The following is a 72,089-nucleotide window of genomic DNA, read 5'->3' as shown; positions in this document are numbered from 1 at the left end:
CAAGAAAATCGGATGCTACGGGAGGTCAACATACCAATGGATCGAGCAATACACCGAAGGAAAGGATAATGCGCTGAAAGTTCAAATGAAGTGCTAGATGAACAGATGACATGTCGGACAATGTAAGCTTCGTGATTATAATTGTTAAATCTCGATTAAAATCATTTAGAGTCTAATTGAGTTAGTTTTGCGGCGTTACTATGCCAACTTGATTAGGAGCTCATTGGGCCTGAACTAGTATTGAATTGAGCTTGTTAAAAGGCTAATTTAGTGATCAAGAGTTGGGCCAAGCAATGGTACCGCATAGGTAGCCAGTAGTATCGCTTATGAGCTAAAAAGTACTGATTGTACTTTTTCTAAAATCATGATGATAGTATCACCCAAGCAAGTGGTGGTACTGATAGAGCCTAGGTTCCTAAGCTCTGTCAAGCGATAGTACCACCCGAAGTAGGCGATAGTACTACTAGTACCTCGAAAATCCAAAGATTTAAATTTTTGTCTCTATTTTTTAAAAGCATTTGAGGTATATAAATACCTCACTCATACTTGCTTAATGAAGTAAGAAAAAAGTATGAAAACTTGAAATTTGAAGTGTGTAAACTCTCTTGAAAATTGTTAAATCTCTTCCTCCTTAAGTTTAGAGGTTATTCTAAGAGGTGTAAGATTTTCTTGTAAAAGAAATGTATAAAGATTATCTCTTAAGCTTGAAAAAGAAAAAAAGTTATAACAAGAGTAGTTGATCTTTATCCATTGAAAAGAAGATCAGCAGTGAAAGCCGATGGCCTTGAGGGAAGAGAAATCGGGAGTAGACATAGGTCGGGATGATCGAACTACTATAAATTTGGTTTGTATTTCTCTTTATACTTTTTCTTACTATTACTGACTGATTTAGTTGCTTCCTATATTTACTCACATTCTAAGTTAAACGTATTTTCAATACCTATTTTTCAATCAAAATTTTTTAAATCAAAATTTTATTTTGAAAGTACTAATTCACCCCTCCTCCCTCTTAGTGCCTTTCCAATCCTCCCCCCTCCCTTTTAGTGTTTTTATAATCCTAATTTGATAGTTTTGTTTTATTATTTCATTGTTACTATCTTTCTCTTCTCCTCTTTCTATTCTATTATTATTAAAAAGTAACTTTTAGTTATCATATTTCAGATTTGATATAATAGCTTCTAGTGTATCTAAGATGTTCTACTAGCATAGTTGATTTATATTTCAATCTTACGAACTTGGGATGAGTTGTTATTGTAGCAAAAGCAAATACTATTGTTCTTATTTAAATAAAATTTCTATTATTTTAAGGATTTTTTGGAAATTCCATAAGTCAACAAATATTGTTTCCTAGATTGACTATAAAGAAGAAAAGAAAAGAAATAAAAAAATGGAAAGAATTATCTACCTAAAAAAAACGGAAAACAATCGAGTATCAAGAGATGAAGATCATTTGGTAACTTTTCTTCTCCAAAGAATATAAAACATTATTTATTTAATTAGTCTTCATATGCTTAGATTTTTTTCTTTTTGATTATTTCCTTTTCTTCTTATACATGGGCCTATAAAATGGGATCAAAACATTATAATTCATCATCAAAGAATAAGTTGGTAAATTAATTTTTTTTCATATAATAGTGTGAATGTTGTGAGGCTATATTTGTTTTTTAATTATATAATTCTATGTCCAAAAGTGTGGAGCCTTTATCCTTTAGAGTTCATTTCTTGAATCTATAGCAATTTTAATAGCTATCATGTTCTTTTTCTTATAATCTTCTCATTATGATCTTTCTCTTTCTCACTTATAATTCATCTTTTATAAAAAAAATTATTTCACTAGTATTTATCTATGTCATATCCTATCAACCCTCCATGCTAATGTGCATAGGAAGGGATTTTCTAGTTGTATCTTACTTATAAGAAAGTAAGATTTTGCCCTAAGGGTCCAACATGATTCCATGTTCCACAATTATTTCTTTATCTTAGATTTAAAAATATAATTTTGTTTGATTTCTGAAGTAAATATAGTTTTTTTTAAGTTTATGTTTCAAAAAATATTTTTTTTAATTGAGAGGGAAAATTTAAAATGCTCATTACTCTAGTCATTATTATATTTTTCTTAATGTTTTGACATTCATAAAATTATTCATTGATATATAATCTTTTGGGTTATGATGGACCCAAAAAACTTATTTACGTGGGTCTTTCATATAAATGAATATGATCCCTCTTTTGATTTAGTCACTTAATAATCAAAATTTGCTTCTTGTCTTGCTTTAGGATAGCATCCAATGTGATTCTGTGTTCCATTTCTATTTCTTTCTCTTATATTTGAAAATTAAATTTTCTTAGATTTCTTGATTAAATCCTATCTAATATTAGTTTACGTTATAACAATCTTGGACAAAATATTGTATATAACAAGGAGGCAACCCTCTTTTAAAATTAATCACACCATAATGTTTGATTGATTAATTGATTGATGATGATTATCATTAAATAAAACATAAATAATTGGATTAGCTTATGATGAAATTGTGCATCAATTTATAGATTTTTTATGTTAATTCATGCAGCTTATTATAGTTATTTATTTATTAATATTTTCCTACCAGTTAACCTTTTATAATTTGCTATGATGTTCATGCACCACACTTTAGTAATCTTTTGTGCATTTTGCTAAATAAATTAAAATTTTCATACTAATAAACTAATATTGTTTCCATTGAACTTCTGCTGATAAAAAAAGCCTTAAAATTTTGTTTGTATGTTTTTTGGTAATAATTAAAAATCTTATATTTTTGGTAATTTAGGTTTAGAATTTTTTCTAAAATAAAATATAATATGTGTTTTTTGGCCGAATTTTTCTATGCTAAATTGGTTATTTAATTAATTTTAGATTTTAAATTTCAAATTTTGAAGATTTCTGAATAGCTTGGAAATATTCCATTTTTCGATAACTTTAAATTCCAGAATTGTTAAAAAAAATTCTACAATTTAATTCCTTAAACTATTTGCCATAAAACTACTTCAAAAAAAAAATCAGACTTTTCTATTTTAGGAGCAACCAAATCAAGTGTCTAGAAATACATTTTGAGTTTTCTTTTATGGTATATTAAAACAAATTAATGACTGAATTTTTAAAAAATATATTTTATAAAGGGAAACTTATTCCCAAGCTTTGGTAAATCTTTTCTAGAAAATTGGGTTATTGATATCATTTTGAAAAGGCAAACAACATTAAGAAAATATAAAATGTCTAGTTTTTAAATTCAGAAAGCGTTGATCTTTATCAATATTATAATAATTCTAAGATTATAAATTCTATTAAAACTGGAAAATTTAAATTTAAATTCGAAAATATAATATTTTTATTTATATAACAATTTTTGAAATTATATAATATTTTGATTTCTATTTTTTGAAATTTAAATTCGAAAATATAATATTTTGATTTATTGTGCAAGTTCTATGCTAGAGATATCTTTTATTTAACTTGAAAATTATCTCAGGTTTAAGTTCATATTTTCTGAAATTTAGAGTTGAAAAATTAGTATTCCTTAAAGAACACTATTCCATGTTTTATTTTTTAATATATTTTCTGTTACAAACTTTTTTTTCATAAAATAATGTTATAAGCACTATTATTGTATGTAACTATCACAATTTATATAACATTTTATCAAATCAATTTTTTATTTTTGTTAAACAATATTGCATTTTTTGTTTCCTATTGTAAATCTTACTCTCCAAAGTTAATGTTTTCCCACAAAGAACCTCGGTTTTGTTTATTTCACATCAAGCATCCTTATTTTCTCAATTGAAAAAAATTACCCACAAGCACTTTTTTTTTCCCCTCCCTTTCATATTCAATCCAAATGAACTAATATTCATTTGACTGATTTAACATAAGCATAAGGTTCAAAGTAAATAAAAATATTTAATTAAATAATATTAAGTTATGTGATGAAAATAAAAAATAATTATATCAATTAAATATTAATAATTAAAATATTAGAAATATATTTTGTTTTACTGGAAATTTTTTTTCAGTTTAAGTTCATATTTTCTGAATTCAGAAAGATTTGCAAATTTTCCAAAATTTAGAATTGAAAAATAATTATTATTTAAAAACATTATTCTATGTTTTCTTTTTTAATCTATTTTATGTTGCAGATATATTTCTTAAAACAGTGTTATAAACACTATCATTGTCTATAAACTATTACAAATTTATGTAACAGTTTTTCAAATCAATTGTTGATTTTTGTTAAAAAAATATTGCCTTTGTTATTTCCTATTGTAAATCTTACTATCCAAACTTAATGTTTGTTATACATCTGATTTCATGCCTTGTAAGAAGGAATTTTACAGTTTGATTTAAATTATTTTATGATTTATGGTTTGGTCCAGAAACATACAATAATACTAAGAAAAAGAGTAAACTTATTTGCTTCCTGATTACTGTAACTTCTATTCTGAATCAAGCTATAAATGAAAAAGCTGTTCCCAATGGCAGATTCACCATTAATTTCCTCATATTCGGAATTTGCATCAGGGAAGAAACAGTTTTAGATTCTGACTTCACGGAAGGCCATGCTCAGAAACGCCGCCAACGAAATGAAGCCATACACGCCGTCCAACTTTCGCAGCCACTGCTTATGACCCCAAACACCTCACTCCTATCATGGTTGAGGCTTGAAGACAGAGAAGCACTTGAAAGTTGGGATCCCATAGTAGTGCCATATGTTGCCACCCATGAATCTATTGGTGAAGGTAAAGGTACTTGTTGGAATCATAGCACTTGTCATGGTTGGTGAATGACGGGGAGATGGCTTGTAAAGCCACACTGTAGAGGTCGAGAGGCGTCACACAAGGTTGGCGATGCTCAACTGGTTATTGTCGAGAGATTGATAGTCGGGGCTGGCCTTTTCTAAGCCATGTGTTGAAACCACGGGCCTGGATGATCGGCAATACCTTGTCGAGCTTCACGAACCTCGTGAGACTCCCCTCGCCACCTCAACGATGCTGGCCTTCTAAGCTCTATCCTTGTCATACACCAACCATGACGACTGATTCAGCTCCAAAAATGCCTCGCATCAACCCTTGTCGTCTATATGTTGTAACGGTTATTATTAAATAACTTATTTAATAATAATGTAACCGTTCTTATTAAGATTCATGATTCATTATCATGAATTTCTTCGTTTATTATGGTTTAAATAATTTCAGTTTCTTATTCTTTATGCATGAAACCGTTATTATTAAATTAAATATTTAATATCATTAAGTTCTTCATTATGGTCCAAAAGTTACAAATTTGAATTAATTCTTGAACGTTATGAGTTGGTGATGATAAATGTTCTTGATGGGAGAACATCTATATATACATGAGGATTTTGATCCCTTGGCTCAATCATCTCTTTGAAGCGAAAGGCTTTCCTACACCATCTAAAGTGAGAGTTCTGAGCCGAGAAGAACCAAAGTTCAAGAAGAAACCTCTGCAGAAATTCTTGGCAACAATGGCTGGAGGTACGCTATTTCGTTTCTGCATTAGTTTTATTGTGTTTCTATTACAATGATTTAGAAACACAAGTTGGCTTCATCAAAATTTCTAACATTTGGTATCAGAGCCGAATGACCTCTGCCTTGATATTAAAAAGTTTTCATTTTTATGCCATGAAAATGATTTGATTTTGGTTTCTTCTTGGAAACTTGTTGATATATTTTGTTGAAAATCATGAGGAAATATCATTTTCAACATTTTTAGTCGGTAAAATGCTCATATTATGTATGCATATTTAGTTATATTAAATTATGTTTATGAGCAATTTTTTTTATGTTTAAAATGTCTAGTGATCCATATAATCTTAATTAATTAAGAATTAGCCACAGCATCCTTAATTAATTAAAATTATATATAAAGTTAAAATAAGGATCACATAAGTAATTAGACATCATATTGTGATTGATTATATTTCGTATAATAATTGTTATCCCACAGGATCTTTTATTATATTTAATATAATTAATTAGGATAAAATATCAGATTATTTTCATAATTTACCCACATGGATTATGAATTGGAATATAATTTGATAGTTTTATTATAAAGACCATATGAATATATATGAATTAAGAATTTAGCCCACAGGCAATTTTTATGTCATGAGATTCATATTTTTGGCATGTTTTGTTGGGAAACCATAGGGGGGGGGGGACATCATATGCGCAGCGGAAGAACAAGAAAACAAAAATCCCCGATTCCCAAAAAGATGTTCATCGTCGTGCGAAGATTGGTGCGCAAAATCCGCAAAAAACACAAAACTGCGTATAGAGATTGTGTTACCTAGGGAGATCGTATATCCCTGTTTCCTTGCAGATCCTCAGGAGAGGGTGAAGGAAGTCAAGCGTCCTCCTCTCTAGCGGTGATCCACACAACAGGGTTGCGACGACGCTCCTCAAAACTCCAGGCCTACTCTGAGGTGGAGAGGGAGAGGAGAATAGGAAGGGCAAGCAAAGACTCTAGCCTATGAGGCTGTGAATCCCTCCTATTTATAGAGATCCCGTGTCAAAACCCTAATGGGTCCTTTCCCTAGTGGGTATTGGATCTGCATCCAATAAGACAAGGGCTCCATTGGATATCTCATATCCGAACCTCTACTCATCGCAATGCCTACCATATGTGTGTGACCCTCTAGGCCCAATATCGAGCTGGCTGTGAGTCATACCTGTCAGAACTCCTTCTAACTAAGTGAATTATTATCTCTGTAATAATTCACTCGACTCATCGACTACGGAAGTACTAGGCCACTACGCCGTAGTCCCCAGACGATACAGGGGAATCCAATCCATTGGACCTGTCTGTCCTCAGTTACCATGTACCTATAGTCCCTCATCCATCTAATATCCCAGAGACCGTATATCGAGCATGGTGCTGTCAGACCCATACGGTTTCTACTCGAGTCTCGCTCTAATCGGATTCTCCCGGAGAACTCTTTCTCTCTCAACCCGAATGACCCTGGCCAGGGATTTGTCTGAGCAAGAACACATGGGATATTCCTCTCATGATACCGAGAGTGGATGATCCTCTATCGACACTCAATAGCCCTCGTAAGGTCGACTACCACTCCCAATGACCAGCTGTACTAGATCTGGGAACAGCCAAACCTATAAGTCTGGTATCAAAGAGTGGAGCACTCATACAGGACATCCTTGGTGTCTCAAGTCTAAGAACCAGATACACCACTAGGACTACGGAATCGTTGTCTGACAATAAGGCATCATCAACCATCCAGCATTCCGTAAGCGGATCAATCAGTGAACTCATTCTCCAATGAGCACCTGTACTGTATCCCTAGTGTCCCTACACGAGCAGCTATGAGACCAGCTGCATCCATCATATGGACGGGTATACAGCACACCAGTCTATCCGGTTATCATGATGTCCCTCTCGAGTAACCTATGACCGGGATTATTTAGGATATGTGTTTAAAGGTGAATCGATCTCATTATCGTGATCTCATCACGATCCGATTCCCATTGCACAAATCCAAGGACATCACAATACATATGCATTTATGCAATAGTTATAAAGTGATATGCGCCAAAATATAATAAGCAAAAAGATTCTGTATCAAGTCACACGTGTCATCACTCACGTGATTGGCTTGCTGGGCACTTATGACTAGCAATCTCCCACTTGACCTAAAGCCAATCACCTATGTGTCTGATCCCCATCAGACCCCTGTGACGCTCAAAGACAATATGAGACAATGGCTTTGTTAGTGGATCTGCAATGTTATCTTCGGATGGAACTCTTTCCACTGCTACATCTCCTCGGGTCACGATCTCTCTGATAAGGTGGAACCTCCTCAGAACATGCTTAGATTTCTGATGAGACCTAGGTTCCTTCGCTTGAGCAATTGCCCCGTTGTTGTCGCAATATAGGGAAATCGGCTCCTCACTATCCGGCACGACTCCCAAATCTGTGATGAACTTCTTCAACCAGACTCCCTCCTTTGCTGCATCTGATGCAGCAATGTACTCCGCCTCTGTGGTCGAGTCAGCAGTGGTATCTTGCTTGGAACTCTTCCAGCACACTGCTCCTCCATTCAAGGTGTACACATACCCTGAATTCGACTTGCTATCATCGACATCAGACTGAAAACTTGAGTCAGTGTAGCCTTCAACCTTAAGGCTATTACCTCCATATACTAGTAAAAGATCCTTAGTCCTTCTCAAGTACTTAAGGATACACTTTACTGCTTTCCAGTGCTCCAAGCCTGGATCCGCCTGATACCTGCTCGTGACACTCAGAGCATGCGCTATATCAGGCCTAGTACATAGCATGGCATACATGATAGACCCTATTGCTGAGGCATAAGGTATCATATCCATGTTCGCCCTTTCTTCTGGAGTCTTTGGGGACATACTCGTAGAAAGCGATATCCCATGTCTCATCGGTATGAGACCTCTTTTGGAATTTTCCATGCCAAACCTTTTGACAATAGTTTCTATGTACCTGGACTGGGACAAGCCAAGCATCCTTTTGGATCTATCTCTATAGATTCTAATCCCCAAGATATAAGATGCTTCTCCTAAGTCCTTCATGGAGAAGTGTCTAGATAACCAAGCCTTTATTGTGGATAGCATTCCTATGTCATTCCCAATGATGAGGATGTCATCCACATATAACACCAAAAAGCTAATAGCGCTCCCACTTACCTTTCTGTATACACAAGGCTCATCTTCGTTCTTAACGAAGTCATAAGATCTGATTGCCTCATCAAATCTTATGTTCCAACTTCGGGAAGCTTGCTTTAGTCCATAAATGGATCTAAGCAACCTACACACCTTATCTGGGCAGTTCTTGGACACGAATCCCTCAGGTTGCATCATATACACCTCCTCCTCCAGGTTCCCGTTGAGGAATGCGGTTTTCACATCCATCTGCCAGATCTCATAATCATAGTGTGCTGCAATAGCCAATAGAATTCTGATGGATTTTAGCATTGCTACGGGTGAGAAAGTTTCGTCGTAGTCAACACCTTGCCTTTGACGATACCCCTTAGCCACTAGCCTTGCTTTATAGGTCTCTACCTTTCCATCTACTCCGATCTTTTTCTTAAAGATCCACTTGCAACCGATGGGTACAATACCTTCGGGTGCATCAACTAGGTTCCAAACCTTATTGGAGTACATAGAATCCATCTCAGAATTCATGGCTTCTTTCCACTTCCCGGAGTCTATACTCATAATAGCCTCCTCGTAGGTCTGAGGATCAATATCCTCTACATCCTCTGCTCTAATATGTCCCACATATCTCTCAGGAGGATGGGATACTCTATCAGACCTGCGTAAAGTTGAAACTTGTGTATTAGATACCTGAACAGACTCGGGCTGTAGAGTGGTGCTTGAGCTTGGTTCTCCAACCTCGCTCAATTCTATCATTCTCCCACTGTCTCCGTCAAGAATGTGTTCCTTCTCAAGGAACACTGCTCTCTTAGCTACAAAGACCTTTTGGTCCTCGAGATGATAGAAGTAATACCCACAAGTTTCCTTGGGGTATCCCACAAATTTACATCGCCCTGTCCTTGATTCTAACTTATCGGGGTTGTATCTTTTAACATGGGCATAGCAGCCCCAAATCTTAACTACTTTAAGATCAGGCTTCTTCCCTTTCCATATCTCATATGGTGTAGACACCACCGACTTAGTTGGAACTCTGTTCAGAAGGTAAGCTGCGGTTTCTAGGGCATATCCCCAGAATGAGATGGGTAGGTCAGCGAAACTCATCATGGACCGTACCATATCTAATAATGTACGATTTCTCCTTTCAGAGACACCATTGAGCTGAGGTGTATAAGGAGGTGTCCATTGGGATAATATCCCATGGTCCTTGAGGAAGTGAGTAAACTCTGTACTTAAGTACTCACCTCCTCGATCTGATCGAAGAGTTTTTGATACTCTTTCCAGTCTGGTTCTCCACCTCATTCTTATATTCTCTGAATTTCTCAAAGGCCTCGGACTTGTACTTCATTAAGTACACATATCCATACCTTGAGAAATCATCAGTAAATGTAATGAAGTAGGAGTAACCTCCAATGGCATGAGTTGACATGGGTCCACATACATCACTATGTATGAGTTCCAACAACTCAGTGGCTCTCTCTCCAGTTCCACTAAATGGAGAGTTGGTCAGTTTTCCACGAATGCAAGGCTCACAAGTTGCATATGACACATAGTCGAATGGATCTAGATATCCATCATTTAGCAACTTTTGAATCCTTCTTTCATGGATGTGACCTAGCCTACAATGCCACAGGTATGCACTGTTCAACTCATCTCGTTTCCTTTTGGACATATTTATATTCATGATATGTGGAGTGGTGTCTAACATAAATAAACCATTATGCAATGTTCCTTTCGTGATGATCTTATCATCTAATAATATCGAACAACCATTGTTCTCAAAAACAAATTTATATCCACTAACTGTTAAACATGAAATGGAGATAATGTTTTTGATAATAGAAGGAACAAAATAACATGCATCTAATGCAATAAAAGCTCCACTAGGCAGATGTAGGGCGACCTCGCCAACAGCTAAAACAGTAACTTTTGCTCCATTACCCATCTTGAGGTCCATCTCGCCTCTCTCTAGTCTCCTAGGCCTTGCCAGAACCTGCAACGAATTACATATATGATAAGCACTACCGGTATCTAATACCCATGTGTTATCATAAGAGTCTGACAAATGGAGACTGATCATGAATGTACCTGAAGCTTCATCAAGCTTTTGTTTCGCCCTTTCTGCAAGGTACTCTTTGCAGTTTCTCTTCCAGTGCCCATCTTTACCACAGTGGAAGCACTGGCCTTTGTCCTTTGTTGGGTCTTTCTTAGCAACCTTTGCTTTACCTTGTTTGCCCTTGCCCTTTCCCTTCTTAAGGGACCTTTCTGCTTTCCTTTTCTTTCTGGTCTCACCAGTGTAGAGAACTGGCTTCTCTTTCTTAATAGTACTCTCTGCCTCCCTCAACATATTGAGGAGCTCTGGGAGAGTCACTTCAAGCTTGTTCATATTAAAGTTCATTATGAACTGTGAAAAGGAATCTGGTAGGGACTGAAGCACAATGTCCACACACAAGTTATCCTCTAGGACCATTCCTAGACCTGTGAGTTTCTCTATCCACTCAATCATCTTTAGGACATGGTTCTGAACCGGTGTCCCCTCAGTCATCCTAGCGCGGAAAAGGCTCTTGGATATCTCATATCGTTGAGTCCTTCCCTGTTCCTCAAACAATTTACGGACATGTAGGAGAATGGATCTGGCATCCATCTTTTCATGTTGTCTCTGTAACTCTGGAGTCATAGAGCCCAACATATAGCACTGAGCAAGAGTGGAGTCATCAATGTACTTCACGTAGCGAGCGATCTCATCCTCGCTTGCCCCTTTTTCGGGCGTAGGCATCACTGTATCAAGGACGTACACGATTTTCTCCGCTGTGAGAACAATTCTCAAGTTACGGAGCCAATCCGTATAATTTGGACCAGTGAGGCGGTTGACATCAAGTATGCCACGTAAGGGATTTGAAAGCGACATTTTCTGAAAATAAAGATGTAGTAAAAATGAATAACATGCAGATTTTGCAAGAAATAAACTATCAAGATATGGACTTCTATCTTAATATGCTCCCACTATTTTACTAACGAGTCACGCGACACCCTCAGCACGTGAAACGGAAGTCTCCGGTAGACTTCTAGTGGGGATCAGGATCCAATCAGCGTCTTAGTGTAACCTCGAGGGACTCGACCAATCACACTAAGCCTAAAAGGTAGACAACTCTTGCCGATCACAACTCCTTGTGATTCCCGTCCTGTTCGGCCTCCGAATCACCATGGCCTCGAGGGACTCGACCAACCATGATGCTCGGTTAAGTCAACACCTTCGTTACAAGATGAGTCTGATTTGATGATATACCCTCGAGGGACTCGACCAAGCATATCATGCCCTCAGGTCACCGGTGACATCTCTATGTCGTAAGCAAGATAGCGAATCGCGATATAGGTGAGTCTCGAGGGACTCGACCAACTCAACCTACACCGGGATTCGGTTCCTACTCATAACGATGGAAGGCCACGTGGGTCAATCTAATTGCCTCACGTTTACCGACTTAATATTATCGAGAGATGTTTCTATGATTTGGTCTCCTATTATGACATGTCACACATGTACATATTTAATATATATCTACATCGCATGCAAATATATATACATATCTAGTATGTGTATAAGCAATCATACCAGATGATCATGGACCACAACCTAATATGATTAGGCCCGAGCCAGTAGGCCTAATCACTCACATCAAGATCTATGTGTGCAACGGTGCATCTCCATGCCTTGTGATCGTCCATCTCGTCCTCGTTGGTTCCGTCGACATCTTGATGCATCTTCATGCATCACGATCGTCCGTCTCGTGGGTCCCGCTATGGCTTCCACGCTCCCGCTGCGCCTCCTCATGTGATTACAACTTAATCATAGGCACGCAGGCCCGACAATAAACGAGAAATATAATGGAGGTTCGCAGACCTCAATAATAATAATCACAAGTACACACATCACACGGTCCATGATCATCCGTCCACTCATCATACATCACATGTATAAATAATCGTCATCATGTAGGACTACTAGATAATAATAAAAATAATAATCAACTAAACCTTTTAATTAATTAATATTTTCTGAAATCAGGGATATATAGGGAATTTCTCAATTCCTAAGGGTATTTTCATAATTTGGACAAAAGACAGAAACTGGAATTTCTCAAATTCCGAGGGGCAAAACTATCTTTTGCGCAGAAAACCCTAATACCCTTTCCCCTTTTCGCTGCTGCGCCGCCGCCGCCGCCACCCTGCTGGCGGCGGCCTGTGCGGCGAGGGCGAGGGCACTGCCCTCGCCTGCAGGTGGCACGCCCGCTGGGGTCACTGCCGCTGCAGGTGGGCGCCCCCGCGGGCGCCGCCGCCTTCGCGGGCGGTTCTGCCCGCGAGTCAGCGCCCGCAGGTGGTGCTGTCTCGCTGGCGGCCGCCCCTGCGGGGTTTTTGCCCGTGGGAGCAGCGGCCACAGGCGCCGCTGCCCTGCGGTGCCTCAGCCCGCGCTGCTGCCCCGCGGCGCCTCTGCTCGCGGGCTCAGTGGCCGCAGGCGCTTCTACCGAGCGGGCTCCCAGCCCCGCCGGCCGCAAGCCTGCTGCAAGCAGACCGCCGGCCGGCTGCTGCAGGCACAGCGCTTGCGCATGCGCCGGCGCTGTGCTGCCTGGCTGCGGCTGCGGCTGGCTGCAGGCATGCAGATCGAGGGCAGCAACTGTTGCTGCCCTTCCTTGCTTTTGCGTCAACGATTTTGACGTCAATATTCTTCCTAAACACAACACACGCAGTTCAAAAACCAATCATTCGCACGAACAACCTGGCTCTGATACCACTGTTGGGAAACCATAGGGGGGGGGGACATCATATGCACAGCGGAAGAACAAGAAAACAAAAATCCCCGATTCCCAAAAAGATGTTCATCGTCGTGCGAAGATTGGTGCGCAACTAGGGAGATCGTATATCCCTGTTTCCTTGCAGATCCTCAGGAGAGGGTGAAGGAGGTCAAGCGTCCTCCTCTCTAGCGGTGATCCACACAGCAGGGTTGCGACGACGCTCCTCAAAACTCCAGGCCTACTCTGAGGTGGAGAGGGAGAGGAGAATAGGAAGGGCAAGCAAAGACTCTAGCCTATGAGGCTGTGAATCCCTCCTATTTATAGAGATCCCGTGTCAAAACCCTAATGGGTCCTTTCCCTAGTGGGTATTGGATCTGCATCCAATAAGACAAGGGCTCCGTCGGATATCTCACATCCGAACCTCTACTCATCGCAATGCCTACCATATGTGTGTGACCCTCTAGGCCCAATATCGAGCTGGCCGTGAGTCATACCTGTCAGAACTCCTTCTAACTAAGTGAATTATTATCTCTGTAATAATTCACTCGACTCATCGACTACGGAAGTACTAGGCCACTACGCCGTAGTCCCCAGACGATACAGGGGAATCCAATCCATTGGACCTGTCTGTCCTCAGTTACCATGTACCTATAGTCTCTCATCCATCTAATATCCCAGAGACCGTATATCGAGCATGGTGCTGTCAGACCCATACGGTTTCTACTCGAGTCTCGCTCTAATCGGATTCTCCCGGAGAACTCTTTCTCTCTCAACCCGAATGACCCTGGCCAGGGATTTGTCTGAGCAAGAACACATGGGATATTCCTCTCATGATACCGAGAGTGGATGATCCTCTATCGACACTCAATAGCCCTCGTAAGGTCGACTACCACTCCCAATGACCAGCTGTACTAGATCTGGGAACAGCCAAACCTATAAGTCTGGTATCAAAGAGTGGAGCACTCATACAGGACATCCTTGGTGTCTCAAGTCTAAGAACCAGATACACCACTAGGACTACGGAATCGTTGTCTGACAATAAGGCATCATCAACCATCCAGCATTCCGTAAGCGGATCAATCAGTGAACTCATTCTCCAATGAGCACCTGTACTGTATCCCTAGTGTCCCTACACGAGCAGCTATGAGACCAGCTGCATCCATCATATGGACGGGTATACAGCACACCAGTCTATCCGGTTATCACGATGTCCCTCTCGAGTAACCTATGACCGGGATTATTTAGGATATGTGTTTAAAGGTGAATCGATCTCATTATCGTGATCTCATCACGATCCGATTCCCATTGCACAAATCCAAGGACATCACAATACATATGCATTTATGCAATAGTTATAAAGTGATATACGCCAAAATATAATAAGCAAAAAGATTCTGTATCAAGTCACACGTGCCATCACTCACGTGATTGGCTTGCTGGGCACTTATGACTAGCATGTTTCACATTGGTAAAACATGTAATTTAGTCTATTAAGCTTCAAATTTTGACATAAGCATGTTTGATTTTATGCAGTTTCTCAAACTGTTAATTTCTCTGATATTCGATGTGATATTCCCGAACTTAGTGGTGATAACTATAAGATATGGAAGGAGAGGGTTCTCCTCCATTTAGGGTGGATGGATATTGATTATGCTATTAGAAAAGACGAACCACCTATAGTCACTGATACCAGCACTCCAACTGAGATCACGTTATATGAGCGATGGGAGCGATCCAATCGGCTCAGCGTGATGTTTATCAAAACTAAGATGACTGCTAGCATACGTGGTTCTGTTGACCAGCATGAAAATGTCCGAGACTTGCTAAAGGCTATCGATGAACAATTCATCACTTCGGATAAGGCACTAGCAAGCACCCTTATAATGAAATTTTCATCCCTTAGACTCACCAACATAAAGGGTGTGCGTGAGCACATAATGCAAATGCGAGATATTACGGCTCAACTTAAGAAACTTGAGGTTAATATGTCAGAATCCTTCCTGGTGCACTATATTCTGAACACCCTTCCACCTCAATATAGCCCTTTTAAAATTTCATACAATACACATAAGGACAAATGGTCAATCAATGAATTAATGACCATATGTGTTCAAGAAGAAGAGAGGCTAGTAATGGAATTGGGTGAGAGTGCATTGATGGTAACCACTCGAGGGAAGAACAAAACTGACAAACATCAAGCCAATCAAAAAGCTTATCAACAGGGAAAAGGTAAAATACCACCCCAAGCTGATATCAAGAAAGAAGCAAGGTGTTTCTTTTGTAAAAGAAAGGGACACATGAAGAAGGAATGTACGAAATTCCAACAATGACTTGAAAAGAAAGGTAAACCAACCTCATGTGTATGTTATGAATCTAATATGGTCAATGTTAATATTAACACCTGGTGGATTGACTCTGGATCAACAATCCATATTGCAAACTCTTTGCAGGGTATACAAAACCTAAGGAAGCCAGTGGGAAGTGAGCAAAGCATCTTATCAGGAAATAAGATGGACTCACATGTGGAAGCAATTGGAACATGCATTTTAACTTTAAGTAGTGGTTTTGTTTTAAAATTGGAAAGAACCTTTTATGTACCAAGTTTCTCACGAAACTTAATTTCTGTTTCCAGACTCGTATCATTTGGATATTCCTTTAATTTTAAAGACACATCATTTCGTTTATTATATAAATCTGATTGTGTTGGGAATGGTATTTTGTCTGACGGTCTTTACCATATTTTATTACAAAATGATAATACTCAAGGTTCAATGCATGTTCACGCTGTCATTAAGAGGTGTAATATTAATGAGGACTTCTCTATATTATGGTATCGGAGATTAGGATATATTTTCATAGAGAGAATTAAAAGATTAGTTAAAGATGGGGTACTTAGTACTCTTGATTTTACTAATTTTAAGACTTGTGTTGACTGTATTAAAGGAAAACAGACTAATAAGTCCAAAAGGGGTGCCAATAAGTACCTGGTCCTTTTGCTAAGTTTCTTCAAGAACATGAGATTATTGCCCAATACACTATGCCTAGTTCTCCAGACCAGAATGGTGTTGCAGAAAGAAGAAACCGAATATTATTGGACATGGTGCGAAGTATGCTTAGCAACTCCAATCTTCCTAAGTTCTTGTGGACTGAAGCATTAAAAATGGCTGTGTATATATTAAACCGAGTTCCAACAAAGGCTGTCCAAAAGACACCATTTGAACTATGGAAAGGTTGGAAATCGAGTTTGCGACATTTGCGCGTTTGGGGATGTCTGTCTGAAGTTAGGATATATAATCCACAAGAGAAGAAACTGGACCCGAGGACTGTTAGTGGGTATTTCATTGGATATGCCGAAAAGTCCAAAGGTTACAGGTTCTATTGTCTATCTCACACAACTAGGATTATGGAATCAAGAAACGCTAAATTTCTTGAGGATGATGTGATTAGTGGGAGCGATCATTTCAGGAACATAGTTTCCGCACATGATCATATAGAATCTCAACCTTCCACATCAAATGATAGATTTGTTATAGTTCATAGCACCCCTCAAGTATAAACTAGTGCTGAACAACCAATAATTGAAATTCCACAAGTTGTTGATAGTATTCTAATAGATCAAGCAGTTCAAGAATTACAACAAGCTCCTGAACAACTAGTTGAACCACAAGTTCCTCAAGGAACTATTGGTACAACATTAAGAAGATCTACTAGAAATAAAAGATCAGCAATTCCTAGTGATTATGTTGTATATCTATAAGAATCTAATTATAATATTGGAGCCAAAAATGATCCTGAAACATTTTCACAAGCCATGAGTTGCAAAAAGTCAAATTTGTGGCATGATGCTATGAAAGAAGAGATAAATTCCATGATGAGCAATGGAGTCTGGGATCTTGTAGAGTTGCCTAATGAAGCAGAGGCCATTGGTTGCAAATGGGTCTTTAAAACTAAGAAAGATTCGTTAGGCAATATTGAGAGATACAAGACAAGACTTGTTGCAAAGGGATTTACTCAAAAAGAGGGAATCGATTATACGGAGACATTTTCTCCTGTTTCTAAGAAAGATTCTCTGCATATTATTTTAGCATTAGTTACTCATTTTGACCTTGAGTTACAACAAATGGATGTGAAAGCAACATTTCTTAATGGAGATCTAGAGGAAGAGGTTTATATGAAACAACCTGAAGGTTTCTCCTCTAGTGTTGGTGAGCACTTGGTTTGCAAGCTTAGGAAGTCTATATACGGCTTAAAACAAGCCTCCCGCCAATGGTATTTTAAATTTCATGAAGTGATTTCTTCATTCGGATTTGTTGAAAATCTCATGGATCAATGCATATACCAGAAGGTTAGTGGGAGTAAAATATGTTTTCTTGTTTTATACGTAGATGATATTTTGCTTGCAACCAATGATAAGGATTTGCTGCATGAGGTGAAACAATTTCTTTCTAAAAATTTTGACATGAAGGATATGGGTGAAGCATCTTATGTCATTGGCATTAAGATCTATAGAGATAGACCTCGAGGCATTTTCGGTCTATCACAAGAAACCTATATTGATAAACTTTTAGAAAGATTTCGGATGAAGGATTGTTTACCAAGTGTTGCTCCCATTGTGAAAGGTGATAGGTTCAATTTGAACCAATGCCCAAAGAACAATTTTGAAAGGGAATCAATGAAAAACATCCCATATGCTTCTGTCGTTGGAAGCCTTATGTATGCTCAGGTCTGTACTAGACCTGATATTGCATTTATTGTGGGGATGCTAGGTCGATATCAGAGTAATCCAGGTATGGACCACTGGAGAGCTGCAAAGAAAGTGATGAGGTATCTACAAGGAACCAAAGATTACATGCTTATGTATAGACATACAAACAATCTGGATGTGATTGGTTACTTAGATTCAGACTTCGTCGGTTGTGTTGATTCTCGTAAATCAACATCAGGATATATTTTTATGATGGCCGGTGGAGCTATTTCTTGGAGAAGCGCTAAGCAGACCTTGACTGCTACTTCTACCATGGAAGCTGAGTTTGTTTCCTGCTTTGAGGCTACTTCACATGGTGTATGGCTTAAGAGTTTCATTTCTAGGCTTAGAATCATGGATTCTATTTCTAGGCCATTAAGAATTTTCTGTGACAATTCAGATGCTGTCTTTATGGCTAAAAACAATAAAAGTCGAAGTCGAAGTAAACACATCGACATTAAGTATTTAGCCATCAGAGAACGTATAAAAGAAAAAAAAAGTGGTCATTGAGCACATTAGCACTGAATTGATGATTGCCGATCCTTTGACTAAAGGCATGCCACCTCTAAAATTCAAGGATCATGTAAAGAAAATGGGACTTAGTTCCATTTTGTAATGATATTGAAACTCTTATATATTGTGAAATTTTCTCATTTATGTGCACATTATTTTGAGAAAATATATTGTTGTTGGACCAAGAATAAACATAAAGTTTATTCATAAAGTAATATTACCACATTAAGATTAAGAAACTAAATACATCGTGATATATGGATGATAATACTCGCTCTTAGAGGACTTATCGCTATGATTCATGTATTTATTTCTTAAGAAAGTTGTTTGAGAAAAGATTAATTCAAATTATTAAGATAAACGTATGGACCAAGTGGGAGAATGTAACGGTTATTATTAAATAACTTATTTAATAATAATGTAACCATTCTTATTAAAATTCATAATTCATTATCATGAATTTCTTCATTTATTATAGTTTAAATGATTTCAGTTTCTTATTCTTTATGCATGAAACCATTATTATTAATTAAATATTTAATATCATTAAGTTCTTCATTATGGTCCAAACGTTACAAATTTGAATTAATTCTTGAACGTTATGAGTTGGTGATGATAAATATTCTTGATGGGAGAACATCTATATATACATGAGGATTTTGGTCTCTTGGCTCAATCATCTCTTTGAAGCGAAAGGCTTTCCTACACCATCTAAAGTGAGAGTTCTGAGCCGAGAAGAACCAAAGTTCAAGAAGAAACTTCTATAGAAATTCTTGGCGATAATGGCTGGAGGTACGCTATTTCGTTTCCGCATTAGTTTTATTGTGTTTCTATTACAATGATTTAGAAACACAAGTTGGCTTCATCAAAATTTCTAACATATGTTCCATCACCTGCATCGTCTTCTCCCTTACCAATAGACTCGTTGGTGGTAACGGTAGGCTCTGCTATGGGATCCTACATTCAAGGGCACGTCTTCAGGAACATGAGCAGGTACCGGTGGCGGAGGATGTGCATGCCTTCATTTCATTGGAGGCTTTCTCAAGCATAGTCCTGCTTCTTCCCCGACGAGGATACTAATCCGAGGAAACTACAGGCGAATCTATTCATAGGCACAACCTCTCACAAAGAGATGATGATATAAATCTGTTCATTTTGGCCGTAGGCTGCTGTATATAATCTTTGGTATTGTTGATTACTCCTCAGATGGTATGATATTGACAAGCTGTTGTTTGTGATGTTATGGTTGATGTTGTCGTACGATGAGTTTTCCTTCTGAAAACTTCCTCGTCTAGAACTCCTATTTGTCTCTTTCCATCCACTATGTATAATCTCATGGCGCAATACTTGGGAGACATGGCAAGTAATCTTACGGTGTGTATGCGGTGTGAGTTGCAAGCATACATGCTGCACCTGTATCTACCAGTGGGCAATCAAATACCAGCAATTGTTTTTAAGGTGTGATATACTTTTGGGAGGCTCATAATTTTCTGAGCGTAAACATTTTTCTGAGGTGATTCAATAGTAATAACAATTCATATAACTTAATTTTCAAAGTAATAGGATTTATTCATAGTGAATATTTTAAAAAAAATTCGTACGGAGTCATGAAGAGGGAAGAATTTTGTACACACAATTCTTGTTGATTTATAGACAAACTGATCTACCGAAGAAAAAGGAGATCTACAAATGCTTGAACCTTCACCACGACATAAGAGGATAAATCTAACAAAAGTACACATCTATCGTCGACAAATTCCGACCTCTTCTTACCGTCTCGGACATCGAACAAATTGTTCAGTTAAACCCGATGAAATTGATGAAACAGATGGAGATAAAAACACAACCTGGAAGACAAAACTTGGATAAAAATGGCAGAAACAATTAAAGTTGGGAGAGGATCAGATTTAGTGTTTCTTATGATATGTCATAAAATCAGATTGCTAAAGATGAGGCCGAGCAATTTTCTAAATTCCAAAAGGAGAGGCTGTTTAGAGTGAAGCAAAAGAAGAGGATTAGTCTCTGATAAGGCATATTTTGGGCCCCAATCATGTCACAACCAATGCCGCATCATGTCCCTGCCAAGTCAGCACGAGGAGTATTTTTATGCGTTAAGATACGATCCGTACTAAGGTACCTCTCGGTACATCCCGTCCCCGAAAGCTCGGGACGGCGCTGCATGGTGCCGTTCTGTGCATTCCAGGATGGTGGCCACACAAAGGTATCACCTCCCTACTCGGGGAACGACCGCTGCGCCAAACCCGCGTATAGTTGATCCTCGCATAGTAGTATAAAAGCCCCTGATTGGCATCTGACCAGGGGAGGCAAAAAAGGGGAAACCAATCACTAAATCGTCGAGGGGCCAAAGTCGGGAACTCCCAACGAGGGTCTTCTGTGCAGGAGTGCGGCCACCCCCGAAAGTGCGACTGTCTCAACCGAGAGATGCCCTCCTCGAGGACGACACCAGTGTCCCGACAGAGAGGCACTTTCCCTTAGACAGCATTGGCATCCCGACTCGCAAGCGTGATCAACCTCGACACCTACCCCAACCGATCGTGAACTCCCGACATCGACCAGTGGACCAAGCTATGCTGACGCATCGACCACGGTACACTCGTTCATCAATATTTTGGTGTTAGAAGGAGGGTCGATGTCACAGAAGCACCCCGCAGGAGTTCCCCCCCACGGGAGAGCTACTAGTTGACCGCCCCCCATTTCGGACTTGGTGATCAGCCCCTCCCTATCCTTAGGGACAGAGGGATTCTGGCTCCGACGTCGGATCGCTACTGGCATCTGTTCGAACATCCAAGGCTTTCTCCCCTCGAATATGCTACAGGACCCTCGGTCATTTCGCCCGAGGAGTTCCTCAGCCTGGCCAAGTAGGTACAAACCTTGGCGGGAATGATGCAAACAATTGTGCCGCTCATCCTGCAGACCATGTAGCTAGCAGCTCCCCCGATCGACCCAACACAACAGAGGCCGAATAGGGAACAAGTCGGGATAGGAGAAGCCAGAGAGCAGATAGTTAACCCAAGAAGTCTCCCCGAGCAAAGCATGCCCGCACCTTTCCAAGTCGTTCCACCCCTCCTCGAGCTCGATACCTTATCATCGGACTTAGTGGATGACTCATTTAGGGTCCAGCTATCCATGGTCAACCGACGCCTAGACGAGTTCAAGCGCGAATTCCAGAAGTCACGTGGCAAGTCGGGCGAAGGCAGCTCCGGTGGATCCCCATTTGCTCAAGAAATCCAAGACAAGCTTGTGCGGCTCAACTTTAGGCTCCCGGCATTGGAAACATACGATGGCAACTCCGACCCCACGGAACATGTTGTCGTGTTCTGGGCTCAAATGGCCCTTTACGGCACCTCCGATGCCTTAATGTGTCGGGTGTTCCCGACTACCTTCAAAGGACCGGCACGGGCATGGTTCAACCGATTACGCCTGTCCTCGGTCTCTTCCTTTGACTAGCTCGTGAGAGAGTTTGAGCAAAACTTCCTGGCTAACGTGCGACCCAGGCCTTCCATGGCCACCTTGCTCACGTTATCCCAACGCGAAGACGAGCTACTCTCTAGTGCTTTCATTGAGATGTTTTGCTCGAGACAATACATCCCTAAAGGGGTGTACACATTGCGGTCGAGACAATACAACACAAAATTTGCCCCGACCAGGACAAAGGAAAAAATTACATCCCTCAGTTCGGGGGACCCTCCAAGCTATCGTCGAAAGGGACTTCATCTGGCATCCTGAAGCTCCAGTCCTCAGGAAGATCAGTGAAGGGATCCGGCTCCACCTCCAGGTCAGGATACTTCACCCGAACACGTGCAAGGGCGACCTGGTACTCGAACTCATAGGTCACTTGGCCCGACCTTACCAGACCAACCTGGAACCCCATGGACTTCTTGTACTCGGAGATAGCCTTCTTCACTCTTTCGAGTGCCGGTCGGTGCTCCTCAGCCAAGGCCTCTTTCATCACCCGGGATGCGGAACGCGCAGCTTTGATGTTTCGTGAAAGAGAGAGTAGCTCGTTGTCCAGAGCCTGAACCCGCCCTCGACACTCCTTCGGTTGATGCTAGGAGTCGACCAGTTCGGCCTTCAGTCACTCGACCTCGGCCTTTGATTCCGCAGCACACTACTTGGCCGCTGCCACAGCCGTTGGGCCAGGCCCACCTTTCAGCTCCTCGATCTCTTGACGAAGGCTCGAGTTCACCTCACCCATGCGCTCGATCACCCGACTAATGTCGTAATCGCGGTCGATCAACGCCATAGTGTAATGTTGTCCCTACAAGATGATCGGCGTCAGTGCTTGTTCACCTAAAAAAAAACTCACCCAAAAGAGGGACTTGGCCGCCCGATCCATCAGCACCATGGAGGGTGAACAGTATAGCTGCTTCGCTAGCATCGGATACATCACCCCCCGCGAGAACTCTTGAGCCGCCGACCCATCAGACTATATCCTACTCTCAGCTTTGAAAGTGGGTCATGGTGCTCTAAGGAGCCTCGGGCTCCTCCTCCATGAGGTCAACCATGCTAAGGGCCTGGAAAGGCTCCCCTTTGGAACGAGCACGGATGCGGCACAAGTCCCTCATCGACTTCGGGCGAGTTGTAGACCTCTCCGAAGGGCCTTCACCAGGAGAGCCGGCACGCCCCCTCTCCCGCGCCTGAGCCGAGCCCTAACCCTGGAGGCCTCCACCCGACTCACCCATCCCCAGCGTCGCCTTTTCGCGATTCGCCACACTTTTCAGAACCTTTTAGGTGCCGACCTTGGCTTTCTTCTTCGGCCGATCCGCCTCCGGATCACCAGGTAACTTCGACCCACGTGCCAGCATCCCCTTTCTTAAAGGAATCCTGGAATCGGATCCTTTGCGCTCTCGCGTCGGTTGCATCGCGACCACAGAACGGGGCATCCCCTTCAGAATATAGAGGTTCACCATCTTTGCAAAATAAAGGCATGATTAGTGAGGCGTCAGGAAAAGAAAAAAAGAAAGAAAGCACCCCGGGCATGAATTTGATCGTACCCCTAGTAGTTGGACTTAGCCCCTCATCAACCAACCACTCCTCGGTCATCCCCTTGATGGCTCGAGAAGAGGACAGAATCTCCCTCAATCGCTCCATGCGCTCGGCCTCTTCATGCGAAAGAAAAGGAGGAATGTTGTTGATCGCTCGGGGGGGTCCACCCAATGCAAAATTCCCACCCTCGACTGCAACTCACAAAGAAGTATCGGGCCTTCCACCCCTTGTTGTTGGAGGGAGCCCCACTAATCCTAAACCCACTTTGGACTGTTAGATAATACCCGCCCCGCCCCTTGCATAGGCGAAAGCAGGCCAAGAAGAGAGTTCGGGTCAGTTCGATCCCTGCCCCCCGACATTCCTCGAGGAAAACCACCATATAGCGCCAAGAGTTTGATGCCATCTTGGATAAGAAAATCCCCCACCAACGGAGGCATTCTCGGATGACCAGGTGCAGTGGGAAACGCAATCCCACCTCCAAAGCATCCATGGTCAGCCCGAATCTATTGGGAAATAGGTCATAAGGGTGCTGACCCAGACGCAGAGCATGAAGCTCATAATCCTTCAGGATACTATAACGATCCTGAATCGGACCTAACAAGTTCTCGGGCACCGTCGAGTCCACATCATGCCATGACCTAATCACCTGCAGGGCCGCAAAAGCCTTTGAATCCACTGAGGACGAGCCACCCGACGAAGAACTAATCATTTCTACCCTACAACTACCGGAGCCCGAGCTGCTGATCTCGGAAACTGATCGACTAGAAGAGGGGGGAGAAGAAGATGAAGACATCCCGACCTCAAAACAACGAGTAGCAAGCCGAGTCGTAAGCAGGGAAAGCAGCAGCAGAGCAATGCCACACCCTTCCACAGTCAGAGGTTTATAAAGAAGAAACTTGCCACCCCCAAGCTGACGTTTGGGCTCCCTGAGGAAAGAGATGATCGCAGCACTTAAAACCCACCATAACTCCCAGATTCTCTAGTCTTGAAGCTCCCGCCAAAAGCCGCTCGTGACAGAAAATCTCTCGCTAGAAGTAGCTCATGACGGGAAGTTTCCCGCCAGGACCTGCATTGCCCCGCTCGACACCAGCACTCGGACACACGTGTACACTACCACACGTGCCCGAGTTGTCAGTCCCAAATTTGAGCCTGAGTTCAGTCGCTCGACCAACAAGTTCAATCTTTGCCCGAGTCGCACAACTCGGTCCCTCGACCAATGACTCGTCAATCTCAAACCCGAGCCCGAGTTTAGCCGCTCGACCAACAAGTTCAATCTTCACCCGAATCGCGCAGTTCAATCCCCCGATCAGCGACTCATTAGTCCCAAACCTAAGCCCGAGATCAGTCGCTCGGCCAACAGGTCCAATCTTTGCTCGAGTCGCACAGCTCGGTCCCCCGACTAGTGACTCGTCGATCCCAAACTTGAGCCCGAGATCAGTTGCTCGCCCAATGGGTTTAATCTTTGCCCGACTCGCGCAGCTCAGTCCCCCGACCAATGACCCGTCGGTCCCGAACCTGAGCTCGAGCTCAGTTGCTTGGCCAACAGGTTCAATCCCTCCCCAAGACACGAAGCATGACCCGCCAAGTAGCCCCGCGATAAACCAACCCGACTACCCCTCACGAGCAACCAATCCACACACGACACTCCTACGAGCTAGACGCACCCCTCGCCCTCTTGCAAGGACCCATGGCACGCCTCGAGGGAGGGGGGGAGGGAGAAGTGATAAGGTATATTTTAAGCCCCAGCCACGTCACAACCAACGCCGCATCATGCCCCCGCCAAGTTAGCACGAGGAGTATTTCTACACGCCAAGATAGGATCTATACCAAGGCACCTCTCGGTACATCTTGTCCTGGAAAGCTCGGGACTGCGTCGCATGACGTCGTTCCCTGCATTCTAGGACAGCGGCCACACGAAGGTACCATCTCGCCACTCGGGGAACGATCACGGCGCCAAACCCACATATAGTTAATCCTCGCATAGTAGTATAAAAGCCTCTGACTGGCATCTGGCCAGAGGAGGTGAAAAAGAGGAAACCAATTACTAACTTAATCGTCGAGGGGCCAAAGTCGGGAACCCTCGATGAGGGCCTTCTGTGCAGGAGCGCGACCAGCCCCGGAAGTGTGACCGCCCCGACCGAGAGACGCCCTCCCCGAGGATGACGCTAGTGTCTCGACAAAGAGGTGCTTTCCCTCAGACAATGTCCGCATCCCGACTTGCAAGCGTGATCAACTTCAGCACCTCCCCCAACCGATCGTGAACTTCCGACATCGACCCATGAACCAAGCCATGCTGCACTGGTCACGGTACACTCGTTCATCAACAGTATGCAAACATTTGTTAGTCTCAGGCAGAAATATCGTACTTTTTTAGGTTAGTTGAAGTATGCAAAATCTTGCAATTACTTGCATGCCAAAGGAAACAAAGTGATTTCAACTTTAGAAACAACAAAAGAAATGTCGATGTGCAGAAAACAAAATTTACTATCAGCATAAAAATAACATTGGTTACCAAAGAAAAAAATAGCTGCATATTTTATTTGCATGCAAAGAGAATTAAAAAAAATAAAAGAGAAGGTAATCAATAATTAGAAAGCTGTAAGAAAACTGTAAGCAAACTAACCACTCATTCTTATGGCTGAAGGTCAGTATAGAAAAAAAAAATTACAAATTCAAGAAAAGAAGTAGGTCAGTATGAAAAATCTTCACTCAATCTCTTTTCCTTTTCTTGCATCAAATTTCTGCCCAATTATGAAAAATTTTCGATATCAGACTCTATTTGCACCAGATAAATCATCAGAACCATAACATGCTTCACTGTAAAACCTTTCAATACATATCCACCCACCTCAAGAAATAAACTTCTGATGACTAAAAACCAACGCAGATGTTCCATGTAGATTGACCAAAACCCACAATCTTCATGATTCATGTATGAAAAATAAGAAAAGAAACACTATCGTAAGCTACATGTTTAATATAGGACTGTATAAAGCTGATAATTCATTGCAAATGATTTTTCATAGCCAATGTCCTTTGTTTATCATGCCTTATTCATTTCCAAGCCACAAATTATTATTCCGAAACTTTAGCTCAGAAGACATGTTCGAGCTGATAGTCAGTCGAGCAAACAGAGACTCGCCGCTGAATAGGGGTCCTACAAGAAGGACAATCTTTCATACCCTTCTTCTCATGAAGCTCATTGCATTTTGTGCAAACAACTTGGTGAGCACAGGGAAGGAAGACAACCGACATCTCCTCTGATAGGCACATAACACATTCGCGTTCACGCTGTAGGTCTTCAGATGCCAAGTCCTGAGTATCCATGATCTTGGCCAATACATACGAGTCGTTACTTCTCTTTCCATCTGAAAGGCGGGATGCATAACTTTTATCTGTTCCCCACCTCAGTGTAGCAATATTTGACGAGTGTGTGACTAGCCGTAACTGTGCAATCTGCTGTTCAAGTCTACGGATATCATTTTTACATCTTTGCAAAACATTTTCTGCTTCCAATTTTAATGCATTTTCCTGTGATTTTGCAGAAGTCTCAAGCTGTTCCCGTTCTTTTCTTTCAGCATTGGCTTCTGTGAGTGTATCATCCTTCAGCTTCTCTTCTTGTCTCCACCTAGCCTGCAGGTTTTTCACGAGGCAGAACTAAGGAGAAATTCTTTGATCAAGTATTGCATAAAAAATACACAGCTTCTTAGTCAAACCAACACTAATGGTTAGAGCTAGTAAAAAGATACTGATAATTTAAGGAGAAAAATACTGAATTTTCAAAAAAAATCCAGTGAATTATATACAAACCCCATGAAGAATGAAAAAAATGAAGGTTATTAGATTCCTTTTCAAAATCTAAAAGTTTATTCTCAATATCTATAAACGTTTTAATAGCCTGTTCATGAAGCTGCAAATTACTTACTTTTCAGCGGAACTTTCCAAGAAAATTGACAAATTAATGTAGGTTAAGATCAAATCCAAACTGGAAAACAAAAAGATTATTCACCATATATAAGGCCCAAAAGCTAGGAAACAAGATTTAAAAAGCTTCTTAGGGCAAATTGGATGCTAAAGTGAACAGATTGAGAAGGATGATGTCAACTTTCAAACATATGGGGCATTTACATAAATTATCCAAATGATATTTGTATAATGTGGGCCTAGCCACAGTGACTTTAGCTTCCAACCATCTGCGTTCAGTTGCATAGATCTTTTCCCACCATTGAATTCTATTGAGAATGATGCACTATCCAAATTGAGATCCGTCAAATCTCTTTTCAATCTTTTTCTTAAGTTTTCATTTCTTTTTTTCTTCTCCCTCTCTTCACACATTTAATCCTGATTGTAATAATCTGCAATTCCTGTCAAGATGTAAACCTCTGTGCTTGTATTTCAGCATGCAACTCAATGACGAAATGTAGCTTAAGTGACACCAATTACAAGTCCTAATATTCTCTCAGTTATCACACCTTTCTCACTGCTCATTCCGACCATTGCCATTCCTCTAATTATCCACCCAACTACAGCTACCTGACTTCATGGTTTGGCAGTCTTGCCAACCACCAAATACCTGCACCTCTTTCAACCATGATCCCTCCTGCCATCCATCCCCAACAAAATCATTTGTAAGCTCTAATTGCAAGCAAACATATTAAATAGTTGCACTTTACAATTGCAAATGCAAGAAACCAGATGTTTCTGTAGCATATCCAAATACACGTTTCTAATTATAATGCACTTGTGATTGCCACTGAAACAAATTCTGGGAAATCAGACAGCCCTTTGGACAATGGCTAATTGTGGAAGTCGTATGACCAATTTGTACGGCAAGAGAACAGCGTAAACCATCATCAATAAGATGAATAAAGATAATTCATAGCCTCACTGTGATCAACAACACTTTATTTGCAAGTTATTAATCTCATAGCATGTGGTTGTTGACATCTTAATTTGATAACTTCTATTTATGCTGCTTGGCCTGGATATCAGTTCATATTTTATCTTATCCTTTGCAGGTGACAGCCTCTTTTGCAAAAAGAGAAACACTTACAAAATCTTTTACATTTGATGATATGGACTAAAACCTTAAACTATGTGTCTTAAGGGAACTGATTATACAGTACAATTACTGTTCAGGCAACTTTCTCTAATGCATTGCATGCACTTCCCCACTTGAAAATTTGAATGATACATTATCGAAAGAGATTTACCTCTGATTGATCTCTAAGCTTCTTGACTCGTTCAAGTTGCTGCTGCAGCTGAGACAGTTGATGCTTTTCAGTTGCAAGCTCCTCCTGAAACAGGACTTGCTGTTTTTCCCATGACTGGAACATTTTAACAGTCTTCATCTCTCTTCTTGAAACTTCTTGACAATTGGCTGCTGATTCTGCAGCACGTAATTTTGCAGCTTCCATTCCCAACCTTAGCTGAGTGTTCTCAAATTCAAGCCTGTGGGCAGCAGCGTTAGCCCTTTCAACCTGGGCACTTGCCTTTGATATTGCAAGTTCCATCTCAGCAAGCTTTTTCCTGGTATTTTCTTCCAAAGTTTGCCTCTCCTTTTCGAGACGAGCCACTTCTTCTTTTTCCTGTCTCAACGTTTGCAGCTCAGCCTTCTCCTTGCTCAGCCTTCGGGCAGCCTGCATCACTTTTTGCTGAGCCCAGTCAGTCCAGTCTTGCAACTGCGCCTGGAGTTCATGCATTAGGGGAACTAATACAAGCAACTTCTCATCCTTCTTGTCCTCTGGGACCCAATCTCTGCACATAATATCAGAATGGATTGGGCTATTATTGCTATAATTTGCAGCATTAACATTAGGTTCCTGCTTAAGACTAACACCAGCATTGCTCTCAGAAGGTAGTGACAAAGAAAGTTCAGTATTTGTACTAGATGCTGGTAACTGACTGCTAATTTCTTTTGAGATGCATGATGGACTAGATGAGTGTCCATCACTAAAAGAAAGGTTAAGGTTAGCATCTGCTGTTGATTTGTTGATTCCTGCAGCTTTCCCAATCTTTAATGAGGAGCTCTTCAAACTTATGCTCGCGGAATCCGATACTGGATTGCATTTCCTATTTAAAATTAGGCTACTAAGCCCACTCTGTTTACATGCTCTTGAAGCTGCTTTAGAACCCAAGGACCGATAGCTCTTCTCAAAGTGAACTGACTTTTGTCGGAGGACAAATTCTCTTTTAGAACTACCTACATGGACCTTTCTACTGCCAACAGGCTTCTCTTCCTGTGAAGATCGAGAAACAACAATAGAAGATTCCTGAGCATGATTATATGACGAAATCAAGCTTTCCTTCAGAGGTTTAGGTTTTGGGCCCATGCCATCCTCATTTGATGCAGAGAACCTTCCACAAGGTAGGCTCGGGATCCCTACCACTTTTGCAGTGTTGGATTTCTGCATGTTCTCAGGACAAGATATGATGCGATTCAACTTCTCAGGCCCTTGAACATTTGTTTCGGTGTTTATTGAAGGGGAGGTGTTATTAGAGACTGACCCTGATTCCAACTGGGAACCAGTAGAAGTGCCCAAGTATTCATCATATATGACTGTGTTTGACAAATTGCTATCCATCGCACAAGCATGGGAGACATTTGCATCGAACATTAGCAAGTGCCACATTGCATCACCTGTACTAAAGAAAGGACTGACATCCCTAAGCACACTTATCATATCGGCCAACACACTTTTCTCCAACTTCTTCAGATCCTCAGCAACATTCTCCCTACGAGAAGAATCCACCTCTTGCCCACTCCTCAGGAAAACCAATGCATTGTCCACAACATTAGAAACTGTATCCTTATAACCATAACAGAGCCCTGAGCTCAACACAGCATTTGTGGCAATTTCCTCGGTGTACCCATGCGAAGTGATCATCTTAATCGCGGTCCTAAAGACCATATCCAAATTACTCAACAAGATCTCCTCGAGCTGGGACTCGGTGAGGCAACTCCAATCGACATCCTGGAATTCATCCAACTCCAGCCCCTCTTTGTGCCCAAACATATGAGTCCTACACACATCACAGATGCCTGCATGGTTGTGTTCGGGGATGGGAATCTCAGTACTTTTCTCCGTTGGGAACAACTCGTAGTCCGGCAACTCCATATGCAATGCATCAGCGACCGTATTCGGGTCTGCCAGAGGCGGATCAGCTCGGAACTTCCTCTTGTTCCTGCTACTTGCTTCCTGGATCGGAATAGATGAGTTCAGAGGGCTACTGGCACTAGTAAGTACTGTGGCCATCTCGACTATGAATTCCTCCTCGATGAATCCTTGCTTATCACTAATGAATGCAGAGACAAATTACGGAATGAGAAGAGGGGAATCATGTAATTAAAATTATAAGTGGAATAAATGGAGAAATATGGTTCGTGGGGATCAAACCTTATCGATTTGGGGGAAAATGAATACAATCTTATTTTTCCTGCATCAAAGAGATTCAATTTAGTCATAAGGTAAAGAAGGAAAACCTAAAAAAGATAAAACTCTCATCAATTGAACAAAACGGTACCAGACAAAGAAGAAACGAATTAAAGACACCAAATTCCCTAAAAGAGAGCAAACGAAGATGAGATCCATAGCATGCATGCAAGAAATTGAAGAGCACTGCAATGGATCAAAGGGTTGCCGTGATTGATCATAGAGGGTAGATCGAAAGGGGTGAAAGTTATTAGGGAGGAGAGCTAATGGGGATCCTGGCTAGAGAATGGGGTTCAGAGAGATCGATCGGCACCCACCCGATTGGAGCTGACGGCGAGTGGATCAATCGCAGGGTTGATCAGAGATCACGCGATGGATTTGGCGGCGGGGAAGGGCGAGTAGGAGCTCTCTCTTTCTGCTGCTGCTGCTGCTGCTTCTGCTTTGTGGTAGAAAGGAGTAACACCTTCCTTTTTTTTATTAATCTTTTTATTATATTATACGCATACATCACGACGAATTTTCCTCTAAATATTAAAATTCTCCACACATTTATTATTGTTAACCTGCATTTATGTAAATCATATTTAATATTAATTTATTTTATCAAATAATTTTTAAAATATAAAATACTTGAATTTTCTATTTTTAATATCATAATGTTTTTTAAGAGATATTGACAAAAAAAATTTAACTTTCTTTTCTCAAGTGTAAGCGATGAAAGTTTTAAAAATTATTAGACAGAATTTTAAGACCTGTCTTTAGTTTATGGGTTTGGTAAATCCAAGCAGGCTTTAAATTTCAAAACCATAATCTAATTTTGTAGCATTACTATACCAATGTTTTAGTAAATTCATTGGAGTACATTCAAATCCCAAACTCTAGGGGTGGATTGTTAGCCTAAAATATGTAATATATTATATTAAATACGAAAATAATCTTTTATATGAGGATTAAAATTAAATAAAATTAGATCTGAAAAAGAGATCTCTATTTGTTCTACAAAAGTAGCATCTTTAGATTCAATATTATGTCAATTTGTAAAGAGAACCGGACCATTCTCCTCTTTTTCTATCCTTTCATAGGACTGTAGGGAAATCTGGGGCCGATATCACATGTGCAGTGAAAAAACATAAAAATAAAATCATCAAATTTCTCATTAATGTGTTCGGCGTTGTGTGAAGATTGGTGCGTAAAATCCACAAAACTTAAAACTGCATATATTAAAGATTATGTTACCTAGGGAGATTGTATATCCCTAAATCTTTACAAATCTCTTAGAGAATGTGAAGGAGGTCAAGTGTCGTCTTCTTTAGTGGTGATCCACATAGTAGAGTTACGACGATACTCCTCAAGTCTCTTGGCCTACTATCTAAAGAGAAGAAGGGGAGAAGAACAGGAGAAGGCAACCCAAAGAAGCTTTATGAACCATTTGTTCTCTCCTATTTATAGAAGTCTCTTGTCAGTTTAACCCTAATGGATCATGCCCTATTGGGTATTGGATCTCCATCCAACTACCTAAGCCTCTTATATTAGTGGATCTCTATTCAATAATCTATCGGCTCTTATTGGATTTCATCCATAAGATCTAATAATTCAGGGGCTTATTGGATATCCAATAAGATAGTGGCTCCGATAGATATCTCATATCCGAATGTCTACTTATTACAATGCCTACTATATGTGTGTGACCCTCTAGGCCCAATATCAAGTTGGCTATGAGTCATACCTATCAAAACTCCTTCTGGCTTAGTGAATTATTATCTCCATAATAATTCACTTGACTTATCGTCTATGGATGTACTAGCCATTACGTCGCAGTCCCTAGAAGATACATGGGAATTTAATTCATTTGACATGTCTGTCCTTAGTTACTATATACCTATAGTCCCTAATCCATCTAATATCCCAGAGACTATATATCGGGCATGGTATTGTCAGACCCATACGATTTATGCTTGAGTCTTGCTCTAATCGGATTCTCCCGGAGAACTCTTTCTCTCTTAATCTGAATGACCCTAGCTAGGGATTTGTTTGAGCAAGAACACATGAGATATTCTTCTCATAACACCGAGAGTGGATGATGTTGAATCTCGAATTTTGATGATGAAATTAATCGGTGTGTTTGTCATCTAATATGCATTTAAGTGACGCAGGACTAGCTTCGATCAGAAAAGGTAAATTGATTAAAGCAAGAGGAATCAGATGTTGGGTCGGAGCAAACATGTCAAAAGATTAGACGTCAGCCGGAGGATCGGTTAACGTGTCGGCAGAAGGCTTCGTGCCATGAATTCGGGCATCATATCAAAGGATCAGATATTGTACCAAGGAGATCGAAAGTTACAGGAGTCAACATGCTGATTAGGCATTACACTAAAGGATTGAACGAAGCGCCGAATGAACTAATGATATGTGGGACAACATAGGATTCACTTATAATTGATTATGTCTAGATTGAGTTAGTTTAGAATCTAATTGAGTCGGTCTAGAATGTAATTAGGCCAACTCAATTAGGGGCCAACTAGGCCCAAAGTGAGGCTGTTTTGAGCCAAGAAAAAGGCGCATTCAATGACCCAAAAGTTGGGTCAGGCGATGGCACCGCCGATCCAGGTGGTGGCACCGCTAGTGGCTCAATCTATAAGACACAATCTCCAAGATTATGTCAAATGGTAGTATCCTATATTGGGTGGTGGTACCGCCTAGTGTCAAGCGGTGCTACCGTCAGTTTAGGCGGTGCTACCACCCAGACATAGTCTCCCAAATTGTGTCAGGCAGTGGTACCGCCCAGTGTCAGTGCTGCAAGCGGTGGTACTGTCCAACACCCTGAAAACCAGGGATGAGACACTTTTTGGCTCCAAGTTTGAATCCACTTAGGGCCTATAGATATCTCTCTCATCCCTGCATAGAAGACACAAGAATTGAGAGCAAAAAAGGAAGAAAAATGCTATTGTAATCTTGTGAGAACTCCTCTCAAGCTCTAAGTGTTGGTAAAGTTTAAGAGAGGAGGTAGTGGGCGTGTAAAGGTTCTCTCCTAAACCTATCAAAAGGAGAATCGAGTTGTAAGGGTAGTTGATCTTGCCCATTGAAGGAAGATCGTTAGTGGATACTGGTGACTACGATGGAAGAGGAATCGGGAGTGGATATAGGTCATGACGATCGAACAACTATAAAACTCGGTTTGTAATTTTGTTTTAATTTTCATTCCTTGCAAATTGCTTTACTTCCTCATTACTTTAGCTGCACACTCTTACAAATATTTTCAAAGTTAAGTATTTCCGATATCGATTTTTATCAAAATAAAATTTTTTTGAACCGATGTCATTTTTATTGTAAGCATTAATTCACCCCCTAGTGTCGACTTGATTCTAACATATGATCCTTTATCGACACTCAATAGTCCTCATAAGGTTGGATACCACTCTTGATGACCAACTATGTTAGATCTAGAATATTTAGACCTATAAGTCCGATATCAAAGAATGGAGTACTCATACAGGACATCCTTGGTGTATTAAGTCTAAGGACTAGATACATCACTACGACTATGGAATTGCTATCTGACAATAAGATATTATCAACCATCCAATATTTCGTAAGCAGCTTAATTAGTGAACTCATTCTCAAATGAGCACCTATATTGTATCCTTAGTATCCCCACACGAGTAGCTATAAGACTAGCTGCATCCATCATATAGACGGGTATACAGCACACTAGTCTATATAGTTATCTCGATGTTCCTCTCGAGTAACCTATGATCGGGATTATTTAGGGTTTGTGTTTAAAGGTGAATCAGTCTCATTATCGTGATCTCATCACGATCCGATTCCCATTGCATAGATCCAAGGACATCACAATATATACATGTGTATATGCAACAATCAATATAAAGTGATAAAATATCAAAATATAATAAGCAAAAAGATTATGTTTCAAGTTACATATGCCATCACTCACGTGATTGGCTTGCAAGACACCTATGACTAGCAAGGACCACTTAGATTGATGATTAGGGAGAAGAGTTGAGAGAGAGACTGTAATCCCTCAATTGAATGCTCTATGAGATGCATAACCTCTCTTCAATCTAGTCCCTAGATGTCCTATCTATTTATAGGCAAGAGCATAGGGTCTATGATAAGTTATTAGGAGAGTTCCTCCCATTAAGGGTATCCCCTAAGGAATCCTATTTTAAATGGACTTCTTTTCTATTTGCCAATATCTGTCATCAGAATTTAATTAATTTTATTATATAAATCTTATCCAATTATAAAAGGCCATAAAATCTACCATTCTCCCACTTGGCCTATTAATTGATAAGATATAAAAAGATATTTAAAATAAAAATAAATAAAATAAAATGTATTTAAAAATAATTTTATCTAATTATATTCCAAAGAATTTTAAAAAAGTATTTTATATATGGTCATGAATTTTAAAATAAGTCAATAAGTCAAATAAACATAATAATACTATATTAAGTCTAACTATCAATACGAGTCATAGCGATTGTATATCATCAATGTCATACTCCCTTCTATGTACTACAACATTGTTAGTCTTTCCTACTATAGTCCATAATAACCTTTGTAATTTGTCTTCTCAAGACAATCTTGTTATTACATTCAACTATAATATGCATAAACATAAATATAAATAAGATAGCAGAAACAAATAACTTTAATTAAGTAAAAAAAATCAATAATAGCATCCACCTAAATATGCATCACCATATCTTTTATGACTTGCTCATAAGTCTCATTCTAAGAATATGTTCTTCAAATATTTTGCACTACAAAGCTTTTATTAATGGATCAGCAATCATCATAGTGGTGTTTAGGTTATCAATTGACACTTACTATTTTTTTACTCTTTCTCTAATCATCAAGTACTTTATTTCGATGTTCTTGGAACCATTAGAGTACTTGTCATTCTTAAAGAATAAAATTATTGTGGTATTATTATAAAATATCTTTAGCAGCTTGACAATTGAGTAGATCACACCAAGTCCTGAGATAAAATTTTACAACCATAAAGCTTGATTTGTAGCTTCAAAGCATGTCACAAATTCAGCTTCCATTGTTATGATGCAATAAGCGATTGCTTTACACTTTTTCAAGAAATTGTCCTACTAGCTAACATGAATACAAATCCTAAAGTGGACTTCCTACTATCGAGATAATTTACAAAATCAGTATCTGAATATCCTGTCACTTCAAGCTGATCTGATCTCTTGTATATGAATATATAATCTTTTGTCCCCTACAGATATCTCATTACTTTCTTTACAGCTTTTCAATGTTTCATTCTTGGGTTGCTTTGGTATCTTCCTAACATTACAACTGTAAAACTGATATTTGGTCTTGTACAGGTTTGAGCATATAATAGATTTCTGACTACACACTCATAAGGAATATTCTTCATTCGATTCTTTTTTAGGTTATTTTTGGGGCACTAGTTTTGGTTGAATTTTTCACCTTTAGTAATAGGTATATCATTGGCTAAGCAAAACCACATATTAAATCTCTCCAAGATATGATTAATATATCCTTTCTGAGATAATCCTAATAATTCTTGAGATCTATCCTTAAATATCTCAATGCCAATAACATATGTCACCTCATTTATATCAACCATCATAAAGTTCTTGTTGAGAAATATCTTGGTTTCATGCAATAAACCAAGATCACTACTGGTAAGTAAAATATCACCCACATATAAGACCAATATAATAAACTTACTCCCACTTACCTTCAGATATATGCACTGATCAATAATATTTTTCTTAAATCCGAAGGAAGTAATGATATTATGAAACTTTGTATACAATTGTCTAAAAGTTTGTTTAAGATAATAAATGAATTTCTTAAGTTTACAATCCTAACTTTCTTTTCACTTTTCTATGAATCCTTCATGTTGTTCCATATAGATTTCCTCATCTAAATCCCTGTTCAGAAATATTATTTTCACATCCATCTGATGTAACTCAAGATCATAATGAGCTACTAATGCCATGACGATCCTCAACAAGTTACTTCTAGAAACTGGAGAAAAAGTCTCGTTATCTTTGATGCCTTCTTTTTGAGAAAAACCTTTGGCCACAAGTCTGGCTTTATATCGTACGATATTGCCCGTTGAGTCATATTTTATCTTAAAGATCTATCTACAACTGACTCTTTTATAATTATTGAGCAATTCAATAAGTTCCCAAACACCATTCTGGACTATTGATTTGAACTATTCTTTCATTGCATCATACCAATTTCTAGAATTGTTATTTTCTATGGCTTGTGAAAACGATAAGGGGTCTCTTTTTATTCCTATATCATAATCTGATTCTTGTATATATACACCACATAATCATTAGAAATTGCATGTTTCTTTTTCCTTTGAGATCTTCTCAAAGTTGCAAATTGTGATTGCTCTACAAGTTCATCAACGACGACATCAACATCATATGAGAGTTCTTCAATGATATTTTGATATTCACCCTCATTAATACTCATTGATTTGAGAAACAACAATTTCTCAAATAGGAGATGATATAAGAGAATTAACCTGAATCTCCTTAATATCAAAATTGATTCTTCGAGATTTTTCACTCCCACTTATTTCGTCATATTTTACGAATCTTGCATTACCAGATTCTGCTATCCCTGTACTATGATTAGGGCAATAAAATCAGTATCCCTTGGACTTTTCTAGATAATCAATAAAATATCCAAAAATAGTGCTTGGATCCAATTTCTTTTCATATGGATTGAATACTCTTATCTTTGTAGAACACCTCTAAATATGTAAATATCTCAAATTGGGTTTCCTACCAGTCTACAACTCAAATTGAGTTGATGGAACTGACTTTCTAGGAACTCTGTTTAAGATATACATAGTTGTTCTACGAGCTTCACCCCACATTGACTCAAGTATAGAGAAAAAACTCATAATGCTCCTAACCATATCCATAATAGTATGATTTCACCTTTCAGCAATATTGTTCTACTGTAATACACATGGTAATACATATTAAGCATAAATACCCTATTGTTCTAAGAATCTAGCAAAATGACCAATATTCTACCCAGATTCATCATATCTGCCATAAAATTCACTATCCCTATCATATATGACAATTTTAACTTTTCTATCTAATTGTTTCTTGACCTCATTTATGTATACTTCAAGAGGGTCGACGACTTGAAACTTTTTATGTATTAAATAAACATAGTCATATTTGGACAGGTTATCTATAAATATGATGAAATACCTTTCTTCACTAAAACAAGGAATATGAAGTGGTCCATATATATCAGTATGAATAATCTCAAGGAGTTCTTTACTTCTTGTGACTTTTTTCTTTATATGTTTAGTTTGTTTTCCCTTAATATAATCTATACAAATATTAAAATCAATGAAGTTTAAATGTTTCAAAATATCATCCTTCACTAAAACAAGGAATATGGAGTGGTCCATATATATCAGTATGAATAATCTCAAGGAGTTCTTTACTTCTTGCCATAATCGTCTATGCCACAATATAAAAGATATTTCATTATTGAAACTACGTTTCAATCCAACACTTGCCACAATATAGAAATATTTCATTATTGAAACTATGTTTCAATCCAACACACTTGCCATAATATAGAATATCTTTCATTATTGAAACTATGTTTCAATCCAACACTTGATTGCATAGTCAATAATGTCTTTGCAAACTCAAGATTCAAATTAATTCTATACAAACCATCACATAGAATTTTAGAACTAACTTTTATTGAATAATAAAATATATTAAGTTTACTATTATCAAAAGAAAGATAATATCCTAACTAATCAATTCTAGATATAAAAACTAAATTTTTAAAATAGTAGGAATATAACATGTGTCAACAAGATCCATCAGATGACCCATCTCTAAGTGTAGACGATAAGCCTACACTGATATAACTTTTGTTTTGAGATAGTTTCCCATAATGATGAATCTTTCATATTCTTTTAGTTTCCGGATTGAAAATTATATATATATATATTATTGGTAACATGAGTTGAAGCACCAGAATCAATCCACCAAGTATTAAAAGGAACTTTTGTAATGTTTGATTCAAAACATACAAAGGTTAAATTAATACATTTCTTTTCAAACCAAGTCTTGTGTTTAATGCAGTCATTTTTTATATGTCTTTTCTTGCTGTAAAAGAAGCACTTTACTATAAAAGCTTTCTTTTCATTAGTCTGTTTAACATTTTCAGACCCGACAAATTTCTTTGATGGATGATACTTCAATTTTCTTTTCTTGTTACCAACTCCTTGAGTAGTAGTCATAACATTATATAAACTTTTCTGCTCTTTCTGAACACACATATTAGTTAACTCATTCAAGTCCCACTTATCATTATTTGTATTATAATATATCTTGAATTGACCAAACTGAGAAGGAAGGGAATTGAGAATGAACTGCACGAGGAAAGACTCATCAATATTCATTCCTAATGCTTTAAGTTCTATAACTTTATCAACATATTAAGGGTGTGATCTTGAATTCCTCGAGTGCCATCGTATTGAGCTATAGTCAGTTCTTTCATTAGTGTGTCAACCAATAACTTATTAGCATATTTAAATCTGTCTCCAATAACCTTTAAATATTCCTGTACACTAATTACAATCGATAATGAAGTCTTTATTTTATTTGCAATCGTTATTCTTATGAACATTAAATTGAGTCTATCAGCTCTTTCTCAAGCCTTCATTCCATTAACTTATTACATAGTACTTTCATCAATCAAGTCTACGGGCTTTTCAACAAGCAATGCTAAGTCAATATTTAATACACCCAGTGTAAATTATACGTGTTCTAACCATTCTGAATAATTTGATCCGGAGAGTACAGGGACACTAGAAATATAAGAATATATGGACGAAAATACTACTATAAAATATAAAATAATATTAATGCTTTGAGTTTTTTTAAAAAATTTGATGAACTATAATATCATCTATATTACACGATTGGATGAAATATTAACATATCTAGTGTTCACTCAAGATCATCTATAAAGGACTGATATTATCCTTATGGAATAGTATTGTTACCTTTAGGTATACAACCCTAAATTGCAAGGATATCCAAAACAATATCATCCTACCCCATCACATAATTATTTGAAGTAGATTCTCTTTTGGGATTATATAAATATCCTAATTATGTGTGCCATTGTATATTACTTCCTTGGTGGCTACAAGACCAATACAATAATATAAAATATAATTTAAAATATCCTATAAATGATAAAACTTTTATTGTAATTCACATCTCAAAAGCATATTATCCTAGGCCACTTTGAAAGCTACAAGTCAGATAAAACTTAGGGTATACTAAGCAGTTCAATAATAGAATAACAATCATAATAATTATTAAACATTAATCAGCAAACAAAAAAACTCATATGATAATCATGTGTGTGTGTATGTGTGTGTGTGTGAATATCCAAGAATAATGATTGGATTTTATTTATCAAAATTGTAAAAGGGCAAAACTATAATTTAACAAAACCATAGCCTCGAGGGCAAAATTATAAATATGTAAAAAATCCTAGCCTCCATCGTCGTCACTTGCGCATGTGTAGTTACCACGCTACGGCGTTGCCTCTGCCCGTGCATAGTCTTTGCCATCGCGGGGTTGCCTCTTCCCATGTGTGGTTGTCGCCTTGGCACGGCTTACCTACGCGCAATCGCTGCTAGTGTGCAGCTCCTGCTTGCACGCGGTTGCTGCTTGAGTGCGGCCTATCGCTTGGGCGGTTGTTTGCCCTCGTGCAGCCGTCGCATGGATGCGAGTTCTGCCTATGTGTAGCCGTTGCATGGGCACAGTGCTACCCACGTGCAACTGCCGCATGGGCGCCGTGATGCCTGCATACATGTGTCGCCTACTGCATTGCGATGTGTACGCTACCCAATGCAACCTCTACCGCTAGCAAATTCACTGGTTGTACGCAGCAAGGTTGATGGTGACCATTCCTGCTTCGCGATCATTAGAGAATATTGATAATTCATGCATCGTAAATAAAAATAATAGATATAATATATTTAATCTTAAGAACCTAAGTTCTAATACCAATTGTTAGCATAAAATATGTAATATGCTAAATGCAGAAACAATCTTTTATACCAGGATTAAATTCAAATAAAATTAGATATGATTTTACGATACGTACCTTTTGATGTCATCTGAAAAAGAGATCTCTTTTTGATCTGTAAAGGCATCGTCTTTAGATCCAAGATCGCTGTCAATCTGCAAAGAGGACTAGATCCTTCTCCTCTTTTCTTATCCTTTTACAGGATCACTTAGATTGATGGTCAGGGAGAAGAGTTGAGAGAGAAACTGTAATCCCTTAATTGAATCCTCTATAAGATGTGTAACCTCTCTTCAATCCAATCCCTAGAGGTCCTATTTATTTATAGGCGAGAGCAGAGGGTCTAAGATAAGTTATTAGGAGAATTCCTTCTATCAAGGGTATCATCTAAGGAATCCTACTTTAAATAGACTTCTTTTCTATTGACCAATATATGTCATCAGAATTCAATTAGTTATATTATATATATCTTATCAAATTATAAAGGGCTACAAAATCTAACATAGATTTGATAAATCACTTTTTATCATTATAAAACTAATAATTAGTTGATAATTAACTTATAATAGTTATAAATGATTAATTGAAATGATATATAAATAAAAATTTTGGGTTTTAAAAGGATATATATATATATATATTATATGCAATTTTGTAAAACTATTTCATTGTCTTTTTTTATTTCTTTCTTTGACTTGCATAAAAGAAGGTAGTTGGTGAGGTTAGTATATAGAGATGGTGTGAGGATAGGGCAGCATTTAGTGTTAGGTTTTCTTTGGAAATTCCAAAAAATAGTTGGTGATCAGACTGATCGGTTCAATCTAAATTAAAAATATATACAATTGACTCTAATTTGGTTTGATTAATTTTTTTAAATAGCAAATGAGATTTCTATCTCGATGCTCGATCGAGAAAAATCCTCTCTTTCAATATATATAAATAGACACAGTATCAAATAAATTGATGTGTGCTTTTACTTTTACACTTCATTCTATCATGGTATCAGGGCATTTGCCTTAAAGCAACACTTATCTCTTCGCTATGTTCTTTGTTGCTAGGACTGTACTCTGCCACCACTCGCAATCTACCACCACTCGCGTAACACCGGAGTAGCGATGCCATCACTCCGGTTGGAGCTCCGAAGGCTTCTAACCGGCCTCCTCTACAGCTCCAACAACCAGCACTGCACTCCCTATGAGAGTCCGAGTACGAGTGCTGCAGATGACGCTCTCTTCTCGTCATCATCTAATCCACCCAAGAGGCTGCCCTTCTTCTTCATTAGCAAAAAGTTGCTCTATAGCAGATTTGCAGCTTCTCCTCCGGCGGTTACAATCCATTACACCTTCTCTCCAACAATGCTGCAGCTCACTCCAGCAAACAGCATCGCACTGTTGAAGTTCTCTCTAGAGCAGTCTCCATACCACATCATTGCTAGGCCCAGTACTAGCAGCGTGGTCTCCAAAACCTTCAATTGATAGATCACCAGGTAAAGGTGCTGCAGCACCCTCCCACAGTGCTCAATTGATAGATCACCAGGTAAAGGTGCTGTATCACCCTCCCACGGCCAGCACTGCTCCCCCTTCTCCCTCACCTAATTTGCAACAAGCGGCTGACCGCCACCCCTCCTTCCCCTCCTCTGGACCAACTGCCATATTGTTCCGCTACCGCATCTTTGTCGAAGTTGCGATCTGCACTGATTGCAACAATTGTCGCCTGCTCTGCACCACGCAGCCGAACCTCCCTCTTCTGTGATTGTTCCCTAGAATTGTACTGTAGTTGAGCAGTAGTGTTTTCCTACCCAGCACAGCGGCAACACATCCCATCCCCATCATTGTCACAAGCACCGCTCACAACAGATCGGCTCCTCCAGGATGCACATTCAGCTGAACAAATCTACTCGTCCAACCGACTTCCAACGATCGCCACCTCTATTGTGGCTTCAACAATAGCATCATCAAAAATGTGGAGCAGCTCATCCGAGAACTCTTCGCCCTGGAAATCAGCTACACCATTATCAGCGTGAGAAGATGGGCAATAGCTACTTCTAGTGTCACGCCAACCTCCTCGTCAACTGCTTCCTCAAGATCGATAGCCTGCCCACCACTAAGGACACCCAGGCCATCACGGACGATGTGTTCTCCCTCCTCGCTGTTCAGCCTCTCAAACATCATATCGACCCATCTTGAGTGTCATGAACTCTTCATTCCCTTTCTGTCCATCACTGCATCACTGCTAAGCAAAGTACAACAGTGATCTTCACCGACGAAGCACCTGTGCTGTTGGAGTTCCACGCAGCAATACTCTTCATGTTCTTCACCGCCTAGATCCCCAACCGCAATAACTACTACACAAAGATTTGCAGTTTTACTTAATATTGCACAACCAAACGAGCCTGCACAGAGCTAAACACTTCCTTCAACAAAGAACTTGTTTGCTAGCAGCGATGATGGTCTCAGAGAGACGTTGTTCCAACGGGACAGTTATCCAGGAGGGATAAGTCTCGGCTCTCAAGAGGGAGAATCATGTGGGACGGACCTCACATGTTGAGGAGCAGTACCTCAACAAACAACAACTCCACGAAGCTCAATGGACTGAGCAAGCGACGAGGAGTGATCGCATGATCTCGCTCGAGAGAATGCATTGGTAGATGCATTACGAGATCAAGTGGGAGAGCGACCCAAAGCAACACAGATGAAGGCACACTAGGAGTCGATATGGAGTTTAGACTCAAGGGAGGGCTGACCCGTGGAATGGTGGGCACGAGGGCCACCATCAACTCAATGCAAAAACGAGGAGCGGAGCAACTTAGGTGTAACTTGGCGAAGTACCCAAGCCGCATAAAGGGAGCCAGCATAGAAGATGAAACATGGAGCAGAGACACAGTGCTTTCCTTGGACAGAGATCAAGGACATGAACTCTTGTAGATGCAAGAGCAGGATCATGTTGTTCCATGGGTCATTCATTCTGACAGAGCGGACTCATCTTGCATGGTGCTAAAGATAAAGGGAGTTTCTGGGCACATGTACCTTATCTCGGAGGAGCATTTGATGGAGGAACTAAGACAACTCAATTTATGGAGACGAAGTTGGGTTCATAAGGCCTTAGCACAGGGCAAGAGGATGCAGAGGCGGGTACTCTTGAAGAATATGCCACGGTGTTGCCATTTAAGTTGCCATGAAGGAAGCGGTGTGCAGCGAAGATTGTGCTGGTAGGGGCAGAGGCCCAGGATCCAAACAATGGTGCACTAATTGCAGCGAAGTCGGGGGACTTCGGGAGCTACTAGGCGACGGACTGTCCTAGAGCGATGCTTTATCTAGGTGTGACCCAAGAGTGGGTGGATGAAGGTCGATTGTTAAAGGAGCGAACAAAATCGAAGGTAGAAGAGACCTTGTGATGTATTGGCAAAGGCCACACATAGAGAGACCATAATTCGAGTTCATCCCACAAGGATCAGAATACAATAGGGATGTCACCAGGAGGCGACATGGTGCAGCGGATCGTGGTGGAACAGTTCATGGCAATACGATACACATGAATGAGTCTCGTGAGGGACTAGATTATATGGAGGTATGATCGAGAGCTACTGGAAGCTCCACTTCGGTGAACAATACGACGTTAAGAAGGGCTATGGATTTAAGGAGTGAAGGCTATGGTACCGTAGAGGTGGGTCTTCCGTACGTGCATCAAATTTTGCATCGGATGAAAGCCTTGGTCATCAGCATATGGGGGCTGTGTTCCACCAAGGAAAAAGTTCGAATGCAAGTATCAGTAAGTCCCACGGGAGGGACTTGATCATACAGAGGTATGATCGAAGTAGCTGGAGAGTTAGACTGCTCCAGAGCCCATATTCGCTTAAGGGAGTCCGACAAGTCAGAGGACAAGGTCGAGTAAGCGAACATTGCTACCAAGGAAGCTAAGGAGAACAGAATCAGTGCAAACCCTACAACGTGATGGCAAAGGCTTGTTAGGATCCTTTTATTTTTCCTTTTATTTTTTGTGCTTTCCTTTTATTTTCTACGTATTTATTAAGTCTGTTTAGTTTAGCTAAAGTCGGAACTCTATAAATAGGGATGTAACTGCTTCTTTTCGATCATCTATGAAAAATATTATTTTGTCTTTTGACAAACCCTAGGAGACCGATCCTCTCGAAGCGATCAAGGAGGGCCGATCCAATCGAAACGATCAAGGAGGCCGATCCACTTGAAGTGATCATTATCATCCCCATTTCTCCCCTTTCTTCGACGATAAGACTTTAGGGTCTTATCATTTGGTACCAGAGCCTACGATAAGATTTTAGGGTCTTATCATTTGGTATCAGAGTGACGATAAGACTTTAGAGTCTTATCATTTGGTATCAGAGCGACGATCCTTACCGTTCTCACTGCAACAAAGCTATAAAAAAAAAAATAAAATGAAAGAAAGAAAGAAAGAGAGAAGAAGAAGCAGCAACCGCACCACGCACCCCTACTTCCCCTGCTTCCGGCCAGCCCACCCGCCGCCCGTCGCTGCTCTCCGGCCAGCAACCGGCTCTGCCCCACTTTCGGCCAGAGTCGACCGTCGCCTCCCACCCGAGCCACCACCGTTGCTAGGAGACGACACTACCAGCGTCCCACTCCGCCGCAGCCCTGCTCGTCTTCTCTACCGCCGCTGCAGGGCAACTCCTTCTCCACCACCGCCGCTGCTTCCCGGCCGATCGATCACCGTCGCCCGCCTACCAGCTGCAACACTAGCCGTGCCTCGCCCCTTGGGTCGCAACTGCAGCCACCGGTTGCCCCCCTCCTCACGGCGACCGAAACAGGGCAACTCACTGCTGCTGCCCTTGTTTCCAACCGCCCCTCCTCCAGCACTCCTCTTCCCCTCGAGCGCCGTCGCCGCCCAACCGACCCATCACCACCGTGGGCCACCGTGCGACGACCGTCGCTCGCCTCCCAGCCACCGCCGCTCCACCTAGCTCTACATCTAACGGAAACAGAGCACACTTGCTCTGCCCTAGTTTTTAGCTGCGCCACAGCCGTGTAGGGTCGCTTGCTGCTGCCGACTGTCACCACCGTCGCTGCTACTGCCAGCTACTGCAGATGCCCTTGACATCAGAAACAAGAACTCGGGATTACTGACTTGCAATCGTACGCAATGGCTACCGATAACTCAGTGAAGGCACAAATGGAAGCATTGGAAACCAGAATTGAAAGTCGACTACAAGAAACTCTTCATAATTTCAAAAAGAGCTTGTTGGAGCACTTTAGCGGGTTTCAACAAGATAGGAGCTCAAGTTCTACGCTGAACAGATCGGGAGATACAGAAAAAGGGCCCCAGGATGGTGACACACACTACTCACGTATCAGGGTAGAATTTCCACGATGGGAAGATGGGGATCCGACCAGTTGGATCTCTAGGGCGGAAAATTTTTTTCGTTTTCGCAGAACCCCAGAAGAATCCAAGGTAGAAGTGGCCTCAATTCAGCTCAATGGAGATGCAATTCAGTGGTATGATTGGTACGAAACTTACCATGGAATTCCGTCGTGGGAGCAGTTTAAAAGAGGACTTTTTGTTCGCTTTGGCCCATCCGAATATGAGAATGTTGATGGCCAACTCGCCAAAATTCGTCAGACTTCTACAATGTTGGAGTATTAGAGTAGATTTGAAAGATTGTCCAACCAAGCTAGAGATTGGTCAGAACGATAACTTATGGGTACATTTATTGAAGGGCTTATTCCCGAGATCCGATGCGAGGTTAAGGCTCGTCAACCCCGCACTATGATGGCTGTGATTTCATTTGCACGCCTACATGAAGAAAAAATTAGTGTGGAATATCGTCGAAACAGAGGTGCCAATAAACAGGTGATTAGCAGGCAACCTACTTCATCTACTCCTAGTCGAAACCACAACACTAGCAGACTGACCCGAGAGGAACTCAAAGAAAGGTTAGCGAAGGATTTATGCTGGCATTGCGATGAAAAGTGGAGTAAGGAGCATCGATGCAAACAAGGAAGACTTTTGATGATTGAACCGATCGAGGATGAACCGGAAGTAGAAGTATCGGATTCCGATTATGAAGAAGTGGAAACTAATGATGATGTTGAAGCCATCACACATACAGTGTATGTATTGGCTGGCTACTCTAATCCGCGAACTATGAAAATTGGGGGAACTCTAAAACACCAATCTATCACTGTTTTGATTGATATGGGTAGCACTAATAATTTTATGGATAGAAAAGTTGCAGCCCGATTAGCTTATCACATCGAATGTTATGACAAATTTGAAGTCAAGGTCGCCGATGGACGGATTTTAACCTATGACAGTAAGTGCTCAAAGATAAAACTAATTTTGCAAGGTCAAGAATTATTTGTGGATTTCTTTTTATTACCCTTGGAAGACTATGAAGTGGTGCTCGGAATTGAATGGCTATCAACCCTAGGTGATGTCTCTTGGAATTTTTCTAAACTGATTATGAAGTTCTTTATTAATTGAGGACAAGTGACTCTCAAAGGAAGACGTGGCGGTAAGGTTACAACTATCACTAGCCATCGGATAGAGTGGGTCCTTCGGAAGACACACACTGGATTTTTGGTGCAATTGCATAACATTGAAAAGGAAATGACAGTGAACATTCCCGTTGGAAATATTGAATCATTGCTAACAGAGTTTACGGATATATTTGCAGAGCCACACAGACTTCCACCTCTTAGATGTCATGATCATCGGATCCCACTATTACCTGAGAAGGCACTAACCAATGTCCGACCTTATAGATATCCACATTTCCAAAAGGCAGAGATAGAGAGGATTGTCACAGAGATGCTCAAAACAGGAGTTATATGAGCTAGTGTTAGCCCATATTCTTCCCCAGTCCTACTAGTCAGAAAGAAGGATGGCTCATGGCGGATGTGTGTCGACTATCGAGCGCTTAACAACATTATAGTAAAAGATAAATATCCTATTCCAGTAGTGGATGAACTGTTGGACGAATTGGGAGGAGCTCAGGTCTTCACTAAATTGGACCTACGATCGGGCTATCATCAAATTAGAGTACATGAAAGGGATGTTCAGAAAACTGCCTTCAGGACACATAATGACCATTATGAGTTTCTAGTAATGCCTTTCGGGTTAACCAATGCGCCCTCTACCTTCCAGAGTTTAATGAATGATATATTTCGGGCTCATCCCCTTTCTCTTCTTCTTTTTTACGATAAGACTTTAGGGTCTTATCAATTGGTACCAGAGCAAAAGAAATGGGTCACAAAGCTACTGGGATTCGATTATGAGATCATTTATAAAAAGGGGAGTGAGAATTTAATAGCAGATGCCCTCTCACGCCTTCCAGAACAAGCTGAACTAGTAGCTATTTCTATTCCTATTTGCGAGACTTTGGAAGTTATCAGAAGGGAATGGATAAATAATCCTGAGATCCAAAACATCATTAAGAGATTAGAAGAAGCCCCAGGTTCTATCTCAAATTATAGTTGGGATTCGGTGGACTTATGCTATAAAGGCCGAATAGTGGTTGCCCCACATTCTTCTTGCCAGGCAATAATTCTGAAGGAGTTCCATTCATCACCAATTGTTGGTCACTCAGGATTTCTCCGCACTTATAAGCGAGTTCAACAACTTTTTTACTAGAAAGTTATGAAAAATTTTATCAAGAAATTTGTTACTGAATGTGATGTTTGCCAACGTCACAAAAGTGAGACAGTAGCCACCCCAGGCTTACTACAGCCCCTCCCTATTCCTGATGCTACTTGGACCGACATATCTATGGATTTCATTGACAGTCTCCCATCATCTCAAGGAAAGAGTACTATACTTGTAGTCGTGGATAGACTTACAAAATATGCTCATTTCTGTGCTTTACGACATCCTTATACTACTGCAAGTGTTGCTCGTATTTTTGTGGAAAACATAGGTAAATTGCATGGGAGTCCCCGTTCCATTGTTAGTGACAGAGACAAGATATTTACTAGCTCCTTCTGGACAGAACTTTTTTGTTTACAAGGTACTCAGCTGAATATGAGCACTACTTATCATCCGCAAACAGATGGGCAAACTGAAGTAGTAAACAGGTGCCTAGAAAATTACCTCCGATGCTTTACTAGCGACAAGCCGAAGGAATGGGTCAAATGGCTTCCCTGGGTAGAGTGGTGGTATAATACCTCTTACCATTCTTCTATTAAAATGACTCCATTTGAAGCAGTTTATGACCAACCCCCACCTACAATTACAAAATATGTACCCGATTCTTCTAATGTTGATCAAGTGGACAAGGAATTGATAGATAGAAATAAGATTATTTAGCTTTTAAAGGATAACCTCACAGCCGCACAAGCAAGAATGAAACAACAAGCTGATAAACACCGAAGTGAACGAGAATTTACTGTGGGTGATTGGGTTTTCCTTCGTCTTCAACCCTACAAGCAAACTTCCATAAAGGTCCGATCTTCCATGAAGCTATCTCCTCGGTATTTTGGGCCTTATAAGGTATTAGAACGTATTGGACCAGTGGCCTACCGCTTGGATTTGCTTGCTAGCTCTAAAATACATCCACTCTTTCATGTTGCATGCCTTAAAAGGAAATCGGGTGAAGATGCAATAGTGCAGTGCCATTTGCCGGACACTTCTACTATTGGGGAAGTTCAAGCTCAAAGTCATACTTGATCGACGAGTTGCAATGTACCGCAGAAATCTTGTAACTGAAGTGCTGGTGCAATGGGCCAACTTACTAAAGGAAGATGCCACTTGGGAGTCCTACAGCATGCTAAAGGAGAAGTTTCCAGAATTTGATGCTGCTCAGACTTAAGGACAAGGCTGAATTAAAAGAGGTGGGATTGTTAGGATCCTTTTATTTTTCCTTTTATTTTTTGTGCTTTCCTTTTATTTTCTACGTATTTATTAAGTCTGTTTAGTTTAGCTAAAGTCGGAACTCTATAAATAGGGATGTAACTGCTTCTTTTCGATCATCTATGAAAAATACTATTCTGTCTTTTGACAAACCCTAGGAGGTCGATCCCCTCGAAGCGATCAAGGAGGGCTGATCCCCTCGAAGCAATCAAGGAGGGTCGATCCCCTCGAAGCGATTAAGGAGGCCGATCCCCTCGAAGTAATCATTATCATCCCCATTTCTCCCCTTTCTTCGATGATAAGACTTTAGGGTCTTATCATTTGGTATCAGAGCCTACGATAAGACTTTAGGGTCTTATCATTTGGTATCAGAGCGATGATAAGACTTTAGAGTCTTATCAAGGCCATGTACAGGAGTTGCAGTCTGTCTTTCCATCCACCAAAGGGAGCTGCTTGGAGAACACAAAGGTGTTGAAGCAAGGGGTCAAAAGGGGCGAGAAAGCGACGACGAGTCCAGAGGGACTTAGCTACCCAAAATCAAGCATCAGTTAGAATGGAGGTGGACTTGGAGGAGTGCCATAGAGGCATATCTACTGATTGTGAAGAAAAGGGATGTAGATGCGAGGCGAAGGATAGTAGTGCCATGGGCATGGCAGCGACATGGTACCACAGAGACGGGACTTCCGTGAAAGTCATTGATCCCTTGCTCTCATGGAGGGAGAGCGCTTGGTCATGAAAGGGGCCGAGGAGGTAGAGCATGCAAAGGCAAACTCCAAGTACCGAGACAAGGCTGAAGGGCAGAGGCCAAGGAACTTCGTAAGACTGGTGTCAACGAGCTTCTCATCAAAGATAGTCGAAAGTGAAGGACTTCGGGTCAAGCAAGAGTGCATGACTAAGGAATGAAGCAGGAAGTACACGGTGCTATACCTTTGCTACTCAGTGGAGTAGGCAGTAGGGTTGATGGAGAAGATGGTACAATCCCAAAGGCGACCAAACCTATGAGAGAATCACTCCAAGTTGGGGTGAAAACTTCCTGCATTCCAGAAGTTCGATAGCATTGAGAAGGTGAATCACAGTAGCTAACTCAACGCAAGGAGTGCAAACACTTCAAGTGCTTCAGAAGTGTGAGCAAAAAGCAGGCGAAGACTAGTAACCAGTTCGATGCATGGAGTACAATGTCGAGGAGGCAGGCGAAGTCAAGTAACCTTTGCCTTCTCAATCCTTATGAGAATGGGCGAAATCGAATACCCCAATTCTCTTATCTATCCAACAAAGGAGCTCTGCACAAGTTCAAAGACTCTTCGAAAATATTGGAAGACAATAGTTATCAAATCCTCACCAACGGTGATCAATGCTACTGAGAGTAGATTGTCCGCTTCATTTCCCAACGAAATACCAATCGAAAGCGGAAGTGATGCGAACCTACTTGGAAGTGACAACTAAGTGAAATAAGAGTCAATGGGTAAATTTTATGGAGGAAGGACCCAAAACTTCAGAAGTTTGCGAGACGATGCTCGTTAAAAGCTCCAACAAGCATCCACCCAATTGAAGCAACATGAGGCATTTGAGAGACTGGCACAGTAAGGATGGTCTTTTCCTTCATTTGGAGGATCCGTAGGAATCAACAAGGATCAACACAACTCAGCCAACCCCACACCAGAGTCAGAGTCATTGGTGAGTTGAAGCAGCATAGCGGATCAAAGGTTCGACTACTCCTAAACAGCAATGAAGAGCAGCTGGGAGCCAAGAGGCGCATTGTAATTGAAGCAGAAGATTGAAGACTCAACAAAGGCGAGGAGTTGTAGTGTCAGCAAAGGCTTCAACGAGGATGTCGAAGGAATAAGTGGGGGAGAATATCATGGACAAACTTCGAAAAATGATGTTTGATGTAATGCTTATGTATGTCTGTGTCTTTTGGTATGTTCATGCTTTGTTTAGTATGTAGAGGGACGACCGAAGGCTTAATAGTCCCATTTTAGTTGGATTGGTGGTTGCTTTAGGCTTGTAAATAAAGGTTGTGTCATGTAAACATGTGTGAAAGATTTTTGGTCTGTAGTGGATCATTTTACCCTTTGTTGTGCAACTGTTCAGAGCTTGTAAAGTCTGTTTGTAATTTGCATTGTCTATGAAGTGTTTTCGGAAAAGTTTGCTTGTGGATCCCGAAGGAGGCGTTTTCTCTAACCCGTTCTCTCTTTTGTGGGTCCTAAGGGACATGGGAGGCTTCGGGGAGGCTGACCCTTGTGGATGGACACGCAAGGGTGTCGCACGACTTAGGCAAAACCAGCTAAGTCCGTGACAAAGTGGAGAAGGAAGATATTGCCATTATTATAATGATCCTATTGCATTAAAAAGTATATAGCATGTTGAAAAATCTCTTCTTTGTTGTAAATACTTAATGTTAGAAATTATGTTCTTTTTTATCCTAATGAAGTTATTTTTTTTCACAACATAAAAGAATTAAATGCAGATATAACACATATAGGTAGAAGGGTCGAAGATTTATATGTTTTACTAGTATCAACCTCTTATATTGATAGGATGAATAAAAATGATTGCATCAATCTAGCATGCTAGACTTGGTTATATAAATTTTCTCAAATTAAAAATTATGATGCAAAAAAACTAGTTAATAGTCTTCATAATTTTACCACTTTTAGTAATAATGAAGCTGGTAAAGATTATCAATATGGTAAAGCGCATAGGGAATCTTTTGATAGATCACTTTCAAGGTGAAAATTTCTCTTAGAGCTTATTCATAGCGATCTTATTCAGGTTCTTGTTATATGTTTTTCTTTGTTGATGATTTTAAAAGGCTCACTTGGGTCAAATTTTAAAATTGGGGTTTACTTTTGATAAAAGAGATCTTATATATATGCAAACATACCACAAGAAAATGGTGCAATAGAATGAAAGATCAAAATCTCATGAAGACTTGTAAATGTTGGCTTTATACAAAGAATTTACTCAAAATTTTATACAACTTATATGATTAATTGAACTCCCCTTAGTCCAATCAATCTGAAGCCTCCAAATAATCTCATATTTGATGAGAAATCAAATATTAAATATTTTAGGGTATTTGGTTTTCCATGCTATGTTCACATACCAAACTGAAAGAGAACCAAGCTTGATGCTAAGGCCAAGAAATACATCTTTATTGCTATGATGAAAAGAAAAAAAGTTGCAAATGCATAGATCCACAAACTGGTATCTTGAGAAGTGGTGTTTGATGAAGTTTCTTTTAAAAATATCAATCACAATAATGAAAGTGATATATGTTCAAAAACTATGATTGAGTCTCTTTTATCATCTAATGCTCGTATGGATTTTGACTCATCTTCTTTCTCATTTATATCTATTTCTATTATTTCTTCATCATCAATGGTGGAGCAAAGCGATAAGAGGAGTAATGATATTTATGAAGAGAAAATTTTAATATTAAGAACATCAAAAAGAAAAATCAAACTAGCACCCTACATATGTTAATATTTTTTTTTAACCATCTTGAGCGTACTTATTTTGATGAAGTCAAATGTGTTAAGAAGCAGGAGGATGCCGGGAACGAAGAAATGATAGATTTTCATAAAATTAAAACTTGGGATCTTATGTCAAAGCCTGCCAATATAGATGTAATTACTTACAAATATATCTATAAGGTGAAAAATAAATCAAATGAAATGAAAGTATAGATTATTATGAGGTAAGATATGTTAAAGGGAGTTTTCAAAAATATATGGAGAAGATTATAAGGAAATCTTTAGTCATGTGACCAAGATGACATCTGTTAGGTTGGTGATTGCTCTAGCAGTGAATCTTACGTTAAAGCTTTAGCAACTTGATGTGAAGAATGAATTCCTATATCGTGAAAATGATAAGACTTTCTCATTTGCTGCTTAAAAATATATATGATTAAGGTATTTAATCGAGGTTGTTATCAAATTAACAAATTAATATGTCAATTAAAGTACCTTAAAATTAGTTATAAATCCAATTTGTACTAGGACAAGGTGCTTCAAGGGGTCATTGGGGTTCGTGGAGGTCAGAAGCAAATATAATATTATAAATATTTTTATCAAATCTCTTTCTAAAAGATCATTTAAAGATTTTTGAAACAAGTTAGGATTTATCTCTAAAAATATACTTTTAAGGGGGAGCGTTAAAAGTTAAAGTATATCTTTTGGATTTCATATCTATAAATATATAATATCTATATACGTGTAGATCCATCAAGTCTTAAATATCCAAATCTATAGGATTGAGGTCTAAGAATATTTGAAGATCTATGTAAGTTCTTTTTTTAAAATGCAATATAGTTTTTCATTTTCGTCATGATTTCTTGTTTTCTATTTGCGCAAGGAATCCAACCGCACCTGCCAGGTCGAGCTGCAGCGCCGCACCGACGACAGCCCCTCGCTGATCGCCGTCACCTACGTCAGTGGCGTCGAGGAGATCATAGATGCCACCGGTATCCTCGCGCAGGCCATCCGCCAACGCCTCCTCAACTGTGGCTAGCTCCTCGAGACCGAACAGATGTTCTGCGAGGTTGGCGAGCCGTGGCCCGTACTCATCCCCGATGAGGAAATCCACCTCTCGTTCCCCGGACTAAGGTGCGTGTTTCTTTCTCATTCTTTTTCTACTTTCTCAGCGAGGCATTTCTTCATACAGGTCCTGTGCGACTTGTTGACGTTTCTGTTGTTTCCCTTGTTGGATGTCGATCTCAGCTTTAGTTTCCTTTATCTTTCAACTGATTAGGCACTTGTATTATGCATTTAGTTCTGATAATTCCATGAGTAACAAAAGTTGGACAATCCTTTCAGATTTGAAGTCCAGTGCACATACATCGTGCCCTTTATTAGTTTGGCTTGTAACAGAGCCAGTGCACATACATCGTGCCCTTTACATATCCAACTTTATTTGAGTTATTTATACCAAATGCTCTGTCTATTTAGCTGAAATAGCTTCAGTTAATATTTAGATTCTTACAATTAAATTGCTGATAGATCTATATGGATGGCCATTCACATCATGTAAGTCCTTGTAGAATTGATAATTGCTTGTCAAAATCCCATGGTCTATCATTCTGAATGAATTATCAGTCGCTTTATCAAGGAATTGGAAGACAAAACATATTTTTGGGTGCCTCCCTTATCTCTAACCATTTAGAAGGTTGTCAATCCTTCTCATGTCGTTGGCTGTTGTTGTCATGTTGTGTACCTTCTTCTTCTTCATCTGCAACTTACTAATCAAATAAAGTACAATCTTATTGAAATTTCAATACCTCCTCATCTTCACCTGAGAGATTCGCCACTTCGATTACTTGAGATGCTGGAAATCACCAAGTTCCGTGTCGTTATACAAATTTATAACGACACGGAACGTCAACACGTGCCGCACACTTCTTTAAGATTTGAAAAGACACTGTGTTAGGATGCATGTACTACAATCCGTCCTGCTGACCCAACAAAGCCATCGGACCGGTATTATAAACAACATACAAGAACGTATTATAAACAACACTAGAGAAGTTTGGGAAAAGACGACACTAGAGATTCCGTGTATGATGATCATAAGAGTTGAGGTGAGACCCTTGTTGGAGTTGACACATTGGCAGTGGTTTATGAACGAAGTTGAGAGAATCTAAAAAATCAGCACAGTGATGTTTGGGAATAATCTTGTGATGTACGTTGATGGCAGGGAGTATCCAGTCTGCTTTTGACATATTTGAAAAATCATTTATATAAAAATTAAAAATGATATGCCTAAAGAAATATTCAACACCAGCTCCTTGCTGTTCTGATCTGCATCGGGGATGACACACACGCAATGGCGAGGAACCCCACGCAAGAGTGAGGATAGCTCCTTGAACACCAGGACTGTTAATGTCGGTAGGAGCCTGATGGCGACGCTTGAAGGAGTATCTTCGCATGCATAAGGATCGTCAGGGTGTTGAGATTTGATTCATAGTTATCTATCTAGATTGTTATCATGATCTAGTGGTTACATGATGATTTCAATAATCACTTTAATCATGATCTAATAGTTATAAGGTGGTTTCATTAACCACCTCATGATCTAGTGGTTATAAGGTGGTTTCATTAACCACCTCATGATCTAGTAGTTATAGGGTGGTTGTCATTAGGCCCTATAAATAAGACCGTAGTTCATGTAGCAAGATAGAGAGAAAGAGATAGATAGACAGAGAGTCTGTGTGCATTTGGTATCTTGTAAGTGTTAGTATTCTGTTTTTCCTTGCTCCTCCATCCCCAACATTTGTGGTATCAGAGCCTAGTTTCAATCTGAACTGGGCATTATGGCTTTTAACGGTAATTCCGTGTCTCAACCCCTTATCCCCATCTTCTCGGGCAAAAGCTATGAATTTTGGAGTATCAAGATGAAAACTCTATTCAAGTCTCCAGATCTTTGGGACTTAATAGAGAATGGATATGCAGATCCAGATGATGAAATCAGGCTGAGGGAGAATAGAAAGAAGGACTCAAAGGCATTGTTCTTCATTCAACAAGCTGTACATGAGACGATCTTCTCAAGAATTGCAGCAGCGACAACCTCAAAGCAAGCTTGGTTGATACTTCAAAATGAATTTCAAGGCTCATCAAGGGTGATTACGGTAAAACTTCAAACCTTCCGTCGTGAGTTTGAAATTTTGTTCATGAAAAGTAATGAATCGGTGCAAGATTTTCTTTCTCGAGTGACTGAAATTGTTAGTCAAATGAAATCTTATGGTGAACATCTTTCTGATCATATAATTGTTGCAAAAGTTTTGAGAAGTTTAACTCCGAAATTTGATCATGTTGTTGTCGCAATTGAGGAATCAAAAGATTTATCTACTTATTCATTTGATGAACTAATGGGTTCCTTGCAAGCACATGAAGTAAGGTTGAACAGGTCACTTGAAAAAAGTGAAGAAAAAACATTTCAGGCTAAGGGGGAGTCTTCTATTTCAAAAGAAGACAAAAAATCAACAGGAAGAGGACGTGGCAGAGGAGGATTTCGTGGTAGAGGAAATGGAAGAGGAAGAGGACACTTTGATGAACAAGGGCAATCAAATTATGATCAAAAAAATTACAAAAGTGGAATTCAATGTCACTATTGTAAAAAGTTTGGTCACATGAAGGCAGATTGCTGGAAAAGAGAAAAGCAAGCAAGCTATGTGGAGAAAAATGAAGAAAATAGTAAGTTGTTTATGACTCATTCATAAATTCATAACATCTCAAATGATATTTGGTTTTTGGATAGTGGATGTTCTAATCATATGTCAGGCATAAAATCAATATTTAGAGATATTGATGAGACTCACAAGTTGAATGTTAGACTTGATAACAAGCAAATCCAAGTGGAAGGGAAAGGAACTTGATAACAAGCAAATCCAAGTGGAAGGGAGAGGAACAATTGAGGTGAAGACAAATCAAGGAAAGGTAAAATACCTTGATAATGTTTTCTTTGTTCCTACTTTATCACATAATTTATTGAGTGTTGGACAATTAGTAAATGATGGATATTCAGTAATATTTGATGATAATTCATGCACTATTAGAGATAAGAAATCTGGTTTGATTATAGTAAATGTTTGCATAATACAAAACAAGATGTTTCCACTTGATGTGTCAAATATTGAAAGACATGCGCTTATCACAACTCAAAAGAATGAGTCTAGTTTATGACATTTAAGATATGGACACCTTAACATTAAAGGTTTAAGGTTGTTAAGTCAAAAAGGAATGGTTTTTGGATTGCCTAAGGTTAATACACTTGATGTATGTGAATGATGTATTTATGGCAAACAAAGTAGAAAACCATTTCCTATTGGAAAAGCATGGAGAGCATCTAATTGTCTTGAATTAATTCATGCTGATTTATGTGGACCTATGAATACAAAATCATCCGGTGGAAGTCAATATTTTTTATTGTTTACGGATGATTATAGTCGCATGAGTTGGGTATATTTTTTGAAATTGAAATCTGAAACATTTGATAATTTTCGAAAATTCAAGGCACTTGTAGAAAGACAAAGTGGTAGATATATAAAGACACTTCGGACAGATAGAGGTGATGAATTTTTATCTAATGAGTTTAGTTCTTTTTGTGAAGAAAATGATATCCACAGAGAATTGACAGCACCATATACACTGGAGCAAAATGGTATAGCTGAGCGAAAGAATCAGACTGTCGTTGAAATGGCAAGAAGTTTGCTTAAAGGAAAATATCTTCCAAATCAGTTTTGGGCAGAAGCAGTTGCAACAGCAGTTTATTTGTTGAATATTTCACCAACAAAGGCTGTTATGAATCGAACTCCTTTTGAGGCTTGGTATGGGATGAAACCAAGTGTTAGACATCTAAGAATTTTTGGTTGTATTGCTTATGCCTTGGTGAATTCACAAAATCATCACAAGCTTGATGAAAAATCAGATAAATGTATTTTAATTGGTTATTCTTTACAATCTAAAGCATATCGATTATATAATCCTGTTAGTGGCAAAGTTATTATTAAAAGAAATGTTATGTTTGATGAAAGGGCAAGTTGGAATTGGGAGACCAATAAAGGTGAAACACAAATGCAGATTCCAGCAGAACTAGACACTCCGCAAAATCAAGTGACAGATCATGCTCCAACAAATTCATCGTCAACCTCACCCAATAGCAGTTCAAATTCGGATTCCTCAAATGAAATCCCTCCAAGAAATTTCAGATCACTGACAGAAATTTATAACTCAACATTTGCGTTGTTTATTTCAGATCCTACAACTTTTGAGGAAGCAGTTAAAAAAGAGGAATGGAGAAAAGCAATGAAAAAGGAAATCAAGTCAATTGAGAAGAATGAAACTTGGGAGCTAATGGATCTACCGAAAGAAAAGAAAGCGATTGGGTTAAAATGGGTGTTCAAAACAAAATTTAAATGCAAATTATTTGGTTTCACTAATAGTGATTGTGCAGGAGCCTTAGATGATCGGAAGAGTACTTCAGGCAAGTGGAGCCATAACAAGGAAGTATTGTAGAACGGATGAACAAGTTGCGGATATTCGGATACCCTCACCAAATCATTTCCAGTTCGAAAGCATTAGTGTATGCAACTATGAATCAAGGGGGAGTGTTGAGATTTGATTCATAGTTATCTATCTAGATTGTTATCATGATCTAGTGGTTACATGATGATTTCAATAACCACTTCAATCATGATCTAGTAGTTATAAGGTAGTTTCATTAACCACCTCATGATCTAGTAGTTATAGGGTGGTTGTCATTAGGCCCTATAAATAGGACCGTAGTTCATGTAGCAAGATAGAGAGAAAGAAACAGATAGATAGAGAGTCTGTATTCATTTGGTATCTTGTAAGTGTTTTTTTACTCGTATCTGTTTTTCCTTGCTCCTCCATCCCCAACGCAAGAGTGGTGCTGTTGACGAGGAGAAATTACAGTGGGAGGAATGGTTCTATTGAATTCGACGAGGATTACCTATGCAGATGGTGAGCGATTCCAACGAGGACGAGTAGCGTAACGTTCCAAATTTGGTGTCAAAAATGGTAAGGAAATTGTTAGACCCACCTAGCGATGTCATCGCAACCGTGGAGGGGCTGCCTGGCCGTCGTCCGCAATGGACCGTCGCAGTTGTGGAGGGGCTGTGCAGCTTCCTCGCGCTCCCTCCTCGCCGTCTACGCTCCTCGTCCTCGTTGGAATCGCTCACCGTCTACTCCTCGTCGACTTCAACAGAACCATTCCTCCCACTGCAGTTTCTCCTCGTCAGCAGCACCACTCTCGCATCCTTTCCTCGTCCTCATGGCATCCCTCGCGGTCCTTCCCGTGAGCCAAGGCGCAGAAGCCATGAACGAAACACTCCTTCAAACACCACCACCATCAGGCTCCTACCGACATTAATAGTCCTAGTGTTGCAGGTGCTGTCCTCACTCTTTACTCGCGAACGAAATTGTTAAACTCCAACAGAATCATGACCTTGGTACTTATCGACTAAGAAAGTTGGATGGAATACATTCCGTAGCATCATGGGAGGGCGTTCCTCGTCATTGCGTGTCGTGATGCCGGAATCTACAAGTGTTTCATCCCCGATGCAGATCAGAATCGCAAGGAGCTGGCGTTGAATATTTCATTAGGCATATCGTTTTTAATATATATATATATATATATATATATGTATATATATATATATGTATATGTATATATGTATATGTATATATATATATATATATATATATATATCTCTCAAAAGCAGACTAAATACTCCCTGCCATCAATGTACATCACAAGGTTATTCCCAAACATCAGTGTGCTGACCCTTCAAATTCTCTCACCTTCGCTGTGCTCACATTCGTGAGCATAGCCTTCCGCGATACCGGACTTGAAAATTGCTTCTTGGCCAACATAAAGCGAAGTGTGAAGGATTTTCTTTTAAACGTGCCACTGGGCACAGGGATGTTATTAGCTTTACTCTCTGTTATCTTTCCCTCCTCTCGCAATGGGGTATGATAGTAGTAGGCGTATGATTGTAGTATGTTATTTATAATATGCTCTTGTAATCGAGCTGTATGAACTTGCTTCCTATTTGTAAGCTATGACTTGATGATGACCAGTCTTCTTGTACTTAATCCCTTTTTCTTATTCATCAGGATCTATAATCACAGACAGGCCTTTGAATAGTTTGAAACATATTAGGATGCTTGGAATGACTTTTACTCGTTACTCGTTATGTATATGTAGGGCACTTATTTCATTTATGCACATCTGCTAAACATATTGAATAATATGCAATATGTCTGTATTTTGTGCTTCTCACTTACTGTGATATGAATAATCTCTTTGATGTTTTGCATGTATTTGAAGTATTTCTGTGAATGCTATTTAAAGTGACATATCAATGATTATGGGTTATGTAAATCTTAGGTGTTTTTTTAAGATACAAAGTTATATCAATATATAGAACATGTATACTTAATGATTTCAGTGTTATTGCCATGTTGTCCTACCCCACAAAAAATTATTGTCACTATGTTGTTGTAGTCCGTGCCAATACAAAGATTACAATTTTGATTCTAGCTTATTAGAATGTATTGCAAATGTAGATCAATAATCCATATTTGTTAGTGATGGCACATGGATAGAGATTATGTGATACAAACTAAAGGCGGATGAACTAGAAAAAGTAAAGCAAACTAAAGATGAACACGAAAGAAAGAGGATCTTGGACCTATATGAGGTCTGGGTTTAGCAAAAGGCCTCGGAATCGGGATTTATTGATTTCTAAATATTATAAATTAGGTTCACTGCTTTGAGTTAATTTTTAAGTTATATAGGTCCAGCTTGCAGCAGTTTGCGAGTCAATTTTAGTCGATTAGAGTTCAGAGTTAATCCAGTTGTAGAAGACATCATACATTAATAGTCTATAATAGTCTAGATTAATGTAGCTAATGTATAGGAATGGCAGGGTACAACTTTACTATATATATATATATATATATATATATATATATATATATATATATATATATATATATATATTTATGTTTGTATGTATGTATGTATGTATGTATGCATATAATTGACTGTAATTTGATTCAATTATTTTTTTACTAAAATTAAAAATTAACTGAATTAAGAAAATTCATTTAATTGTTGTGGACGAGTAGAAATTGACTGATTAAATGCAAATTGAGAACAATTAAAAATTTTCAGAAAAAAATTGGTCACATCCTATTTTGAGTACTGTGTTATGTTTTTTTTGGTTTAGAGCATTAAAAGGAAAAAAATAAATCTACAAGAATTTGAAGATCTTAGAACTAATTTTAAGTTGATAATTTACTTTGATAACATCATAACCCTTGCTATTTAGATTCATAATTTTTACATATTTGTGAGAGTTTTCATTTGGTTGCTAAACTGAAGAAGACAAATCGTTTAGGAAAGGTGATGATTAGGAAGAAGAACAAGTCAAAGAAAGAGTAGAACAAAATGAATACAATTAATTGAGGAAATAATGTCATCCTCGAATCACTTCAGTGTACTGTGAAAAGAAGACCATTCATTCAGGAACGTGTTATCTTCAAGCCAAAGAGACTACTGTGAATTTGTTCAGCGAGATATGATTAGATAAAGAGAGGAATTTGTTCAGCGAGAAGCATGGATCCTGAACTTAAGAAATGATAGATGGAGAGTAAATTTTTCTTCTCTAATTTTCATAAAATTACTATAATGATGGTATTAGATGTCGATAACATTTCTATTTTTCATAAGATCGATGATATTGAAGATGGATAACCCTTTTATCTTTCACAGAATTATTATAATAATAATATTATATATCGATGATTAGAATTCAAATGTATTATCATTATATAAGCAAAAGTTTATGAAAATATATTATGAGAGAATTTTTCTCGTTAGTCGATCCCTATTAAAGAGGTGAAGAGGTTGGCTAAGGTTAGGATTATTGGATGATGATCTAATATCCATTAAGCGAGGGGTTGTTGGATAGAGATCCAATACCCAACAGAATGATCCATTAAGGTTAATTAAATGAGACTCTCTATATATAAGAATTGGGACTTAAAGAGTCATAGGCTAGACCCTTACTACCGCCACCTTTTACATCTCCTCCCACCCTTTCCTTCAGTCAACTATCTCCTCTTTGGTGTAAGAGGACAATAAGAGGGATCGATCCCTCCTTGGTTGTTGTAGTGGGGTGGTGCGCAAACGTGAGGAAAGAGCGTGCTTCGTGTAGAGGTGCGTTATCGCTATATCTGCTGTGTGGATCACCACTAGAGAGGAGTTTGCGAGAACTCCTTCATTCACGGATTAAGATCTATAGATTAGGGATATTGTTAGGACTCTAGCTAGGAGAGTCCTAATTGAGAGGGACATTCATGTATTAAAATTTTTTTCTATTGATCAATAATCTTAATCAAAATTTAATTAAATCTCTAATATATCTTATACTAAATTATTAGACACATAATCTAACAAACTTATTTTTATCTTCTTAATTATGTAGCCTAAGCCCTCAACAAAAAAACAAAAACAAGAATCAAAACAGAGCTTGAAGTTGGTTAAGAAGATATTAATCATTATGTCCCTATATAATTTGTTAATTTGTTCAAATTTGCATTACGATTCTTATTGATCACCAGAATAGCTTTATGAACGCTGATGCATGCTTCTCTCTCTGAGACCTGAAACTACACTCTCTACACTTCTCTCACATAATTCAAAGACAGATTGTGTCAGACATGAATCCATTAGCTTTTATCTTCAAGGGGCAAATCTTCCAAAAACATGTATACTTAGGCCAAAGCTCCAACTACAATCTGGATTCTTCCTTGTTCCTCTTTCATCACTATCAACTTTGTATGGAACTATGGATTTATTTCGTCCATTCTGCTCTAGCTTATGCCTTTGTTGTGTTAATTGAGTGATATCTGAATCAGAGCAACAAACATTCATGATTAGGAACCATGTTGTGACCTGCACTAATGAGCAGATCATTTGTTCTCCGAGTTCAGCTTCATGCACCTAACACATTGTCGGAGGCAGCTTGGCTCATTGTGTTGTTCATCCCCCGAATCATCTCAGAGTTGATGTGTAAGTCTATTCCATATGGTGCACCGAACAACGTGAGATTGGTCCATATAGCATCATACACTCAGATCACCAGTTGTTAAGATCAAACTCTCAAAGAACCCCTCAGTTTTGTAGAAGTTACATATATGACGTTCGAAATGGGCAGAGGAGTAACTGCTTGATGAAGTATTGCAGACGCGTTTTTGCTGAATCTTTCTTTACAAGATGTCGGCACTAGCGATAATCTATCTGCATCAAAGAAGATTGCATGATGCCTTTGGTCATGGGGAGATACGCCATTGACAGGTTGGCGCCGTGTAATGCCTGCATGATCCCTGTCGATCCCTCATCCTATGAGGTTCCACTGATCCCACAAGTCTTTGTCAAGAACAATACTGATTTCACTAGGTCAACCCAATCTATGGAGTAACTCAAACTATGTATCTTCCTCACAACTGCGACCACAAAGCCTCCAATGTCAAATTGTGGATGCCCATTGTTCTGTACAATTCCGCTGAAGATGTTGTTATCATATCGTAGTCCATTGTTTCATGTCTTCCAAGCATGAATTATTCTCGAGATCCATGAGCTAGTAAAGTTCCTAAACTTGGTAGTAACACTTGGGATTTAATCTCACAATCACCTTGTTCTTGCTATCTTTGGTTTGAATCTTGAGCTAGTGGTTGAGCTGAAGCTGCAGAAGAATAATCCTAGGGGACCATCTTGATCTTTGTATTCTTTTCGAGTATTCATTTCTTTGTGGACAGTGAAACGTATTAAATGGCTTTGTCATCATCCAAGGTGGTTGAAAAGAACAGGGCCTCACCTTTGTAAGAAGCTGAGCAAAACCTTGTCCCTTGAATTCCAATTTAGGGTTCGCCAAAGTCTTTGCGTACACATATATGGAGAATCACAAACAGGGATTGTGGCATGCATTCTTCTATATAAGCAACCCAGTTGTGTGTGTGCTCTCTGCACCTTCATCACACACCAAGGTAGGAAGAATGGAGATGTACCATGTGGCTGTCCTCCTCCTACTTGCACACTTCGCCTCCTTCCCTCATTCCCTGGCTTGCCCCTACTGCTCCACCCCAACCACTCCCCCCAAGCAGTCCCCGCCGCCGCCGCCTCCGCCGTCACCGTGCCCTCCTCCACCGCGCAGTGTGGGGCCGGTGCCCCCGTCGCCCAAGACGCCGTCGCCACCGTCGTCCGGGACGTGCCCCATCGACACCCTCAAGCTGGACGCATGCGTCGACCTGCTCGGCGGGCTGGTGCATGCGGTCATCGGCCAGGACACGCAGGACAAGTGCTGCCCGGTGATCCAAGGCCTCGCGGACTTGGACGCCGCGCTGTGTCTCTGTACGACTATTAAGGCCAAGGCGTTGGACATCAACGTCCTTCTTCCTATTGCGCTTGAGCTGCTCGTTGACTGTGGCAAGCATGTGCCATCGGACTACCAGTGCCCAGCTTAATTACTAGAAGAAGCCTGTACCAAGTGTGTTACGATCATAAATATATATATGCATGCATTATATGACTATGGAATGCTTGTAAGTGGTAATTATTGGCTTTAATGTGTCTAATAAAAGCTTTTATATGGTCTACTAAATATAACTCAATAGCCTTCTCGATGTTTCTGTGTCCAATTCTTCGTCGTCTTCTTCTTCTTCTTCTACTTAAACTTCTTCCTCTCCTTCTTAAACTTCTTAACATCGCCCATGCATTGGGCAATGTTATACGTAAATGCCATGCAAAGGAAGAAATAACAGAGAAATCATATTCTGGACTTGGCATAGCCACAGGTCTCTATCAGATTATGTGAGATTCCTGACACATAGAAAGACTTGATTGCTGCAGGTGGAATGTTATACATTATCGCTTGGTTTATATCCGGTGGAAATTGATAAGGAATAATAATATACCTATATATTTTATCAGAACTCCTGATATTATAAAATCAAGCTCAAAGTATATTACATGAAGGAATTTCTTTTGGTTTCTAAATTTACTTGTTCCATCCAAAGATTGCATAACATAAAACTTGAACTCCTGATATTTTGATTGAGTGAATGCAGGGCATCTGAACCACTAGAATATTTTACAATTTGATTTTATGCACAATGACAAAAAGAACTGTGCATTATTTTATTTGATTAGAGATAGAACACATATCACTTCTAATCTAAAGTTTTCCAGGCTTTTGATCAGAGAACTTTCCTACATGCTCAATGGAGAGTCAAAAGTGCATATCTGAAATGATAATTTAACATGAATTGGTTGTGGCAAATGACAATTAGTTTCCATTTCCTATTTACATAAACTTTATAAAAAAAATCATTTAAGCTAGTTTTGCCAAGAGTTAGCTGCATTTGATATAATTATGTTAGATAATGTGTATGCAAATTGTAATACTTGGATTAGTGGATTAACATCAAATTGTAGCTGAATTTGTAAGTTATAATTCCAAAAACCACATATGATATTCATTTGATGTCACGGATACCTAATCGCATCATTTTTGGTCTCAAGTCTCTGTTGAATTACAGGAATTTCTTGTTGCCACTTGCATATATAGTCAAAACAAAATCATGTGGTAGTATGTAAGTCGTACCCAATTATCACATCAACAAAAAGACAATGAATAAGCCAACATTTGCACAAGTGTGAATCTTCTTTAGCTTCAGACTACGGGCACAGCTTCAGACAAAACGAAAAAAGTCAATTAAAATCCAATGCAATCATCTAAAACATTAGTGTAATGATCGAGGAGATATAACATAATTTGAATTAAGTATGCTCTCTATTTAGGATCCACAAGGCCAACCGATTAGGTACAATCACCTCATTAACAAAATAAACTGGATTTGGTTATTAAGAGAATTGTTAATCAAAACATCAAATTAAAATAGGTGTTGAACACCTTATTACAAAATGCACACACATATACTGTCGTCCTCAACACATATACTTTCTTCATTATCAATATTTGGTTTTCTTTTGATCGTGAAAGTAATTAAGGTTTATTATTTAAATGCTAATTAGGATGTCCTAAAACATTGATCATTGACATATATTAGCTAAAGATTGATTTAGAGCATTATTTAGATATATCAATAAGGGAGTTTAATTTAGCGCATTCAACTGATAATCATCAATCAAAGAGTATGATTAATCTAGAAATTAATGAGGTATTAAGGCACTCTAATTTATATTTTTCTCATTAATTCTATTCTTCTCATTCACTTATGACACTTAACACTTAACTATTTCTTTCTATCATCTAAATAACATTTCAATTTAAAGGATACTGATTTAGCTATAAAAACTTTGATAGATTATTGTAAGATCTTGGGTTTGAATAAAATAATATATTTTAGTTTTCACTTTTCTCATTTATAAAAAAAATAATTTTTATCGATTAAAATAATCAAGCTAAATTATCCTAGTTTAGCTAATTAATTAAATTAACCCAATATTATAGTTGGATTAGCAAATACGATATAAAATTCTTAAGCCATCCATCTCGATTAAACTATTTAAACTAGATTATGTTATTTCTTTTATTAGAAAACAATATTATTGACGTCTTCATTAGTCGATTTAGTCTAGACCTATATACATAGGAATATCCGAAATGTCTCCGAGGTGAAAATACCATGCTCTCAAGAGCCCACCTACATTATGACCGAGGTCAAAAGGGTTTCTCAAACCAATTTTTTTAATGCTCAGATTAATTATCTAAGATCTCTAAATAAGGGTTTAAGTAGTATTTGAAAAAAACAACTACCTCTTTTTTCTCTATTTGCGAAAAGAATAAAAATAAAGTTTAGGATTACCTTTATTGTTATAAAGGAGAAAAGAGTTTGATGTCTTGTTAGATTATGTGGTCCTATTTAATTAGGTAATATATATTATAGATATGATTAGATTTTGATTATAGTTATTGGCCAATATAAAAGAAGTTCATGTTATAGTAAGATTCCTTAGGGAATGCCCTTGATGGGAGAAACTCTCATAATAACTTATCCTAGACCCTCTGCTCTCGCCTATAAATAGACAGGACCTCTAGGGGCTAAATATACGTATCTCAATACAGTTGAGAGACTAAGGATTTTTTCTTAATCTCCATAATCCATCAATCTAGGTGGTCACGTGAAAAAATAAGAAGAGAGGAGAAGGAATATCTAGTTCTCCTTGCAGATTGATATCTCAGATCCGACGATGGTGCACATGTAGATCAGATAAAGATCAGATAAGGTTTATTCTTTTGAATAACAATAAAAGGTATGTATCATAATATTCTTTAGATCTACTATTATTTGATTTTAGATTTTGGTATAAAAGTTTTTTCGCATTACCGATAGCATGAGTATAGATTTTACACTAACATATCTTCTTGGTCATAAAGGAAGAAAAGGAGGTTTCTGATTGCTTTTAATTCCATAATGAACGAGAATAAAGTTTATGTTTCCCTGCTTTAAATATTTATCCATATAAGTGGATGGGTAAAGGGTTTCTTGGATCCCACGCGATAACCGTATGTCAACTGACAATAGATTCCTTATCATTTGTCTCTTCTTGAAGACATATTTCAGAGTCCTTATGGGAGGGGTTTAAAGTGCATTGTTTAGCTTGTCTAGCACGGGAGCGTTCGAGGTCTCATTGCTAGTCATAGGTGCCCAGCAAGCCAATCACGTGAGTGATGGCATATGTGACTTGACATGGAATCTTTTTTAGCTTATTATATTTTAGCATTTATCACTTTATATTAACTATTGCATATATGCATGTATATATTATGATGTCCTTGGATCTGTGTAATGGGAATCGGATCGTGATGAGATCATGATAATGAAATTGATTCACCTTTAAACACATATCATAAATAATCCCGATCATAGGTTACTCGAGAGGGACATCGTGATAACTGGACAGACTAGTGTGTTGTATACCCGTCCATATGATGGATGCAACTGGTCTCATAGTTGTTCATGTAGGGATACTAGGGATACAATATAGGTGCTAATTGGAAAATGAGTTCACTGATTGATTCGCTTACGGAATGCTAGATGGTTGATGATGCCTTATTGTTAGACAGCAATTCCATAGTCCTAGTGGTATATCTGATCCTTAGACTTGAGACACCAAGGATATCTTGTATAAGTGCTTTACTCTTTGATATCAGACTTATAGGTTTAGCTGTCCCAGATCTAGTATAGCTGGTCATTGGGAGTGGCAATCGACCTTATGAGGGCTATTGAGTGTCGATAGAGGATCATCCATTCTCGGCGTCATGAGAGGAATATCCCATGTGTTCTTACTCAGACAAATCCCTAGCTAGGGTCATTCAGGTTGAGAGAGAAAGAGTCCTCCGGGAGAATCTGATTAGAGCGAGACTCGAGAAGAAACCGTATGGGTCTGACAACACCATGCCCGATATACGGTCTTTGGGATATTAGATGGATGAGGGACTATAGGTACACGGTAACTGAGGACAGACAGGTCCAAATGATTGGATTCCCTTGTATCGTCTTGGGACTACGATGTAGTGGCCTAGTACGTCCATAGTCGATGAGTCGAGTAAATTATTACACAGATAATAATTCACTAAGTTAGAAGGAGTTCTAATAGGTATGACTCATGGCCAGTTCAATATTGGGCCTAAAGGGTCACACATATATGGTAGGCATTGCGATAAGTAGAGGTTCGAATATGAGATATCCACCGGAGCCACTGTCTTATTGGATATCCAATAAGCCCTTGAATTATTGGATCCCATGGATGAGATCCAATAAGAGCCCATGAGAGATTATTTGATAGAGATCCATTAATCTAAAAGGCTTCGGTAATTGGATGCATATCCAATACCTACTAGGGGAGGATCCATTAGGTTTTTTGATAGGGGACCTCTATAAATATGAGGGATTCAGAGCCTCATAGGCTAGAGCCTTTGTTTGCCTCTCCTATTCTCCTCCCCCTCTCTACCTTAGAGCAGGCTTGGAGTTTTAAGGAACGTCGTCGCATCTCTGCTGTGTGGATCACCACTAGAGAGGAGGATGCTTGACCTCCTTTACCCTCTCCTAAAGATCTATAAGGAAACAGGGATATATGATCTTCCTAAGTAACACAATCTACTATATACGTAGTTTTAAGTTTTGTGGATTTTTACGCACCAATCTTTGTACGACGATGAACATCTCTTTGGGAATAGGAGATTTTGTTTTCTTGTTCTTCCGCTACACATGTGATGTCGCCCCTCCAAGATTTCCCAACAGTGGTATCAGAGCCAGGTTGTTCGTGTGATAGATTGGTTTTGAACTACGTGTGTTATGTTTTGGAGAAGCTTTTGATGTCAAAATCGTTGATGCAAAAGCGAGAAAGGGCAGAAATTGTTGCTGCCCTTGCTGTCGTTGCAGATGGCAGCACTGCCATCTACGTGCAAGCAGGCCGCATGCGGCTAGGCCCTTGTGCACGGGCATGGCGGTCACTTGCGCGTGGGCACTACGCCCGCACGTAAGGGCGGCGCCTCCATGTGCTGAACCCACGGGCAGAGGTGCCAGTGGCCACTGCATCCGCAGGCTAAGGCACAACAGGGCAGTGGTGCCTGCGATCGCTGCTCGCGCGTGCAAAACCCCCTTGCAGGGGCGGCGCCACCCGCGGGCGAGTCACCCGCAGGCAGGGGCAGTGCCCCCGCCGCCGGCAGGGTGGCAGCGGCGGCGGCAACAAGAGGGAAGAGGAAAAGGGGCTTAGGGTTTTGGGCAAAAAGATAATTTTGCCCTTGTGAATTTGAGAAATTTCAGTTTCTATCTTTTGTCCAAATTATAAAAATACCCCTAGAAATTCAGAAATTCCCTACATATCCTTGATTTCAGAAAATATTAATTAATCAAAAAAGTTTAGTTGATTATTATTTTTATCATTATCTAGTAGTCCTACATGATGATGATTATTTATACATGTGTGATGTATGATGTGTGGACAAATGATCATGGATCGTGTAATGTGTATACTTATAATTATTATTATTGGGATCTACGAGCCTCTATTATATTTCTCATTTATTGTCGAGTCTGCATGCCTATAATTAAGTTGTAATCATATGAGAAGGCGTAGCGGGAGCATGGATGCGATAGCGAGACCCACGAGACGAATGATTGCGATGCATGGAGATGCATCGAGATGTTGACGGAACCAACGAAGATGAGATAGACAATCACAGGGCATGAAGATGCATCGTTGCGCACATAGATCTTGATGTGAGTGATCATGCCTACTGGCTCGAGTCTGATCACATTAGGTTGTGGTCCATGATCATCTGGTGTGATTACTTATACATATACTAGATATGTTTATATATTTGCATGTGATATAGATATATATTAAATATGTATATGTGTGACATATCATATTAGGAGACCAAACCATAGAAACATCTCTCTCTATAATATTAAGTTGGTAAACGTGAGGCAATTAGATTGACCCACGTGGCCTTCCATCGTTATAGGTAGGAACCGAATCCCGGTATAGGTTGAGTTGGTCGAGTCCCTCAAGGCTCACCTATATCGCGATTCACTATCTTGCTTACGACATAGAGATGCCATCGGTGACTTAAGGACATGGTATGCTTGGTTGAGTCCCTCGATGGTATATCATCAAATCAGACTCATCTTGTAACGAAGATATTAACTTAACCGAGCATCATGGTTGGTCGAGTCCCTTGAGACCATGGTGATTCGGAGGCTGAATAGGAAGGGAATCACAAGAAGTTATAATCGGTAAGAGTTGCCTACCTTTTAGGCTTAGTGTGATTGGTCGAGTCCCTTGAGGTTACACTAAGACGCTGATTGGATCCTGATCCCCACTAGAAGTCTATCGGAGACTTTCGTTTCACGTGTTGAGAGTGTCGCGTGACTCGCTAGTAAAATAGTGGGAGCATATTAAGATAGAAGTCCATATCTTAATTGTTTATTTCTTATAAAATCTGCATGTTATTCATTTTTGCTACATATTTATTTTTAGAAAATGTCGTTTTCAAATCCCTTACGTGGCATACTTGATGTCAACCACCTCACTGGTCCAAATTATACGGATTGGCTTTGCAACTTGAGAATTATTCTCATGGCGGAGAAAATCGTGTACGTCCTTGATACAGTAATGCCTACGCCCGAGGAAGGGGCAAGCGATGATAAGATCGCTCGCTACGTGAAGTACATTGATGACTCTACTCTTGCTCAGTGATATATGTTAGGCTCTATAACTCCTGAGTTACAGAGACAACATGAAATTATGGATGTCAGATCCATTCTCCTACATGTCCACAAATTGTTTGAGGAACAGGGAATGACTCAGCGATATAAGATATTCAAGAGTCTCTTCTGCGCT

The 72,089-nt window shown here is 39.4% G+C and overlaps 2 protein-coding genes across 3 annotated transcripts; one reads left to right on the top strand and one right to left on the bottom strand.

Moving 5' to 3' along the window:
* Positions 1 to 26,699: 26,699 nt before the first annotated feature.
* On the bottom strand, positions 26,700 to 54,883 carry LOC135632002 (putative E3 ubiquitin-protein ligase RF298). Of its 2 annotated transcripts, none has more exons than XM_065140243.1 (4): positions 54,500 to 54,883; positions 31,140 to 31,179; positions 28,956 to 31,038; positions 26,700 to 27,375 (listed from the first exon to the last, which is right to left on the bottom strand). In XM_065140243.1, exons 3-4 carry the CDS (start codon positions 30,996 to 30,998, stop codon positions 26,836 to 26,838), a joined length of 2,583 nt encoding a protein of 860 aa, XP_064996315.1. In that variant the 5' UTR covers positions 30,999 to 31,038; positions 31,140 to 31,179; positions 54,500 to 54,883; the 3' UTR covers positions 26,700 to 26,835. The 2 variants fall into 2 exon arrangements, with proteins under 2 accessions (XP_064996315.1, XP_064996313.1); XM_065140241.1 differs by lacking the exon at positions 54,500 to 54,883 and adding an exon at positions 31,493 to 31,626.
* Positions 54,884 to 64,626: 9,743 nt separating this feature from the next.
* On the top strand, positions 64,627 to 65,338 carry LOC135632117 (36.4 kDa proline-rich protein-like). The gene has a single exon (XM_065140531.1). It carries the CDS (start codon positions 64,712 to 64,714, stop codon positions 65,177 to 65,179), a length of 468 nt encoding a protein of 155 aa, XP_064996603.1. The 5' UTR covers positions 64,627 to 64,711; the 3' UTR covers positions 65,180 to 65,338.
* The last annotated feature ends 6,751 nt before the right edge of the window (positions 65,339 to 72,089 follow it).

Source organism: Musa acuminata, chromosome BXJ3-2, assembly GCF_036884655.1.
Source record: "Musa acuminata AAA Group cultivar baxijiao chromosome BXJ3-2, Cavendish_Baxijiao_AAA, whole genome shotgun sequence".
Lineage (NCBI taxonomy): Eukaryota > Viridiplantae > Streptophyta > Magnoliopsida > Zingiberales > Musaceae > Musa > Musa acuminata.
This window is presented reverse-complemented; position numbering and strand designations above follow the sequence as displayed.

Coding starts and splice junctions, on each gene's coding strand:
- LOC135632002 (XM_065140243.1), bottom strand. CDS start 30,998: ATGGCCACAGTACTTACTAGTGCCAGTAGCCCTCTGAACTCATCTATT. Junction 27,376..28,955: donor AGCTTAGAGATCAATCAGAG/GTAAATCTCTTT, acceptor AAAAACCTGCAG/GCTAGGTGGAGACAAGAAGA.
- LOC135632117 (XM_065140531.1), top strand. CDS start 64,712: ATGGAGATGTACCATGTGGCTGTCCTCCTCCTACTTGCACACTTCGCC.